The sequence below is a fragment of the Mustela erminea genome, chromosome X (assembly GCF_009829155.1).
Source record: "Mustela erminea isolate mMusErm1 chromosome X, mMusErm1.Pri, whole genome shotgun sequence".
Taxonomy (NCBI): domain Eukaryota; kingdom Metazoa; phylum Chordata; class Mammalia; order Carnivora; family Mustelidae; genus Mustela; species Mustela erminea.
The window spans coordinates 67,055,835-67,127,923 of NC_045635.1; the positions used below are offsets into that span (position 1 = coordinate 67,055,835).

Sequence of the window (72,089 nt, forward strand, 5' to 3'; positions counted from 1 at the left end):
CTGTGAAGTGTGTAAACCTGGTGATTCACAGACCTGTACCCCTGGGGATAGAGTATTATGCCTCCATCAGAAAGGATGAATACCCAACTTTTGTAGCAACATGGACGGGACTGGAAGAGATTATGCTGAGTGAAATAAGTCAAGCAGAGAGAGTCAATTATCATATGGTTTCACTTATTTGTGGAGCATAACAAATAGCATGGAGGACATGGGGACTTAGAGTGGAGAAGGGAGTTGGGGGAAATTGGAAGCGGAGGTGAACCATGAGAGACTATAGACTCTGAAAAACAATCTGAGGGTTTTGAAGGGACGGGGGGTGGGTGGTTGGGGTACCAGGTGGTGGGTATTATAGAGGGCACGGATTGCATGGAGCACGGGGTGTGGTGCAAAAATAATGAATACTGTTATGCTGGAAATAAAAAAAAAATAAATAAATAAAAAAATAAAAATAAATAAAAAAAAAATAAAAAATAAAAAAAAAAATGGCAGTGTGCACAACACCAGGGGCAAACAGAGGAGAGATTTGTGCATACTGATTTTGGAGCATATTGGGGTACTTCTCCTAAAATGAGGAAGTTGGCAGGCACCCCTTCCTTCCCTATGTCCCCAGTGTAAACACAGAGCCACCTGCAAGAGGCAGAGCTATACAGACACTTGCTATCTGACCTGTTAGGAGTGCACCACAACCATAAATTCTGAGGACTTGCCCACTCCAAGCTGGCAAATTTTGTTAAAGTCATACACATGCTCCACCCAACAACAATTAACAGCTGCCACCATGCATCAGGCCCCTCTGTCACACCTTGCCCAACATTACACAACCTCCAACTAATGTCACATGATATGCCCATCTACCAGATGCATGGTTGCTACCATTAATGCACCCAGCCACCTCACTGAACCCAGCTGCCACATTGTACTAAGCCTCACAACCCCAGTCACATTTGTACACCTGCCCCAGCCATGCCCAGGTATCCTTCCATGCCCCAGCTAGCCTCCAACCACTGGCCACCCTAGCACACAGCCTCCAGCCACCGCAGAGTTTCAGGGGATCCAGCACAAGACTAATGGCCTAGCCCATATTTTGCTAAAATTGCTCTCCTCCTTTCTCTCAGAACTAGGCAACCTTGTCCCACTAACACCACAAACAGCAAGCACAACCCACACAGGCAGAAAGAAAGTGCAGAAGACTGAACTAAAAGGAAAAGCGACTTCCACAATAGCAGGGCATAAAAAAACAAAAGATCTTCTGAAGTGCCAGGTTCTGCTGAACAGGGGACACTGCACTATTGGGCACTCCAGAAATTCCTCATAAAGTCACTATTTCCAGAGCAGAAGACACAGTTGACTTTCTTAACACAGAGAAACAGATAAAATGAAGACACAGAGAAATGTATCCCAAATATAAGAACAGGACAATGCCAGAGCCAGAGATCTAAGCAAAACAGATATAAAAAATATCCAGGAGGCACAGAGAACTCCCATCAAAATCAACAAAAGTAGAACCACACTAACACATATAATTAAGTTTGCAAAATATAATGATAAACAAAAAAAAAATTAAGCAGCAAGACAAAGTAAGTCAATAATTTACAATGAAAAAGGCTAGCAGGAGATTTATCAACAGAAACTTGCAGCCCAGAAGAGAGTGACATGGTATATTCGAAGTACTGAATAGGTAGAATCTACATACTCTACCTAGCATGGCTAGCTATCATTCAGAACAGGAAAGATAAAGAGTTTCGCAGACAAACAAATCTAACCTTGTTACCATGAAACTGCCTTACAAGAAATATTAAAGGTGTTATTCTGAGTGGAAAGGAGATACCAAATGTGACAGCATAGAGGTAGGAAACACAAAAGCAGTACAAGTGAATATTTCAGTAAAAATGAGTATTTCTGTAAAAAGGAACTTACAGGGATGCCTGAGTAGTGCAGTAGGTTAAGCGTCTGCCTTTGGCTCAGGTCATGGGATCAAGTCCCACATAGGCTTCTTGTGCAGCAAGGAGCCTGCTTCCCTCTTGACCTGCCACTACCCCTGCTTGTTCTCTCTTTATCTCTCCCTCTGACAATAAATAAAATATTTTTCAAAAGGAACTCCCAAAAAATGATGTAAAAATAATAACATATACCTAAAATGTGAGGAGAAGAGAAGAATGGTTTCAATCTTAAATGACCATCAACTTAATATAGACTGCTATATACAGAAGTATCTATAGGCCTAAAGTAACCAATATCAAAAACCACTAATAAACATGCAAAGAATAAAGAGAAAGAAATCCATATATATCACTAAAGAAAATCACCAAAATATGAAAGAGAGAAAATCCAGAAAAGATCAGAGGAAAACTTCAAAAACAACCATTAAACAGGAAATAAAATGGCAATAATTATGTATCTATCTATAATTACTTTGAATGTAAGTGGACTAAATACTCCATTCAAAAGATATAAGATGAAGAATGGATGAACATAATAAGACTCATCTATACACTGCCCAAAATAAACTCATTTTACGCCTAAAGACACCAGGGATGAGAAACATTTATCACCCAAAAAGATGTCAAAGAAAGTCAGAATAGCAATACTTATATCAGACAAAATGACTTCAAAATAAAGACAGTAACAAGATATAAAGAAGGACACTATAAAATGACAAAGGGGACAATAAAACATAAAGTATAACAACTGTAAATACTTATGCACCAAACATAGGAGCACCCAAATACATAAAGCCATTAATAACAAACCTTAAAAACAGTAGAGGACTTTAACATCCCATTTACATCAATGGATACATCATCTAAATAGAACAATAACAAGGCAACAATAGCTTTGAATGATACATTGGAACAGATGGATTTAACAGATATATTCAACATTCCATCCCAAAACAGAAAAATATACATTCTTTTTAAGAGAACATGGAACAAAAAATGAACAAATAAACAAACAAAAAAAGAGAACATGGAACATTTTCCACAATAAATCACATATTAGCTCACAAAACAGACCTCAACAAATTCAAGAAGATTGAAATAATACCATGCATGTTTTCTGATCACAATGCTATGAAACTGAAAGTCAACTACAAGAAAAGACCACACATACATGGAAGTTAAATAATTCACTGCTAAGAAATGAATGGGTCACCTGGAAAATAAAAGAAAAAAAAGCTAAATGGAAACATGAAATGAAAATACAGTGGTCAAAAACCTCTGGGATGCAGCAAAAGTTCTAAGAGGGAAGTTTATAGCAATATAGACCTACCTCAAGAAACCAGAAAAATCTCAGATAAACAACCTAACCTTACATCTAAAAGAGCTTGAAGAGAACAAACAAAACTTATAACCTACTCAAGAAAGGAAATAATAAACATTAGAGAAGAAGTAAATAATATGGAAACTTGAAAAGCAATAGAACAGATCGGTAAAACTAGGTCCTGATTCTTAGATTCTTAGAAAAAAATCACTAAAGTTAATAAACCTCTGGCCAGGCTTACCAGGAAAAAAAATGAGAAGGGACTAAAATTAATAAATTCACAAATGAGAGTGGAGAAATAACAACCAACACTGCAGACATGCAATCATAAAAGAGTATTGTGAAAAACTATATGTCAACAAACTGAGAAACCTAGAAGAAATGGATAAATTCCTAGAAACATATAAACTACCAAAACTGAAATGGGGAGAAATAGAAAATTTGAACACTGGTAACCAGCAATGAAATTAAATCTGTAATTAAATGAGCATGCATACACACACACACACACACACACACACACACACACACACATCCCTCCCAACAAACAAAATTCCAGGGCCAAATGGCTTCACAGGCAAATTTTACCAAATATTTAAAGAAGAGCTAATACTTATACTTCACAAATTATTACAAAACATTAAAAGGAGGGAAAACTTTCAAATTCATTCTATGAAACCAGCATTATGCTGATACCAAAAACAGATAAAGACACCACTAAATAGAGATCTACAGGTCAATATCTTTGATGAACACAGATGCAAAAAAACCTCAACAAAATACTGGCAAATTGAATCCAACAATACATTGAAAAAAATCATTCATCACAATCAAGTGAGATTTATTCCTGGGTTGCAAGGGTGGTTCAATATTTGCAAATCAATCAAGGTGACACACCACACTAATAAAAGAAAGGATAAGAACCATATGATGATTTCAGTAGATGCAGAAAAATCATTTGACAAAGTACAACATCCATTCATGATGAAATCCCTCAACGAAGTAGATTTAGAGGGAACGTACCTCAGCATAAAAAGGCTATCTATGAAAAACCCATGGCTAACAACACATCAATGGGGAAAAACTGAGAGCTCTTCCCCTAAGTACAGGAACAAGACAAGACAAGCATATGTGCTCTTACCACTTTTTTTTTTATGCTAACCTTGTGACATGTTTATGCCATTGCTTTGGGATCCCCCCCACAGGTTTTTTTTAATTAACATATAATGTATTATTTGTTTCAGGGGCACAGTTCTGTGAATCATCAGTCTTTTACACAATTCACAGCACTTTTATTAAACTTGGTGCTGGAATCCCTAGCCACAGCAATCAGAAAACAAAAAGAAATAAAAGAAATCCAAATCAGTAAGACAGAAATAATTTTTTTTAATTTTCAGGTGACATGATACTATATATAGAAAACGTGAAAGATTCTACACCAAAAAAACCTGCTAAACTGACAAACAAATTCAGTAACGTCACAGGGTACAAAATCAATGTATAGAAATCAGATTTCTATACACCAATAATGAAGCAGCAAAAGTAGAAATTAAGGAGACAATTCAATTTACAACTGCACCCAAAACAATAAGATACCTAAGAACAAACCTAACCAAAGAGGTGAAAGAACTATACTCTGGAAACTATAAAACACTGATGAACAAAATCAAAGATGACACAAAGAAATGGAAAGATATTCCATGCTCCTGGTTTGGAAGAATAAATATTTTTCAAATATCTATACTACACAAAGCAATCTACACATTTAATGTCATATCTATCAAAATACAGCATTTTCACAAAATTAGAACAAAGAATGCTGCAGTGTGGGTAGACAAAAAACCCTGAATAGCCAAAGCAACTTTGGAAAAGAGAAGTAAAGCTGGAGGCATCAAAATTCCTTCAAGCTTTATCACAAAGCTATAGTTATCAAAACAGTATGGTGCTGGCACAAAAATAGACATATAAATCAATGTAATAGAATGGAAATTCAAGATATAAACACACAGTTAATATAGTCAATGTGACTTTGACAAAGCAGGAAAAAATTCCAAGGGAAAAAGACAGTCTCTTCAACAAATGGTGTTGGGAAAACTGGACACCTATATACGAAAGAATGAAACTGGACCACTTTCTTACACCATACACAAAAATAAATTCAAAATGGTTTAAATGTGAGACCTGAAACCATAATAATTCTGGAAGTGAACACAGGCAGTAACTCCTTTCACATCCCCATAGAAACTTCCTTCTAAGGATGAATACCTGCCATTTGCATCGACATGGATTAAACTGGAGGGTGTTATACTAGGTAAAATAAGTCAATCAGAGAAAGACATTCATCATATGGTTTCACTCATATGTGGAATGTAAGAAATAGCACAGAGATCATAGAGGAAGTGATGAAAAACTGAATGGGAAGAAATCAGAGAGGGAGAGAAACCATGAGAGACTCTTGACTCTGGTAAACAAACAGGATTGTGGAAAGGGAAATGGGGGTGGGGATAGGGTAACTGGGTGATGGGCATTAAGGAAGACACATAAAGTGATGAGCACTGGGTGTTAAATGCAACTAATGAATCATTGAACACTGCACCAAAAACTAATGATGTACCATAAGTTGGCTAACTGAATTTAAATTAAAAAAAAACTTTCTAAATGTGTTTCCTAAGAAAAGGGAAACAAAAGCAAAAATAAACTATTGAGACTATATTAAAATAAAAAGCTTCTGACACAGCTAAAAGGCAATCTATGGAATGAGAAAAGATATTTGCAAATTACATATCTGATAAAGGGTTCATATCCAAAATCTATGAAGAACTTATAAAACTTGACACCCAAAAAAAGAAACAATCTAATTTACAAATTAGCAGAAGACATGAATAGACATTTTTCCAAAGAAGTTGTAACAGACAGCCAATAGACACATGAAAAGATATTCATCATCACTGATGATTAGGGAAATGAAAATCAGAACTACAATGAAATATTACCTCACACCTGTCAGAATGGTTAAAATCAGCAACAAAGGAAACAACAGGTGTTGTTGTGTAGGAAGAGGAACACTTGTTCACTATTGATGGGAATGTAAACTGGTGCTGTCACTGTAAAAAATAGTATGGAGTTTCCTCAAAAACTTTTAAAATAAACTACCTTATGATCCAGCAATGGCAGTAGTGGGCCTTTACCCAAATAACACAAGAACACTAATTTAAAGGGATACATGCACCCTGATGATAAGAACAGCAGTATTTCCAATAGTGAAGACATGGAAGCAGCTCAAGTGCTCACTGATTAATGAATGGATAAAGAAGATGTGATATATATATATATATTTCAGCCATAAAAAAGAATGAAATCTTGCCATTTCTAATGATGTGGATGGAACTACAGAGTATCATGCTAAATTATACAAGTAGGTCAGGAAAGACACATACCATATGATTTCATTCATGTGTGGAATTTAAGAAACAAAACAAGCAAAAGGAAAAAATAAGAGAGAGACATACAGAGAGAATGAGACAAATCAAGAAAGAGACTCTTAGTTATATAGAACAAACTGATGGCTACCAGATGGGAGGAGTGTGGTGGGATAGATTAAATAGATGATGGGGATTAAAGAATGCAATTGTGATGACCACAAGGTGATGTATGGAAGTGTTGAATCACCAGAAACTACTATAACACTGTATATTAACAAATTAGAATTAAAATAATAACAATTTTTTAAAAAATGAAAAAAGAGACTCCTGTGTCCCTTAAGTATTTAAGCATCTGACTCTGGATTTCTGCTCAGGTCATGATCTCAGGGTCATGAGTTGGAGCCCCACTTTTGGTTCCATGTTCAGTGGGGAGTCAGCTTGTTATTCTCTCTCTCCCTTTGCCTCATCCCACACTCACCCTCTCTCTTTATCTCTAAAATAAGTAAATCTTTTTTAAAAAATGAAAATAAAAGTAATATAGGCTTTTTTAAAATATTTGTTCAAAAAGACAATGAAAAGAATGACACCTCAGATAAGGAGGTGCATTGCTTTTTGCCAAAGAGAGGCCATTACTGCTTTCTAAATGCAAACCTCAGTGCCTACAAGGTTGGAAAAGGAGATGACCAAAGACAGACCACTGAGATCCTTCTGGCTTTTTCTTTTCTGATAGCTGCCTAGAAGAGCCACAGTCTGAGTTATCAAATAAAGACAGAAACTAAAACTGCAGCTTCAGATGGCTAAAAGTCTAAAAAAGTGAAAGAAAAGAAAAAACAAAACAAAACAAAAAAACCTTAGATAGGGGCGCCTGGGCGGCTCAGTGGGTTGGGCCTCTGCCTTCGGCTTGGGTCATGGTCTCAGGGTCCTGGGATGGAGCCCTGCGTTGGGCTCTCCACTCAGAGGGGAGCCTGCTTCCCTCTCTCCCTCTCTCTGCCTGCCTCTCTGCTTGCTTGTGATCTCTGTCTGTCAAATAAATAAATAAAATTAAAAAAAAAAAACCTTAGATAGAGGAAGAGAAAATTAAAAGTAAATAATATATATCATTATAATGTAAATATAAATAGCTTAATTGGAAGGGGAGGTGAACCATGAGAGACTATGGACTCTGAAAAACAATCTGAGGGTTTTGAAGGGACGGGGGGTGGGAGGTTGGGGTACCAGGTGGTGGGTATTATAGAGGGCACGGATTGCATGGATCACGGGGTGTGGTGCAAAAATAATGAATACTGTTATGCTGGAAATTAAAAAAAAATTAATAAAAAAATATAAATAGCTTATATATAAACAAAATAAATGTCCATAATATGGCCTAAGAGGAAATCCAAATTTACTGAAAATTTTATATAAAAACTTTAAAAGAGTGCTGACTAGTTTTGTGTCTCTATAGAAATGTTTCTAAGTTATCTTTAACATCTGCTTTAATGTACCACTTGACAAAGCTACCAAGACTTGATCAAATTACAGTTATATAAAGAGATTCCACAAAATTTAAACATGGTATCCCCTATATCTTAGAAGAATAAGTAAATATATATATATATATATATATATATATATATATATATATATATATATAATAGAATGGAAATAGGTGTGTCTTATTTAAATTATAGCCTTACCTAAGTTATCCATATCATATAGTACACACTGCCCTATAATATATTGTGTGTAAACATTCTAACACAATGTGTAATAACTTAAAGTAAACTTTTGGCATTTACAAATTGCCTTGATAAAATGGGATCCCACAGACTCCCTAGATGGAATAGTTACTATGATTCTACTTAAGTTAAAACAGAGTCTTCAAATACCAAATTTATTTTATAAGACCTAATTAATAAAGGCATGATTATCTCTACTGCTTCTCCATTTAACATCCCTATCTTATCCTTAAGCAAACAAACAAACAAACAAACAAACAAAAATGAATGATGCCACACAGTGGATAACTAGAACTTTAATGATGTGATCTCATCCATTAAGGACATCATACCAATACTCAGTATTAAAATTAATGACTAGCTAATCAATAGCTAGTCAGAAATTACTGCCTTTCTAGAGTTGTCTAATATTTTGTCTAGTGCCTATTTAAACAACAATGTAACTCAATGGAATATTTCTGATTTCCATTTCTTAACCAGTATGTCTTACCTCACACATATCCAAATATAAATCAAGGTTATATATATCTCTACATATACCAAGAACAAAATATAAAGCCTTACTATAATACTCCTCTATCTCCTCCAGAATTGCAGATATCACAGATAATAACCAAGGCACACATTTTACTTTTTTAGATTTTACAGTGATTGACTCTTTTTAAAGGCATTCAAAATAACTTCCCTGTCCCTGATAGATCCCAGATAACCAGTTTAAAAAAGACATAGTAGTCTCCACAAACAACTCTTTTTCATATTCCAATATGGCAAATGGACTCCTTAATGGGGATCTGTCTAGTCCTAGGCCTTTCTATTTCTTATGTTAAGGCTTCTTGGTGGGCTCATATTTCTTGCCAACTTAAAGAAATTTCCCAGTCCAAGATAGTAGTGTAGGAAGATCCTGAACTATCCTCCTCCCATGGACACATCAAATCTATACCTATATATGGAACAGTTCTTTCTGAAAAAGATATTAAAACTAGATTAACTTCTCTCTACAATAAAAAATAAAAGGACCACTTTGAGACAGGTAAGAGAGGCAAAGACATTGTTTCACAAACACCCTCTCCAGTGTGGTAAACACACAATAGAGATCTCACCGAACAGGTGCTTCTCTGGGAGAAGCAAGTGGTTTGTGCCCCACACTGGCACACCAACTCCTGGGATCTGCAATGTAAAGATGAACCTCCAGAATGCCCAGTTTGGAAGACCAATGGGGCTGATGTCTGGGCTGGGGGGGGGGAGTCTCATAGGAAATTGACATTACTTTTTTGAAGGACTCACATGTGATCTTGTTCCCCTTGACACCCAGCAAAAAAAACATCAGATTGAAAAGCACCTAGATTATATGTGAGGGAGATTCATTTGCTTATCTGTGGGCATTGGCTGAAGAGGTAGGTGACAGTTGAGATGCTCCCAGGAAATGGGAGTGGTACCAGATATTGTTGTTGCACTCTCCACATTGCCTTCTATCATACGCAAGTAGTGCAGTTGTGACATTCTTCACTGCATTGCTAGGATGGCAGGGGTAGCTGTTGTAGCACTTGCTTAGACTGGAGAGCCCAGATAGTTTCAGACACCATCCTTGCACCACCATTGGCCTTATTATCACATAAGAATCCCCAGAAAGAATCTTATACACTGGTCTAGAGCCCTGTATTTTATAATTCTCACCCAGAGAAACCTCCAGACCTCCTGGTCCAGAGGTCGAAAGAGATTACTATTGTGACTCCAAAGGACTGTATATATTTGCATACTTTAAAAGCTGATACTTAAGGATCTGGCTTCCAACCAACATGAATCTTGGTGCTAAATGATATTCCTCCCCTTGAATCCCTGACAGGTCTTGGCAAACCCTTAACAATAGGGATGTATCAAGAATAAATCAAGGGACACCTGGGTGGCTCAGTCAGTTAAGTGGCTGCCTTTGGCTCAGGTCATTATCCCAGGGCCCTGGCATTGAGTCCTGCATCAGGCTTCTTGCTCAGTGAGGAGCCTGCTTCTCCCTCTGCCTGTTCTACCTACTGCTTTCCTCACTTGTGCTCTCTCTCTCTCTCTCTGACAAATAAATAAATAAAATCTTTAGAAAAAGAATAAATAAGGTGGTCTAAAAGGATAAAAATATGGATTTGAAGGGATACATTCACGCCAATATTCATAGCAGCATTATCAATAATAGCCAAATTATGGAAACAACTCAAATGTCCATCAACTGATGAAGGGCTAAAGAAGTTATGGTGTGTGTGTGTGTGTGTGTGTGTGTGTGTGTGTGTGTAGCAGAATATTACTCAGCCATAAATGTGGGTTACTCAGCTCATCCATGTGGATGGAAATAGAGTATTACGCTAAGTGAAATAAGTCGGTCAGAAACAGACAATACCATATGATTACACTCATATGTGGAATTTAGGAAACAAAACAGATAAAAATAGAGGGGAAAAAAGAAGCAAACCAGGAAACAGATTCTTTTTTTAAAAGATTTTATTTATTTATTTGACAGAGATCACAAGTAGACAGAGAGACAGGCAGAAAGAGAGGGGGAAGCAGGCTCCCCACTGAGCAGAGAGTCCAATATGGGGCTTGATCCCTGGACCATGGGATCATGACCTGAGCCGAAGGCAAAGGCTTAACCCACTGAGCCACCCAGGCGCCCAAGGAAACAGAGTCTTAACTACAGAGAGCAAACAGGATTACTGGAGGGGAGTTGGGTGGGGGAATGGATTAAATAGGTGATGGGTTAAGAAAGGCACCTGTGATGAGCACTGGTGTTGTATGTTCATGATGAATCACACATTTCTATGGTTGAATTTAATATTACACTATATGTTAACTAACTGGAATTTAAACAAAAACTTGAAAAACAAAAACAAAATAAATCAGGTGGTTTAGATACCACAAACGTTTGAGAGACAACCATGACAAGGTTGATTAAGAAAGATCATCGTCTTCATAAGACCACTCCTTCAAGACTGAGAGAAATAGTTGTTTCACTTAGTACATAGAACAAATAGAATTAAGGAAAATGAGGGAAAAAATTGTTCTGTGGGCTCTGAGAAACAGGCTGAGGGTTTTAGAGGGCAGAGGGAGAGGGAATAATACCTGGTGGTGAGTAATAAGGAGGGCATGTGTTGCATGGAGCACTGGGTGTTATATGTAAACAATGAGTCTTGGAACACTGCATCAAAAACTAATGATGTATCGTATGATGCCTAACATAACACAACAAAAAAATTTTGAAAAAAATTTAAAAAAAAGAAAAAGAAAAATATGTTCTGAACAAAGAACAAGACAAAACCCTAAGAAAAATACCTTAATGATATGAAAATAACTAATCTATTTGATAAACAATTCAGGGTAATTTTCATAAAGATGGTCACCAAACTCAGAAGAATGGATGAACACAGTAAGAATTTCAACAAAGAGATAGAAAAAATAAGAATGCACTAAGCAAAAGTCATGAAGCTGAATAATACAACAAGTAAACTGATCCGAAAAATAAACTAGAGGTGTTCAATAGAAGACTGGATGAAATAGAAATACAGATCAGCAGGCTGGAACATAAAGCAATGGAACTCACCCAGACAAAGATCCAAAAAGAAAAAAAATTATTAAAAAGATAAGTTAAGGAACCTCTGGTACATCAAGTGGTATAATATTTTTATTATAAGCATCCCAGAAGGAAAAGACAGAAAGTAACAGAAAACTCACTTGAAAAAATAATTGCTGAAATTTGACCTAACTTTGAGAAGGAAGCAGACATCCAGGTCCATGAATGCCAGATTGTTTCAAATAAAATGAACCAAAAGAGAGCCGCATCAAGACACATTATAATTAAAGAATCAAAAGTTAAGGATAGCAACTACCTAAAAATGTTGTCATTTAGATTGGAAGAAGAGATAGAGTTTTTGAGACAAGTAAAATATAATGGAGTTCATCACTTTATCAATTTTACCCATTCCCCCCACCCACCCACCTTTGCTCTGGCAACCGCAAGTTTGTTCTCTGTATTTAAAAGTCTTTTGTTGCCAAGAGAGGTAAGATGGTGGAGGGCTAGGGTGACCCTAAACTTGCCTCCTCCCTGGAACACAGCTAGATAAATATCAACTTATTCTGAACACCCAAGAAATCTATCAGAATTCTTAGAGAACAACACTGCACATCTATAAACTAGAAAAAATGAACTAAGGAAGGTAGGAACTGCAGATAGTTCATAGAAGAAAAGAGCCATAGACACTGCCCAGGGGAGGGAGGCCTGACCTCAGAGGGAGTAACAAGAGAGAAAGAGGAGAGAGAGAAAACACAGAGGTGGGAAAGAGTGAAAACACAGGCAGGGGACTGCACAAGAAAACTATTCCCCTAAATCTGACAGGGAACAAGGAGAGGGTTACAGTATCGCCAGTTTTCTATAAACAGTGATGTGCAGATTCTGAAGTTTTGAATGTCTATAACATTAGCAGATTCATGCCTGGGTTGCTGATCCATGCTCTGGTGGAATAGCAGAGCTGAACCCCCACAGTGGGCAACCTGAGGATTTCTAGGGGCACATGGGGGGAAGCAGTGGGCAGTGGACACTGTGAGCACCATCAAGTTGTCCCACCCACAAACATAGGAACAAAGACTAGCTGAGGGCAGCAATCGCTGGTGCCAGCTGTGTGTTGAGAGTTGCCATAAACTCTGAACAACTATGTGGTCATGCAGCAATGTTCTGGGATAAGCTGGTACTGACCACATGCAGGGAGACCCTCCCCTAGAGGATCAGGGGGCCCATACTGCAGGGGTCTCTGAAATGTGGGGTTTTGAAACCCAGCAATGGCCGAGATGAAACACAGGGGTGCTGTGCCACTTGGCATACAGACAGCTCAGACACAGACAGGGTAAACGCAGGGGTCTGATGGAAACCAGGGCCACAATATGGTCACTGTGCATCTGTGAGAGCTTACTGAAGAGGTGTGGCATGAATTTCCCACTGGGGAGAGGAGGAAAGGGACAAAGCCATTTTCTCCCTGCATCCACCTGCTTCACCCACCCTAATGAGCTAAACAGTGCCACCAACTAGAAAACAGAGCTACTACACCAAACCCTGCCACCCTGCACTTTGCAGGCACATATCCACCAGGACAATTCCACCAGAGAATCAGAGCAGAGCTCCACCCCCTAAGACCAGCATGAACTCCTAATCCACACCAAGTCAACTGATTGCAGAGTACTGCAATGCTTCAACTCTAGGAAGAAAAAATCTAGTGTCCTTTGGGGTTTTCTTTCGTTTGTTTCTTTGTTTCTTTCTGTCTTTTTGCTTCTTCTTTTTTTTTTTTTTGTCTTTGTGTGTGTTTCTTTTGATACAGAAAGAGAATTATTTTTTTTTCAGAAAGAGAATTATTAATTATTTATTTATTATATTTTATTTTACACATATGTTTTTAATTTTTATTTTTTTCTTCTTTTCCTTTCCTTTCTTTCAACCTTTTTCCTATCAAGCTTCTTGTAACAAGCAGACTAAAACACACCCAGGATCTATCTCCCTTTATGTATTTTATTTCATTTTTAAAATTTCTTTTCTTTGAATTTTTAATTTTTATTTTGCTTTACTTTGTATTTTTTCTTTCCTCTTCAAAATAACAAGATGGAGGAATTCACCCCAAAAGAAAGAACAGGAAGAAATGATGATCAGAGATTTAATCAATGCAGATATATGTAAGATGTCTGAACTAGAATTTAAAACAATTGTAAGGATACTAACTGGGCTGAAAAAAAAAATAGAAGACACTAGAGAATCCCTTCCTGAAGAGAAGAAAGAAAATCTAGTCAGGCCACAATTAAAAAATGCTATAACCAAGATGTAATTCCAGGTGGATGCCATAAAAGAAGAATGGATGAAGCAGAAGAGTGAAGATAAAATTATAGAAAATAATGAACCTGATAAGGAAAGGGAAAGAAAGGTAATGGACCATGAAGTTAGACTTAGGGAACTCAGTGACTTATTAAAACACAGTAACAGGGCACCTGTGTGGCTCAGTTGGTCAAGCGACTGCCTTCAGCTCAGGTCATGGTCCTGGAGTCCTGGGATTGAGTCCCATATCTGCCTTTCTGTTCAGCAGGGAGTCTGCTTCTCCCACTGACCTCTCTCCTCTCATTCTCTCTCTCTCTTCCTCAAAGAAATAAATATTTTTTTTAAAAAAAGCAGTAACATTCATATCATAGGAGTTCCAGAAGATAAGAGAGAAATAAGGACAGAACATTTATTCAAACAAATTATAGCTGAAAACTTTCCTAATCTGGGGAAGGACAGAGACATCAAAATCCAAGAAGCACAGAGAATTTCATTAAATTCAACAAAAGCTAATCATCACCAAGACATATCATAGTCAAGTTCACAAAATACACAGACAAGGAAAATAATTCTGAAAGCATAAAGGGAAAAAATGTTTTTAACCTACAAAGACAGATACAGTTCTCAGCAGATCTTACCATAGAAACATGGCAATCCAGAAAAATGTGGCAGGAATATTCAATGTGCTGAATGGGAAAAATAGGCAGCAAAGAATTTTTTTCTCCAACAACCTTGTCATTCAGAATAGAAGGAGAGATAGTTTCCCAAAGAAAAATTAAAGGAGTTTGTGACCACAAAATGATCCTTGCAAGAAGTTTTAAAGGTGCTGCCTTGAGTGGAGGGAAAAAAAAGACCAAAAGCAAAAAAGGCTAAAAAGAACAAGAGAACATCACCAGAAACACCACTCTACAAGTAATACAATAACACCAAATTCATACTTTTCAATAATCACTAAGAATGTGAAAGGACTAGATGTGCCAATCAAAAGACATAAGTTAACAAAATGGATAAAAAAAGAGATCCATTTATATACTGTATACAAGATACTCATTTTAGACCTAAAGACACCTGCAGATTGAAAGTGAGGTCATGAAGAACTGCCAATCATGATAATGGATGTCAAAAGAAAGTTGGAATAGCCATACTTACATCAGACAAACTACATTTAAAACAAAGACATGAAGAAGGACATTATATCATCATTCAGGAGTCTACCCATCAAGATCTAACAATTGTAAATATTTATGCTCTCAACTTAGGAGCACCCAAATATATAAATAAATTAATGATAAACATAAAGAAACTCATTGGTAATAGTATAAGAATAGTAGGGGACTGTAACAACCCACTTACAGCAATGGAAAGATGATCTAAGCAGAAAAACCACAAAGAAACAATGGCTTATGACATGCTGGACATGATGGACTTAACAGATATATTCAAAGCAGTTCATCCTAAAGCAATAGAGTACACATTCTTTTTGAGTGCACAAGGAGCATTCTAAAGAATAAATCACATACAGAGTCACAAATTAGCCTTCTACAAGTATAAAAAGATTGGGATCATACTATCCATATTTTCAGACCACAATGTTATAAAACTTAAAGAAAAAATTTAGAAAGAAAAAATAAGAAAAAAATTTAGAAAGACCACAAATATAGAGAGGTTAAAGAACATCCTACCAAATAATGAGTGTGTTAACCACAAGATTAAAGAAGAAATTAATAAAATACATGGAACAAATGAAAATGAAAACAGTCCAAAACCTCTGGGATACAGCAAATGTAGTCCTAAGAGGGAAGTATATTGTAACACAGGCATACTTCAAGAAGACACGAAAGTCTCAAAAACACAACCTAAACTTACAACTAAAGGAGCTAGAAAAGGATCAGCAAATAAATCCTTAATCCATTAGGATAATGGAAATAATAAAGACTGGAGCAAAAATACAAGACATAGAAACAAACAAAAGTAGAATGGATTAATAATTCTAAGCTGGTTCTTCAAAAGAATTAACAAGATTGATAAACCCCTAGCTAGATTTTTCAAAGATGAGAGAGAGAGAGAGAGAGGATCCAAATAGATAAAATTGCAAGTGAAAGAGAAGAAATTGCAACTAGCACCATAGAAATAAAAATAATTAGAATATTATGAAAGATTATTTGCCAAAAAACTGGGCAACCTGGAAGAAATGGGAAAGTTTCTAGAAACCTAGAAACTACAAAAATTGAAACAGGAAGAAATAGAAAATTTGAAAAGACCCATAACTAGCAAAGAAATTAAATCAGTAATCTAAAAACTCCCAGCAGGCAAAAGTCCAGAGCCAGATGGATTCCCAGGGAATTCTGTCAGATATTTAAAGGAGAGTGAATTCCTATTATCTTCTGCTTCAAAGAATACAAATAGAAGGAAAACTTCCCAACTCATTTTAGGAGGCCACCATTACCTTGATTCTAAAACCAGACAATGTTCCCACGAAAGAGGAGATTTACATGCCAATATCCCTGACAAACATGGATGCAAAAATTCTCAATAAAATACTAGCAAATCAAATTCAACAATATAAGGATTATTCACCATGATCAAGTGGGATTTATTCCTGGGCTGCAGCAGTAATTGAATATTCACAAATCAGTCAACGTAATGCCCAACATTAATAAAGAAAGGATAAAAATTGTATGATCTTGTCAATAGATGCAAAAATAAAAAAGCTTGAGAGAGAGCATTCTTTCCTGATAAAAACTCTCAACAAAGTAAGGATAGATGGAATATAACTCCACATCATAAAAGTTATATCAGATGTGATTAGATTAAGAACCTTAAACTGAGATTATGCTGGATTATCCAAGTGAGCCTCCTGAAATCACAAGGGTGCTCAGAAGAGGGTGGCAACGGATCGAAAACAGGAAAGTAGAGGCCATGATACAAAGAGAGGATGGAGTACTGTGCTCTGAAGACAGATGACAAGTTAATGCCAATGGCCTCTAGAAACTGGAAAAGTTCAGAAAATGGATTCTTCCCTGGAACCTCCAGAAGGAACCAGCCCTGCTCACATCTTGATTTGTAACTGTAAGACATATTTCAGGTTTCTGAACTCCAAAAGTTGCAGTTAATAAATTTATCTTCTGTTAATCTACCAAGTGTGGCAATTTCTCATAGCAGCAAGAAGAAACTAATACAAGGTGATTGTTACAAGGGTGTATGAATTTGTCAAAATGTGCTGAACTGTGTAATCAGAACCTGTTGTATTTAACTGTATGCAAATTATACCTCAATTAATTTTCAAATACACTGAAAAATTCTGCATAGTAAATACGGTTTTCATGAACAGTTCTAAGGCTCTGCTGTCCAATATAGTAGGAACAAGCCACATGGCTTGTTGTGTGGCTACTGGGCACTTCAACCAAACCTACTCAAAACTGTTACATGCTATACATACATGGGATTTTGAAATTTTAATACAAAAAATTCCATCATTAATATTATTACATGTTGAAATATTTTGTATATGTCAAATTAAAATATATGAAAGCTAAAAAAAATCATATCTGAAAGACCCACAGCTAGTATGATCCTCATGGGGGAAAAACTGAGAGTTTTTCCCTGGGCAGGAACAAGACAAGGTTGTCCACTCTCACCATTACAATTTAACACAGTACTGGAAGACTTAACCTCAGCAATCAGAAAGCAAAAATAAATTGAAGGCATCCAAATTGGCAAGAAAGAAGTTGAACTTTCACTATTTGCAGATGACATGATACTCTGTAGAAAACCTGAAAGACTCCACCAAAAATTTGCTAAAACTCATACAAGGATTCCACACAGTCACAAGATATAAAAACAATGTGCAGAAATCTGTTGCATTTCTATACACCAAAAATGAAGCAGCAGAAAAACAAATCAAGAAATCAATCCAGGGGTGCCTGGGTGGCTCAGTCAATTAAGCATCTGCATTCAGTTCAGATCATGATCCCACTGTACTGGGATGGAGCCTTGAGTCAGGTTCCCTGCTCAGTGGGAAAACTGCTTCTTGCCCTTCCTCTTCCTCTGTCTCTCTGCAAGCTCATGCTCTCTCTCACTCTCTCTCTTGCTCTCAAAAAAATAAATTTAAAAAAAAATTTTTAAATATAAAAAGGAAATCAATCTCATTTGCAATTGTACCAAAAACAATAAGATACCCGGGAATAAACCTAACCAAAGAAGTAAAGAATCTGTACTATGAAAACTATATGACACCTATGAAAGAAAGAAATCAAAGAGGACACAAAGAAAAGGAAAGACATTCCATGTTCATGGATTAGAAGAACAAATATTATTAAAAGTCTATACTACCCAAAGCAATCTACACACTTAATGCAATCCCTTTCAAAATACCACCAACATTTCTCACAGAGCTGGAACAAACAACCCTAAAATGTGTATGGAACCACAAAAGACTCCAAATAATCAAAGCAATTCTGAAAAAGAAAAGCAAAACTGGAGACATCACAATTCCAGATTTCAAGTTGTATTACAAAGCCGTAATCATCCAGACAGTATGGTACTGACACAAAAACAGACACATAGATCAATGGAACAAAATGGAGAATCCAGAAATGAACCCACTGCTGTGTGGTCAACTAATATTTGACAAAACAGGAAAGACGATCCAATGGGAAAAAGTCTCTGCCACAAATGGTGTTCAGAAAACTGGACAGCAACATGAGGAATGAAATTGGACAACTTTCTTACACCATACAGAGAAATAAATTTGAAATGCATGAAAAAGTTCAGTGGAAGACAATAAACCATCAAAATTCTAGAGGAAAACAGGCAGAAATCTCTTTGACTTTGGCCATGGCAACTTCTTATTAAACACGTGATGGAAGCAAGGGAAACAAAAACAAAAAATGAACTATTGTGAGGCACTTCATCAAGGTAAAAAGCTTCTGCACAGTGAAGTAAATAATCAACAAAAGTAAAAGTCAGCCTATGGAATACAAGAAGATATTTGCAAACAACATATCTGATAAAGGGTCAGTATCCAAAATCTATAAGGAACTTATGAAATTGAACACACAAATAATAATAATCAAGTTTAGAAATGGGCAGAAGGGGATGCCTGGGTGGCTCATTTGGTTAAGCAGCTGCCCTCGGCTCAGGTTATGACCCCAGCATCCTGGGATCAAGTCCCACATGGGAGTCCTTGCTCAACAGGGAGCCTGCTTCTCCCTCTGCCTTTGCCTGCCATTCTGCTTGCCTGTGCTCTCTATCTCTTGCCCTCTCTCTGACAAATAAATGAAATCTTTTGAAAAATGGCAGAAGGTGTGAAAGCCATGAATAGATTTTTTCTAAAGAAGACATCCAGATGGCTATCAGACACATGAAAGAATGCTCACCAACACTTGGGATCTGGGAAATACGATTTAAAACCACAATGCGATACCACCTCACACCAGTCAAAATAGATAAAATTAACAAGTCAGGAAACAACAGATGTTGGCAAGGATGCAGAAAAAGGAGAACCCTCTTACACTGTTTGTGAAAATGCAAACTTATTGCACCCCCTCTGGAAAAGAATATGGAGGTTTCTCAAAAAGTTAAAAATAAAACTACCTTACTATCCAACAATTGTACTACTTGGTATTTACCCAAAGGTTACAAAAACACAGATCCAAAGGGGTACATGCACCCTGATGTTTAAAACAGCATTATCAGCAATAGCCGAACTATGAAGAGAGCCCGAATTTCTATCAACTGATGAGTGGATAAAGAAGATGTTAGATAGATAGATAGTTGTTGATATCAGTATCTATCTATCTATATATCATCAAAAAGAATGAAATTGTGCCATTTACAACAATGTGGATGGAGTTATAGTATATTATGCTAAGTGAAATAAGTCTGTCAGAGAGAGACAATTACTATATTATCTTAATCATGTGTGGAATTTAAAAAAGGAAACAGGTAAATATATGGGAAGTTGGAGAAGAAAAGGTGGAGAGAGGGAATAAAAATCCATAGGAGACTCTTAACTGTTGAGAACAAACAGCATTGATGGAAGAAAATGAATGGCCTATGGACTAGATCTGTGACAGGTATTAATGAGCGCACTTGTTCTGATGAGCACTGGTTGTTGAACGTAAGTAATGAATCACTGAACTCTACTCCAAAAGCCAGTATTGCACCGTGTGCTAACTAAAACTTTTAAAGTATGTTATTTATTTGCTTGTTCATTTGTTTTGTATTTTAGATCTCGCACATAAATTAAATCATATGCTATTTGTCTTTCCCTGACTATTTCACTTCAGTTAAAAGACAGAAAGGAGAAATTTATTATGGTTATCCCAACCTTACAAGAATTATTAACATTTTTTTAGGACGTTGATAATTCATAACAAGAAAAGTTACCAGAGTGAAAATATTACTGGAAAAGGAAATATATAATAAAAGTATAGCTTAATCTCTTATAAAGCAACTAAAAGGTTAAAAGATGAAAGTGGTAAAATTAACCAAAATTACAATAATCAGTTAACGGTTACAAAAAATAAGAAGATGCAAAAAGTAACATCAAAAACATAAAATGTAGAGGGGGAATAAAGATGTAGTTTTTGAATGTGCTCAAATTTAAGTTAATATCAGCCATAAAATAGACTGCTATATACGTAGGATGATATATATTAACCTCCTGATAAGCACAAAGTAAAACAGAACAAAACCACCCTTACAGTAAATACACACACAAAAATGGGAAAGAAATCTAAATATAACCCTAAAAAAAATAATTAAACACAAGGAAAAGAGGGGTAAAATGATAAGAGAGAGGAACTACAATAACACCAAGAAACAGCAATAAGTACAACCTTATCAATAATTACATTAAATGTAAGTGGACTAGATTCTCCAATCAAAAGACATAGAGTGGCTGAATGGATTAAAAAACGAAGAAAACACATCTATATATTGCCTACAAGAGACTCACTTAGGAAGTAAGGACACTCAGACTGAAAGTGAAGGGATGGAAAATTATATTCCATGCATAAAAAATCAAAGAGAAACCTGACATAGTATACTCATATCAGACAAAATTGAATTTAAAACAAAAACTATGTTAAAGACAAAGTGGGGCATTACATAATGATAAAGGGACCAGTTAATCAAGAAGATACAACATTCAGTGAAAAGAAGGGCCATCTGTACCCCAATGTTCATAGCAGCAATGGCCACAATTGCCAAACTGTGGAAAGAACCAAGACGACCTTCAATGGATGAATTGATAAAGAAGATGTGGTCCATATATACTATGGAGCACTATGCCTCCATCAGAAAGAATGAATATCCAACTTTTATATCAACATGGATAGTACTGAAAGAGATTAAGCTGAGTGAAATAAGTTAAGCAGAGAGTCAATTATCACATGGTTTTGCTTATTTGTGGAGCATAAGGAATAACGCGGAGGACATGGGGGGCAGGAGGGGAGAAGGGAGTTGGGGAAAATTGAAAGGGGAGACAAACCATGAGAAACTGTGGACTCTGAGGAACTAACTGAGGGTATTGGAGGGGGGAAGGGTGGGCAGTTCGGTAAGTCTGGTGGTGGGTATTGTGGAGGGCACTTATTGCATGGAGCACTGGGTGTGGTGCATAAACAATGAATTCTGGAACACTGAAAATAAATTTTAAAAAATAAAAAATAAAATAAAAAAAGGAAGAAGAGACAACATTTGTAAATATACATGTATCCAATTTGGAAACACCAAAATATATAATTAACAAACCTAAAGGGAGAGATAGCAACAATATATTAGTGTGAAATTTAATATTTCACACTTATCAAAAGATGGTCCAGACAAAATATCAATAAGGAAACATTGGCTTTAAATTATGCATTAAACAAGATAGACTTAATATATATATACACAGAACATTCCATCAAAAAGCAACAGAATTCACAGTCTTCTCAGTGCACATTGAACATTCTCCAAGGTAGATCACATTCTAGGCCACAAACCAAGTCTCAATAAACTCAAGAAGATTAAAATCATCAAACATCTTTTCTTGCCACAATCCTGTGAAACTAGAAATTGAAAGAAGAAAATGAAAACCTACAAATACATGGAGACTAAACAACATGTTACTAAACACTGTTGTGTCATAGAAGAAATCAAGTGTGAAATTTTATAAAGTTACCTAGAGACAAGTGAAAACAAAATACAACATAACAAAATCTATGGGATGCAGCAAAAGCACTTCTAAGAAGGGCGTTTATAACAATAGAGACCCAACTTAAGAAATAAGAGAAATCTCAAGAACAATTTAACTTTAAATAAACTAGAAAAAGAAGAGAAAACAAAGTTCAAAGTCAGTAGAAGGAATGAAAAAATAAAGAGCAATGCTGAGACAGGCAAGATGGTGGAAGAGTCAGGGACCTTGTTTAATTTGTTCCCTCAAATTTAGCTGGATATCTATCAAACCATTTTGAACACCCATGAATTCAGCCTGAGATGCAAGAAAATATATCTGGAACTTTATAAGTAGAAAAGTGACTCCTTTTTGCAAGGAAAGAGGTATGGAGATGTGACTCTGCTAGGAGATGTTGGAAGATAAATGGAAGGGGAAGGGAGCCTTCATAAGCCAGCTACCAGAAAGTGATATAGCCACTGAGCACAAAATTTGAACCCTTAGAAATCTGCTCCAATGATAGACATCCCTGTCTGAAAGGGGGTCAGGAGATGAAAAGGTCAGAATTCCAGGTGAGTCACTGTGGTCTCTGAATCCTAGGAGTCACAGAAATAATGGGTGTTATTGAGCTGGTAGAATGCCCAATCCGTGGATCAGAGAAACTTGTTATGGTCAGCAAACCAGGAGAGGAATCTCAGCTGGGTTGGTTGAGAGATCACTCTCTGCCTGAACATCCTGAAAGGACTGGAATGTGTGGGACATCTGCTATCCCCCAGGAGGAAGGAAACAGGGCACCTACGACTGGGCAACAGCTCTCAATGTGGCAGCCCTGGAAAAGAGAGTAGGGCAACACTCAGCCATCCCCTGGGAGCAGCAAAGTGGGTATGTGCAAGGGCCTGCAACAAAAGGCAGTAATGCCAGACCCTTGGACACCCCCAGGGAGGATTGTAGAGGGAACACACCACAGTAGTCTGTGGTGTTTGGCAACACCAAAAGTGAAAACTCCTTGTCCCAGAGGGTTTATTGAAGAGGGGAGGGGGAGCTGCAATCTTTCAGCTCTGAAGCTGGAAATCAGGACATGGACATTTTTATTCTTATCCTCTTAAAAGACATGGAAAGCCTCCAGAGAACAAAAGCCCTCACTGAACCCAGCCCCCTGTCAAAGGATAGTGCAACTCCAGCCAGGCAAAGACAACTAAGAAGCAATACAGCAGCCCCACCTCCCCCCACCAAGAAGGCCAACTGGAAGAACAGGTAGATAATTAGTTTATGGATCCCACAAGACTGTAAAACTGCAGTGCCAGGAGAAAATCACATATTTTTAAAAGATTTTATTTATTTATTTGTCAGAGAGAGAGAGCATGTGCACAAGCAGACAGAGTGGCAGGCAGAGTCAGAGAGAGAAGCAGGCTCCCTGCCAAGCAAGGAGCCCAATGTGGGACTCGATCCCAACACCCTGGGATCATGACCTGAGCTGAAGGCAGCAGCTTAACCAACTGAGCCACCCAGGCATCCTGAGAACATAGCATATGGAGCTCTAGATTTTTTTCTCATGATTTGTTTCTTTCAGTGTAAAATTTCCATTTTTTTCTTTTTTCCTATTTCAACTACTCTCTTATTTTACCAACTCTTTTAAAGTTGCTTTTAACTTTTATTTTTTATATCTGCATTTTATAGATATATGCATTTTTGTCCTTTTCCCACTCTATTCAATTTTGTTATTTTGTGTGTACATATATTTATATATATATATATATTTCATTATTGTGTATATATTTCATTATCATATATATAGTGTATATATATTTCATTATTGTGTATATATATACACAATAACAAAATCGAATAGAGTGGAAAAAAGACAAAAATGTACATATATATGTGTATATATATACACACACAATAATAAAATTGAATATAATTGAATTGAATTGAAATTGAATATATAAGTTTTGCTCGTCTTTGCAATCTTGGGGTCTAGTTACACTAAGGAATTAATTACACTAAGGAACAAGTGAATCACCCTGTTTGTCTATGCTATGCAATTATCGTCTCTCTTCTCTGGCTTTTTTTCTCTCTTTTTCTTTTCTGTTCTGTTTTTCTTTATTCTTGTTTGTTTTTCTGTTTGCTTTTCTGTTTCTGTTCCAACTACTTCAGATTTGTCTAGTGTGTATTTTGCTTGGGCCATGGTTGATTTTTGGATTCTGCTCACTTGCTCACCCATTCTCTCAGCGAAATGATTAGAAGAAGGAATTCACAACAAAAGAAAGAACCAGAGGTAATGTGTTCCACCATAGATCTAATTGGTATGGATATAAGTAAGATGTCAAGATGGAATTCAGGATAACAATTATAAACTTGATAGCTGGGCTTGAAAAAAACATAAAAGACACTAGAGCGCCTCTTAGTGCAGAAATGAGATCTAATCAGGCCAAACATAAAAATGTTATAAAAAAGATGAAGTCTAAATTGGATGCTCTAACAACTATGGTGAATGAGGCAGAAGAAATAGTAAGTGATCTAGAAGACAGGCTGATGGAAAGGAAGACAGTTGAGGAAATTAAAAAAAAAAGAAAAACAACTTAGAGCCCATGAAGAAAGGCTTCAAGAAATTAGTAATGCCCTGAAAGGAACCAATGTCAGAACTATTAGAGGAAAAGAAAGACAGAGGGCCAGAAGATATATTTGAGCAAATATATCATCATGAGAATTCACTAATGTATGAAAAGAAACAAGCATTAATGTCCAAGAGGCAGAGAGGACCCCTCCCAAAATCAATAAAAATAGATCAACACCTCAACATATAACAGTGAAGCTTGTAAATTTTAGAGAAAAAGAGAGAATCCTGAGAGAAGCATGACATGAAATTCCTTAACTACAGATGGAGGAATATCAGATCAACATCAGACCTGTCCAAAGAAACATGGTAGGCAAGGAAGGGTTGGCATGATATATTCAGACTACTAAATGAGAAGAACATGCAGCCAAGAATTCTTTATCCAGCAAGTCTGTCATCAGGATGGAAGGAGAGATAAAGAACTTCCAGGACAGAAAGAAACTAAAACAATATGTGATCAACAAGCCAGCCCTGCAAGAAATGTCAAAGGAGATCCTATAAGCAAAGAGAAAGCCCAAGACTAACATACACTAGAAAGAAAAAGAGACAATCTACAGAACAGGGACTTTATAGACAATACAATGACACTATATTCATATTTTTCAACAGGTACTCTGAATATAAATGGACTAAATGATCAAAACAAAAGACACAGGGCATCAGATTGGATAAAAAAGCAAGGCTTATCCATATGCTGTCTATAAGAGACTCATTTTAGACCTGAACAAAACCCTAAGCTGAACATGAGGGGATGGAGAACAATTTACCACACTAATGGACCTCAAAAGAAAGCTGGGGTAGGTATCCCCATATAAGACAAATCAGATTTTAAACCAAAGACTCTACTAACAGATGAAGAGGGACACTATATCATACTTAAAGAATCCAACAAGAAGATTCAAAAATTGTTATTATTTATGCTCCCAACATGGGAGCAGCCAATAATATAAACCAATTAATAGCAAAAGTAAAGAAACACATTGATAATAGTGCACTAATAGTAGGGGATGTCAACACCTCACTCACAGCAATGGACAGATCATCTAAGCAAAAGATCAACAAAGACACAAGGGCTTTGCATGACACATTGAACCAGATGAACTTCACAGATACATACAGAATATTCCATCCTAAAACAACAGAATACCCATTCTTCTTGAGTTCACATGGAACTTTCTCCAGAATAGATCACATATGGGGTCACAAATCAGGCCTCAACTGATCCAAAAGATTGAGATTATTCCCTACATATTTTTAGACTACAATGCTTTGAAATTTGAACTCAATCACCAAAACAAACAAACAAACAAACAAAAAATTTGGAAGGAACTAAAACACTTGGAGGTTAAAAAGCATCTGCTAAGGAATTAACGGGCCAACCAAGAAATCAAAAAAAAAAAAAAAAAAGAATTTCAAACATTCATGGAAACTAATGAGAATTGAAACATATTGGTTCAAATTCTCTGGCATACAGCAATGGAGGTCCTAAGAGGGAAGTACATCACTATACAAGCCTCTCTCAAAAAATTAGAAAAGTCCCAGAGGCACAAGCTAATCTTACATCTAAAGGACCTGGAGGAAAAAAAAATAGCAAATAAAGCCTAAGCCAAGTAAGGGAAGAGAAATAATAAAGATCAGAGCTGAAATCAACAAAATGCAAACCAGAAAAACAGTAGAACAGATAAATGAAACTGGAAGCTGGCTCTTTGAAAGAATTAATAAGATCAATAAACTGTGGCCAGATTTATCCAAGAGAAAAGAGACATGCCCCAATTTAATAAAATCATGAGTGAAAGGGGTGAGATTACAACCAACATCAAGAAAATGCAGACAATTATAAGAAAATATTATGAAGAAAATATGCCAACATATTAGGCAATCTGGAAGAAATGAATGCATTCCTGCAAATTGATAAACTACTGAAACTGAAACAAGAAGAAATATAAAATCTGAACTAGCAAAGAAATTGAAGAAGTAATAGAAAACCTCCCAAAACATCAGAATCAAGGACTAGGTGGCTTCCCGGGGGAACACTACCAAACATTTAAAGAAGAAATAATACTTATTCTATTAAAGCTGTTTCAAAAAATAGAAATGGAAGGGAAACTTCAAACTCGTTCTACAAAGTCAGCATTATCTTGATTCCAAAACCAAAGAAACCATGAAAAAGGAAAATTATAGACCAATATCTGTGATGAACATGGATGCCAGAATACTCGACAAGATCCTAGCGAATAAGATCTAACAGTACAACTGAAAGAGCACAAATACAAAGAGAAGTTACAACTAAAAGAGCACAAATACAAAGATTATAAGAGATGAATATGAAAATTATATATCAACAAATTGGACAATCCAGAATAAATTGATAGATTTCTAAACATTCACAATCTTCCAAGACTTAATTATGAAGAAATACAAAATATGAATTGACATTAGTAAGAATTATCATAATCAAAACCTCTCAACAAGAGACCAGGTCCACATGGCCACACTGGTGAATTCTACCAAACATTCAAAAAAGATTTAATGCCCGTCCTTGTCAAATTCTTCCAAAAATCTGAAGAGGAAGTAAAGCTTCCAAATTCATATTATGAAGCCAGCATTACCCCAATATTAAAACCAGATAAAGACACCACAAAAAAAGAAAATTACAGGTCAATATCCCTGATAAATATAGATGTAAAATTTCTCAACAAAATACAAGAAAACCTAATTGAATTAACACATTAAAATGGTCATACACCATGATCAAGTGGATTTAATCCAGAAATGCAAAGATGGTTTAACACCTATAAATCATATTTCACCTTATTAACATAAAGAAGGATACAAACCATGTGATCCTTTTAACAGATGCAGAAATAACATTTGACAAAAGTATTCATCTATTCATAATAAAAATTCTCAAATATGTGTACAGATGAAAGATAACATAATAAAAGCTATATATTACAAAACCACAGCTAACTTCATTCTCAAAGGTAAAAAGCTGAATGCTTTCCCCCAGAGATTAGGAATGAGAAAGGAATGCCCACTATCTTTATTTTTATCAACATAGTATTAAAAGTCCTAGCTACATTAATTAGGCAAGAAAAAGAAATTTTAAAATGCAAAGGAAGAAGTAAAACTTTCACTATCTGCAGATGATGTGATACAGTATATAGAAAATCTTAAGGCTTTACCAAAGAAATCATTATAACTAATTAATTCAGTAAAATTTCAATAACCAAATTAATATACAAAAATATATTGTGTTTATGGAGCACCAGGGTGGCTCTGTTGGTTAAGCATCTGCCTTCATCTCATGTCATGATCTCAGGATCCTGGGATCAAGCCCCATTTAAGGCTCTTTGCTTACTGGGGAGTCTGTTTTTCTGTCTCCCTCTACCACTCTCCCTGCTCGTGCTCTCTCTATCTCAAATAAATAAATTAAATATTTTTTAAAATGTGTTGTATTTCTATACAATAAAAATGAATTCTTAGAGAAATCAAGAAAATGATCCCATTTATGAACACAATCAAAAGAATAAAACAGCTATGAATAAATTTAACCAAGGAGGTGAAAGACTTATACTCTAAAATATATAAGACATTGAAAGAAATTGATTAAGATAAATGAAATGATACCCTGTGCTTTTGGATTTGAAGAAGTAATTGCATTAAAATGTCCATACTACCCAAATCAATCTACAGATTCAACACAATCCTGATTAAAATTCCAGTGATATTTTTCACAAAACTACAACAAATAATCGTAAAATTTGTATCAAGCCACAAAAATTCCTGAAGAGCCAAAACAGTCTTGCAAAAGAGCAAACCCAGAAGTTCCATGTCTCCTTATTTCAAATATACAATAAAACTATAATAACCAAAACAGTATGGTACTGGCAGAAAATAGGCACATTGACCAATAGAACAGAATAGAAAGAATAGACACACATATGTTCAATTCATTTATGACAAAAGAACAAGAGTACACAATCGGGAAAGAACAAAATTCAATAAATGGTGCTGGAAAAACTGGAAAGATGCATCCAAAATGAGGAAACTGGACCACTGTCTTACACTACATACAAAATCAACTCAAAATGGACTTAAGACTTGAATATAAGAGCTGAAACCATGAATTCTTATAAAAGCACATGGGTGGTGAGTTCCTTGACATTGGTCTTTGTGATGTCTTTTTGGTTCTGCTTCCAAAGGCAAGGAAAACAAAAGCAAAAAATAAAATAAACAAATGGAACAACATCAACTAAAAACTTCTGCATAGCAAAGGGAAACATCCACAAAATGAATAGACAACCAACTGAATAGAAGATTTTTACAAATTATATATTCAAATAAGGGATTGATATCCAAAAATACATTTTAAAAAATTATACAACTGGGTAACAAAAAAGAAGCAATCTGATTAAAAATATGAATAGACATTTTTCCAAAGAAGACATGTAGTTGGCAACAGGCACATAAACATATGTTCAATGTCCCTAATCATCAGTGAAGTGCAAATCTAAATCACAGTGAGATATCACCTTAGAGCTGTGAGAATGGGTAGTACTGAAAAGACAAAAAATAATGTGTTGGTGAAGATGTGAAGAAAAGGGAACCCTTATGTACACTGTTTGGAATGTAAATTGGTACAGCCCATATGAAAACAGTATGGTGATTATTCAAAACATTAAAAAGAGAGCTACTGTATGACCCAGGAATTCCAGTAATGGGGATCTAAACAAATAAAAACATTAGTTTGAAAGGTATGTATTTCTTTCTTTTTTAAAAAATTGATTTAGTTTTTCTTAAAAGATTGATTGATTATTTATTTATTTATTTATTTATTTATGAGAGAAAAAGCCTGCACAAGCAGGGAAAGTGGCAGAGGAATGAGGGAGAGGGGAAGGGGGCTCCCTGCTGAGCAGGAAACCCCATATGGGGCTTGATCCCAGGACTCTGAGATCATGACCTGAGCCAAAGACAGATGCTTAACTGACTGAGACACAAAGGTGCCCCTATTTTTTAAAGTTTTTATTTTAATTCCAGTTATTTAACGTGCAGTGATATATTAATTTCTGGTGTACAATATAGTAATTATGCAATTCCATATATTACCTAACGTTCATTACAAATGCTTTCCTTAATTCCCATCATTCTATGTTTATTGCAGCATTATTTACAATAGCCAGGTTATGGAAACAACCTAAGTGTTCCTCAGTGAATGAATGAAAAGTAGCACATACATATATATACATAATGGATTACCACTTAGTCATTAAAAAAATAAAATATTACTATTTGCAGCAACATGTATAAACCTTGATGGTCTTAAATAAATCCAAGAATGATAAATACTGCATGATTTCACTTATATGTGGAATCTATAAAAATAAAGATTACATAACAATTTTAAAAAGCAAAGAAAAACAAAACAAAAAATCCATACTCATAAATACAGTGAATTGATTTGTCGCTGCCAGAGGGACGTGGGGTTCATCGGTTGTGAAATGGGTAAAGGGTACCAAGAAGCACAGACTTCCATTTATAAAATAAATAAATTAACAATGGAATATAATGTGTACCATGAGAAATAAAGTCAAGAGCACAATAACTTTGTAAGGTGATACATGGTAATGTCTTGTTTTGGTGATTATTTCACAATGCATACAAATGTCAAACCACTATGTTGTTCACCTGAAATTAATATAATATTGTATGTCAACTATACATTAATAATAATAAAAATTCCCTTTCCATTGACCTTTATCATTTTTAAAGGGGGATATGTGTCACCTCCATGTACATGGAAACTCATTAGATATGAGGCCTTTTATAATGTCTCCCCCCATGTTTATAAGTTTTCTTTTTTCCCATCTTGTAAGATTTGGAGTCCAGATTGAGGGTGCCTACTCTTCAGGGACATACTAACCATAGATTGTCCCACAGGTCATGCAACTCTCCATCTGATATGGGATTCATCTAAGTCTAAAATTCCAACACCATCCACCCCCACCAAAAGGATTATTGAATATTCAGGTTATAAAGGCAGATAATTAATCTTGGTTTTCCATCTGATCCTCTCCAAGAACTTAAAAATATTACCACAGGAATATTCTCATAGACAGTATAGGCTACCAAAAAGAAAAAAAAAGTAAACTCTACTTAGTAAATAACAACATTTGGCGATAATAATAAAATCAACACCAACAGACCCTGTTCTCGGTAATAAGACATGTCAAAGGAAAATCAACCTCAGACAACAAAAACCTGTAATAGTTTCACACTATTCTGCTTACTGTGAAGATCATTACTGTTAATTCTATTATCTGGGTACTTCTGTTAGTTTGCAACCAGAGACCCAGCACCTCCAAATAAGCTATTGTTTCAACCAGATATGCAAATTTTGAAGCCAACTTGCCATTGAGTTTGGCTAATGTAAGTTCTACAACCCAAGGACCTTACAAGTTTGCCCATCAACAAACAAACAAAACAACTTAGTAAAACAATAACCAAAACAAATAAACAGAAAACATCCTATTAAAATATACAACTCAATCTGACCAAATGATTTACAGTCTATTTGCAACAAAACCCCTCTACTCAACTATCTAGCAAAACTTTGGGCTATATTTCCTGAATTCCTTCTCTGTTTAGCCCATAATCCAGTATACTTTCTATCTACCAAAATGTACACTCCTAGACTTCCATGCCTAAAGGGAAATCTGGTAGAGTTTACTACTAACTAAACTATTTAAAAAATAGTATTGGGGGCACCTGGGTGGCTCAGTGGGTTAAAGCCTCTGCCTTCAGCTCAGGTCATGATCCCAGGGACCAGGGATTGAACCCCACATCGGGCTCTCTGCTTGGCAGGGAGCCTGCTTTCTCCTCTCTCTCCACCTGCCTCTCTGCCTATTTGTGATATCTGTCTGTCAAATAAACAAATAAAATCTTTAATAAATAAATAAATAAATAAAAATAGTATTGGATATTATTGCTTTCCCCAGGAAGCAACTGTCTCATATCAGGCAACACATCCATCCCTGAGAAAAGGACCACCCACTCTCAACTGCCTTTTTCATCCTAACCCCTTCCAGCTTCCTACCATAACCTTTAGCCCTATGTCTCCAACCATGACCACCACAACCACTCCTTCTGCTTGGCTACACACAAATACTACTAATCTTTACATACAGTCTGCTAGACCATCAGTTCATAGTCTCCAGCAACTAATGTGTAACACTGGCTTAAGAAATACATCAAGACATTTCATCAAAATATATACATAAAATCCATACTTTTAACACTACTATACAAATGCACAAAGATATTGTTAGAGCCCTCAGAAATTTCAGATTTTTGGGGAGAGAGGAGCTAGTGCCATGTAAATGGGAACTTTAAATATGGACCAGAGAAACAAAGGTTTCTTTTTTTTCTGTGTAGAACATATCTTTAATATCATTTTAAAATTTTTATTATTTTTAAGTTCATTTAACATTTAGTGTATCATTAGTTTCAGAGGTAGAGTTCAGTTATTCATCCATTGCTTATAGCACCCAGTGTTCTTTAGATCACGTGATCTTCTTAATGCCCATTAGCCAGTTACCTCATCCCCCTACCCACCACCCCTTCAGCAACCCTCAGTTCATTTCCTATTGTTAAGAGTCTTTCATGGGTTTTCTCCTGCTCTGATTTCATAACATTTTATTTTTCCCTCCCTTCCCCTATGGTCCTCTGTTTTTGCTTAATTTCCACATATGAGTGAAATCATATGACATTTGTCTTTCCCTGATTATTTTACTTGACGTAATACCCTCTAGTTTAATGCATGTTGTTGCAAATGGTAAGAGTTCATATTTGTTGATGGCTGAGTTATATATATGACTATATGGTTATATAGTCATATATATATAATATAGATAGATAGATGATAGATAGATAGAGTTATATATATAACTTTTTCCATTCATCTGTTGATGGATGGATATCTGGGCTCTTTTCATAGTTTGGCTATTGTGGACACTGCTGCTAGAAACATTGGGGTTCAGGTGCCACTTTTCGATCACTATGTTTGTATCCTTTGGGCAAATACTTAATAATACAATTGCTGGATCATAGGGTAGCTCTATTTTTAACATTCTAAAGAACCTCTATACTGTTTTCCAGAGTGCCTGTACCAGCTTGCATTCCCTCCAATAGTGTATGGGTGTTCCCCTTTCTCCACATCTTCATGAACATTTGTTGTTTCCTACCTCATTAATTTTTGCCATTCTAACTGGTGTAAGGTGGTATCTCAATGTGGTTTTGACTTGAATTTCCCTGATGGCTAATGATGATGAACACTTTTTCATGTGTCTGTTAGCCATTTGTTTGCCTTCTTTGGAAAAGTGTCTGCTCATGTCTTCTGCCCATTTTTTTTTTAACTTGATTATCTGTTTTTTGGGTTTCGAGTTTGAGAAGTTCTTTATAGATCTTGGATATCAGACCTTTGTCTATAGTGTCATTTGCAAATGTCTTCTCTCATTCTGTGGGATGCCTCTTAGTTGTGCTGGCTGATTCCTTTGCTGTAAAGAAGCTTTTTTTAAAATTTTTTATTTTTTTAATAAACATATAATATATTTTTATCCCCAGGAGTATAGGTCTGTGAATCTCCAGGTTTACACACTTCATAGCACTCACCATAGCACATACCCTCCCCAATGTCCATAACCCCACCCCCCTTCTCCCAATCCTCCTCCCCCCAGCAACCCTCAGTTTGTTTTGTGAGATTAAGATTCATCAAAAGAAATGAAATCTTGCCATTTGCGACGACGTGGATGGAACTAGAGGGTATCATGCTTAGCGAAATAAGCCAAGCAGAGAAAGACAACTATCATATGATCTCCCTGATATGAGGAAGTGGAGATACAACATGGGGGGTTAAGAGGGTAGGAGAAGAATAAATGTGAAGAAGATTTTTATCTTAAAGTTTCAAAAGTTCATTTTCTCTTTTGTTTCCTTTGCCTTTGGAGATGTGTCTTGAAAGAAGTTGCTAGGGCCAAAGTCCAAGAGGTTGCTGCCTATGTTGTCCCCTAGGATTCTGGTGGATTTCTGTCTCACATTGGGGTCTTTCATCCATTTTATCTTTGTGTGTGGTGTAAGACAATGGTTGAGTTTCATTCTTCTGTGTGTAGCTGTCCAATTTTCCCAGCACCATTTATGGAAGAGATTGTCTTTTTTCCATTCAATATTTTTTCCTGCTTTGTTAAAGATTATTTGACCACAGAGTTGAGGGTCCATATCTGTGCTCTCTACTCCGTTCCATTGGTCTGCGTGTCTGTTTTTGTGATGGTATTGTGGTGTCTTTGTGGATCACAGCTTTGTCATAAAGCTTGAAATCAGGCAATGTAATACACCCAGCTTTGTTTTACTTTTTCAACATTTCCTTGAAATTTGGGGTCTTTTCTGGTTCCACACAAATTTTAAGATTGTTTGTTCCAGTACTTTGAAAAATGCCATTGGTATTTTGGTCAGGATGACATTGAAAGTATAGATTTCCTTGTGCAGCATAGACATTTTAACAATGTTTATTCTTCTGATCTATGTGCATGAAATGTTTTTCCATCTTTTCTGTCTTCTTCAATTTCTTTCATTCATAAGTGTTCTGTAGTTTCTTGGATATAGATCTTTTACCTCTTTGGCTAGGTTTATTCCAAGGTATGTTATGGTTTTTGGTGCTATAGTAAATGGAATCAATTCTCAAATATCCCTTTCTATAATTTCATTGTTAGTGTATAAGAAAGCAACTGATTTCTGTGCATTGATTTTGAATCCTGACACATAACTGAATTGCTGAGTTCTAGTAGTTAGAGGGTGGAGACTTTGGGGTTTTCCACATAAAGTATCGTGTCATCTGTGAAGAGAGCGAGTTTGACTTTTTTTTTTTTTTTTTGCCAATTTGAATACCTTCTTTAATTTTTGTTGTCTGTTTGTTGTTCCTAGGACTGTAGTAGTATGTTAATAGTGGTGTGAGTGTTTGTCCTTGTGTTCCTGATCTTAATGGAAAAGTGAGAATGATATTTGTTGTCAGATTTTCATAGATGGATTTATGAAGTTGAGGAATGTTCCATCTATCTATATACTCTGAAGAATTTTAATCAGGAATGGATGCTGTATTTTTTCAAAAGCTTTTCTGCATACATTAAGAGGACCATGCAGTTCTTCTTTCTTCTCTTATTAATTTGTTCTATCACATTGATTGATTTGTGAATTCTGAAACAGGGATAAATCCCACCTGGTCGTGGTGGACAATCTCTTTAATGTACTGTTGGATTCTATTAGGTAGGATCTTGTTGAGAATCTTGGCATCCATAATCATTAGAGATATTGATCAAAAATTCTCCTTTTTGATGGGTTCTTTGCCTTGTTTGGGCATCAAGGTGATGCTGGCTTCATAGAAAGAGTCTGCAAGTTTTCCTTCTGTTTCTATTTTTTGAAAGAGCTTTAGGAGAATAGTTATTATTTCTTTTTTGAATGTTTGGTAGAATTTCTCAGGGATTCCATTAGGTCCTGGACTCTGTTTTTTTGGGAGGTTTTTGATCACTGCCTCAAATCTTGTTACTAGTCATTGGTCCATTCAGGTTGTCAATTTCTTCCTGTTTCAGTCTTGGAAGTTTATAGGTTTCCAGGAATGCATCCGTTTCTTCTAGGTTGCTTAACTTACTGGAATATAGCTGTTGATAATAATTTCTGATGATTGTTTCTGTTTCCTTGGTGTTAGTCATGATCTCTCCCCTTTAATTCATAATTTTGTTAATTTGAGTCCTTTCTCTTTTCTTTTGGATTAGTCTGAGCAGTGGTTTGTCGATCTTATTAATTCTTTCAAAGAACCAGCTTCTAGTTTCATTGATGTGTTCTACTGTATCTCTGGTTTCTAATTCATTGATTATATTCATTGATTCATTGATGGGTACCATAATTATTTCGCTTCTTGTGTGTGGGGTAGGCTTAATCTGTTGTTGATTCTCCAGTTCTTTAAGGTGTAAAGAGCATTTGTGTATTCAGGATCCCTCTATTTTTTGGAGTGAGATTTGGATGGCTATGTATTTCCCCCTTAGGACCACCTTTGCTGTATCCCAGGGGTTTTGGATTGAAGTGTTTTCATTCTCATTGGTTTCCATGAATTGTTTACATTCTTCTTGGATTTCCTGGTTGACCCAAACATTTTTGAGCAGATGGTCTTTAGCTTCCAATTGTTTGAATTCCTTCCAAACTTTTTCATGTGGTTGAGTTCCAGTTTCAAAGCATTTTGCTCTGAGAATATGCAGGAAATAATCTCAATCTTTTGGTTTCAGTTGAGACCTGATTTTTGACCTCTTATGTAGTCTATTCTGGAGAAAGTTCCATGTGCACTCGAGAAGAATGAGTATTCTGTTGTTTTAGGGTGGAGTGTTCTGTATATATCTGTGGGGTCCATCTGGTCCAGTGTGTCATTTGAAGCTTTTGTTTCTTTTTTTATTTTCTGCTTAGATGATCTCTCTATTGCGGAGAGTCATGTGTTAAGATCCCCTACAATTAGTGTATTATTATCAATATGTCTCTTTATTTTGATTAACTGTTGGCTTATGTAGTTGGTTTCTCCCATGTTGGGGGCATAGATATTTACAATTGTTAGGTCTTCTTGTTGGATAGATCCTTTAAGAATGATGTAGTGTCTATGGAGTATTACGCCTCCATCAGAAAGGATGAATACCCAACTTTTGTAGCAACATGGATGGGACTGGAAGAGATTATGCTGAGTGAAATAAGTCAAGCAGAGAGAGTCAATTATCATATGGTTTCACTTATTTGTGGAGCATAACAAATATCATGGAGGACAAGGGATGTTAGAGAGGAGAAGGGAGTTGGGGTAAATTGGAAGGGGAGGTGAACCATGAGAGACTATGGACTCTGAAAAACAATCTGAGGGTTTTGATGGGCGGGGGGGTGGGAGGTTGGGGTACCAGGTGGTGGGTATTATAGAGGGCACGGATTGCATAGAGCACTGGGTTTAGTGAAAAAATAATGAATACTGTTTTTCTGAAAATAAATAAATTAATTTTAAAAAATGATGTAGTGTCCTTCTGTATCCTTGACTACAGTCTTTAGCTTAAAATCTAATTATCTGATATGAAAATCACTACTCCAGCTTTCTTTTGAGGTCTGGTGACATGAAAGATGGTTTTCCATCCCTTCACTTTCAGTCTGGATGTATCTTTAGGTTCCAAATGTGTCTCAGCATATGGATGGGTCTTGTCTCTTTATCCAATCTGCAACCTTGTACCATTTTATGGGAGTATTTAGGCTGTTCATGTTGAAAGTTATTATTGAAAGATATGTTCTTATTGTCATCATGTTGCCTGTGAGGTTCTTGTTTCTATAGATTATCTCTCCAAATTTCTGTTCTATATAACTCTTGGGGTCTCTCTCTCTCTCTTTCTCTCTCTCTCTTTTTAATAGAACCTCTGTTAATATTTCTTGCAGGGCCAGCTTGGTCACATATTCTTGCAGTCTTTTCCATTCTTGGAAGCTCTATCTCGCCATCCATTCTAAATGACAGCCTTGCTGCATAAAGTATTCTTAGCTGCATGTCCTTCTCATTTAGTGCCCTGAATATGTCTTGCCAGCCCTTTATGTCTTGCCAGATTTCTGTGGACAAATCTGATGTTACTTTGATGTTTCTCCCTCTGCACGTAAGGAATCTCCTCCCCCATGTTGCCCTTAACATTTTTTCTCTGGATTTAAGATGTGCAAGTTTTACTATCACATGCTATGGCATCATTCTACCCTCTTTGATTTTGGGGGTGCCCTCTCTGCCTCTAGGACACAAACACATGTTTCATTCCCCAGATTAAGGAAATTCTCAGCTATGATTTGCTCAACTATATCTTCTAGTCCTCTCTCTCTCTACTCCCTCAGGGATCCCAATACTGACATTGGAACATTTCATAGCATAATTTATTTCTCTAATTCTGTTTTTATGGATTCTAAGCTATTTGTTCCAGGTCTCCTCCAGATTCTTCTTTTCTATCAGTTTGTGTTCTAGATCACTAATTCAATCTTCTGCCTCATTCACTCTAGCTGGTAGAGTACCTCGATTAGATTGGATCTCATTGATAGCATTTTTATCATTTATCATTTATCAGCTCTCACTTCTCATAGAGAATATATGTTGTCATTAATGGTTTTCTCCAACCTAGCTATTGTCTGCATAACTGTCACCCTGAATTTTATTTTAGACATCTTGCTTATGTCCATATCCATTAGTTCTGTGGCAGAGGTCATAGTCTCTGAATTTTTCCTCCATTGGGGGTTCTTCCTCCTACTCATTCTGGTGAGAGGTGGTTGAGGGAATGTGGAGTCCAAACTACTGACCACAATCCAAGCAAGGTGCACCTGTTTTATAGGGACTTTAGGGTTCTTGGCCTTTTGTTCTTCAGCCTGTCTTCTGGGAGGAGGGGCTTGCCATGCTGTTACTCAGGAAATTGGTTTGGGCAGAATTGTCTTGCCCTTTATGATGGGGGATGGGCTCAGTGTAAAACAGTTTTGGGGGTCTTGTTTTCTTTCAGCTTTCCCTGGTAGATTTCTCTGTCCCTTCCAAGACTGAGAGCAGAAGTGACTGTGTCCAAACTTCTGTCTCAGAACAGAGATCACAGACTGTTCTCCAGAAAGCCTTCAAGGTCAGACTGACTCCATTTTTGTCTGTGCTGCTAAAAACCACAACAACCTGGGTTGTGTGCCCCATGGCAGCACACTCAGCTCTCATTTCCAGGTCTAGGCAGATCTCTGCACTTTGTGGTTCTAAAACCACCAGCTGCCTGCAGTTCACAAGCACGCCCCCACAGCTCCAGGTTTCAGCCTGGGGGGCTGTCCTAAAGTCCTTTCCCCATGTCTACTGGCCTGCAAATCTGTGCTTGGGCCCCAGCTTGGGACACTTTTGCCCTCCTGTGTTATTTCACCTTCCCTGTACTGGTGCTTATGGCAGCTCCACCCCCTTCCATTTATCTTCCAATATCTGTCTGTAGAATTGTGGTTACCTGCTTCATACTTTGAAACTGGCTGCCTCAGATATTCTGTTGGTATAGAATCTGATATATCTTCTTACATTTCAGGCTGATTTCGTGGGTGTTCTGAGTGGTCTGGCAGATATCCAGCTCAATTCAGGGGACCAATTGAAATAGGGTCCCCTATTCCTCTGCCATCTTTCCCAGCCAGAACTTTCTGATCAGTAGACATGGTACATGTAGGGGTATTTTCTGGCCTTCTGGGATGGGTCCCCTGTGCTGGTCCTAAGGCACACTTGCCCAAGAAAAGCAGTACCAATAGACAGTAGGCAGGGTGGGACTTGTAAGCAATTAGATAGCCAGTTTCAGTGCTGTTCTGTTTACTGAATTGGGCTTGTGCTGAGGGGTAGAGAGGGATGTGGTGTCAGTCTGCTTCTTTGTCCCCAAAGAAGGGAGTCTGTACCTGCTGCTCCCACAGAAGCACTTTCAGAGGAACAAATAATTTCCCCTTGTGTATTACAGGCATTTTTCAGGTTGCTGATTTCTCACTGCCTCTGGGTCACTTGACAACCTAGAGCAGTGCAGCACACCTTGAACTGTACTCTAGTCAGGTCTTGCTGACTTTTAAAATTCCAAATTTCAGGGATGCCTGGGTGGCTCAGTCAGTTAATTTTCTGCTTTTGGCTCAGGTCATGATCCCAGGGTCCTGGGATGGAGCCCTGCCTCAGGCTCCTTACTCAGTGGGGAGTCTGCTTTGCCCTCTGTCCTTCCTCCTCTTTGTGATTTCTCTTTTATTTCCTCTCAAATAAATAAAATTTTTTTTTTAAATTCCAAACCTTAGCAACTTGATGTGGCTGGAACTTACCCTGGTCTTCTGGGAAAAGGTGTCACTGAGCTGGAACCGATGCAGGTTTGACCCAGAGGTGCAGTCATGCCAGAGCACAGGAGCATGGGATTTGGAGAAAGCAGGCTAAACAACCAGTGTCTGGTTTAGCCACCCTTAGCAAGCATCTGTGCACCTATGCTGAGGGATGGGAGAACATGGTGGCACCTGCCGGTTCTTTTGTCCCTAGAGAGGCAATGCCACCTTTCGCAGATTTGCTCCAAAATGTACAAAATGTCTCTCCCCATGCTCCTTAGGGGATACCCAGATCACATAGTTTGCCTCAGGGTTTCTTGTAGGGCAGCAGCCTCAAATGTGTATCACAGCCAAGCCCAAACCTCTAAAAGTCCAATCTTTTAGTCCTGCTGGTTCCAAAAACTCAGAAAATTAAACCCTTCTCATTTTCCTCAGCAGTGGCTTTGGGACATATTCTCCTTGTGTGTATCCCTGTGCACACCACTCTCTCTTACCTCTCTCTACAATGAGGGCTCCCTTCCCTCCACATCACCTGTGATCTCTCTTTCCCCCAAACCACATCTTTACAGTTCCTACCTTCTTTTCTCCCTATAGTTGTGGGGTTTGTTCTCTCAGTCCTCAGCTTGATTTCTTGAGTATTCAGAATGATTTGATAGTTATCTAGCTGTGTTTGAGGGACGAGGCAAGCCTAGAGGTCTCCTACAATGGTGTCATTTTAGCTGCCCCCCTTTCCCCTTATTTTTGATGATTTTTACTTTAATGTGTCTAGTGTGGCATTCTTTGAATTGAACCTGCTTGGTGTTTTGTTTTGTTTTGTTTTGTTTTAACTTAAATTAGATTAACATACTGTATTGTTAGTTTAGAAGTAGAATTTAGTTTTTCAGCAGTTGCATACAACACTTAGTACTTATTACTTCAAGTGCCCTCCTTAATGCCCATCACCCACTTAATCTACCCCTCACAAATCTCCCCTCCAAAAACCTTCAGTTTATTTCCTATAGTTTTGACTCTCTTATGATTTGCCTCCCTCTCTATTTTCATCTTATTTTATTTTTTCTTCTCTTCCCCTGTTTTCATCTTACATTTTGCTTGGTGTTTTAGAGTATCATGATTCTAGAGCTTCAGAGTATCATGATTCTAGAGTTTCCTGACATTTATCAGTTCTGTAAAATTTTTGCCAGATCTCTTCAAATATATTTGTATTCCCTGTTTTTTCTTTCTCTTTGCAGGATTCCAATTACATGTGCTAGATCTTTTTCATATGTATCATACATCTTATGTTCTTTTTCTTATTTTCATCCTCTTTTCCCTTATGCCATCCATTCATATGACCTATTTTCCAATCCACTGATTTTTTTTATCATTTCTAATATGTTGTTAAAACTGCATATTAAAATATTGATTTCAAATATTTAATTGTTTGGTTCTGTAGTATTCATTATATTATTTTGTATAGATTCTAATTTTCTATTGAGATTTTCCACATATTGTTCAATATTCTTTAACATATTAATAAAAATATTATACTTAATTTTAGATATTTTATTTGCTTTACTTCTTAATTGAGCTATAACATTCAAATGTTAAATACATGGAGTGCTATTAATGCTAACTGCTAATGTTAACCTGTTTAAAGTTTCATTTCTAGTTTGTGTTATGATGAATAACACTACTATGAACATTATGTGTATGCCTTTTATTAGATATATACACATATCCTTTTGTTATGTACACAGAAATTGAATAAAGATCATAGATTAGACATAATCAGAATTATTTTGAAGTGTCTGGTATCTCTGATATTTAGATCACTTATTTATATGTTTCTATTGTGGGTATTTATCTCTTGGTTTTCTCTCATTTTGTCCTAAATTCTTGAAAGATGGATGATTTGGAATTACATGTTAGGCATTGTGTGTAAAAAACTGTTGGGGATGGATGTTATCTTATTACAGACAGGATTTAAGTTTTTTCTGAACTGTGCTTGTGGTAGGGACAGAACACCTGGATTCAATAAGATATTGAGATAGTTCTAGGTTTGTTATCAGGCATTTTGAATGCTGGTCTGTTTCTGTATTGCCCTTACTCATATCATGCAGCTTTTCAAGAATTTTAACTAAAATCTGATGAGTTTTCCAGGGCTTCTCAACTTAGAAAGCGCTGACTTTTAATTTTTATTTCTCTGTTTTGTCAATAGTCTGAGAGTTTTGCTTAATTTCTTAGCATATGTTTTTCACTTCATTTCTTGGGCATGTGTCAACTTCCATTCCTATTCCACTGGCTGCACAGCTAACTTCTCTGCAGTTCATTCTTCTCAAATATTTAACTGTGAATTTTGTCTTTCCATAGTTTCGTTTAAGGGACTCGAGTAAAAAGAATGGAAATAAGTATAAGGTGTCAGAAATTGAAAAGGAAATACAAGTTGAAGATTAAAAAAGGAAAAGATAAGCAGTGTATACATTATTCCATTCCAGTGGGACTACAGAATAAAAAATGATAGTAGCTAATATTATATTAGTTAATATATAGCTATCATATTGTTATAATATATTATAACAAATATTAGTTAACCTTTTTCAATGCCCTGGGTATAGTTCTAAGTAATTTAAATATGCTCCTTCACATAATCTTCAAAGAAGATGGTGTGATTATTATCCCGACTAAATAAATGAGGAATAAGGAAAATGTGACAGAGGGCTAAGTAACTTTGCCAAGGTTATGCCACCAGCACATTGAAATGTTTAGATTTAAAACAAACAAACAAAACCAAAAAATAAAACATGCACTAAAAACATAGATTCTAAATTATAAATTACATTATAAATTATACTTCCCTTATGCTACCAATTTCTGTTCAACTTCCATGCACCACACCAGGTAAAAGCAAATAGTTAAAAAAAAAAAAGAGAGAGATCAGGCCTGGATTGCCTCACCTAAGATATTGGCTTCTCAAATCCTAAATGCTTTGACTGCTATATGACACTTTCAAACTGGTGAGGGTATTAAAAATTTTATCAAGTCTTTGTAAGTGTTCCTTGAGGGTGGTGTAATCTGATACAAATTATATCATCAGCCAGAAGTGGACGTCCTTGGCTTTTTTTTTTTCCTTCTGCCATTTTAATTTGACATTTCTTCCATGTTTATTTAATTATCCATGTGAAGACAATGTGCAAGCTGTGACCATGGCAATGAGTAAAATCAGGAGGTCTAATTTGGACATGTAACATTAAAAATAACCATTGCACTTTTTCATTTCACATTCTAGATTTCTGGTTCCATGCAAAGGTGTGAGTAAAATCACTTGTCCATTATTGGACCAAATAATAGTTGGTTCAGAATTTTTAAAATGTATTTACCCAAAGGATTCCATTGTTTTTTGTTACCTCAGTTTTATGAGCATGGCTGAAGAAGATGTTAAAATACGCTTTTAATAGGAAAAGTGGGACTCTGGTTTCTCACATCACATTGCAGTAACTGAGAACACGCATTCTGGAGTCAACTGCATAACTTCAAACTATGTTTTTTGTTTTTTGTTTTTGTTTTTGTTTTGTTTGTTTGTTTTAAATCTAAACACTTCAACGTGCTGGTGGTATGGCCTTGGCAAAGTTACTTAGCCCTCTGTCACATTTTCCTTATTCCTCATTTATAAAGTAGGGATAATAATCATACCAACCTCTTTGAGGATTACATGAAGAAGTGTATTTAAATTACTTGGAACTGTACCCAGAACATTGAAAAAGATTAACAAATATTAGCTACTATTATTTTGTATTCTGTAGTCCCACTGGAATGGAATAATTTAAACACTGCTTATCTTTTCCTTTTTTATTCTTTAACTTGTATTTCCTTCTCAATTTCTGACATCTTATACTTATTTCCATTCTTTCACTCAAATATAATTTTCTTCTTTTTCTGGAACAATTTTTGACACAATTTATTTTTATATATTCTTTCACTTACTCATATACACAGATGTTCAAGCTGTGACTGATTTGTGTTCACAGTCCCTGCACCAGCAACAAGAAATGCTGCCACAAGATTAAAAAAAAACACACATTATAGGCAGATATAATCCAAGTAAGTCTTCAGATCAATACGTCACATGTTCTTATTCTCTGAAAAATTTGTATGTTGTGGTGCCTGGCTGACTCAGTCAGCGGACTGTAACTCTTAATTTCAGGGATGAGAGTTCAAGCTCCATGTTGGGTGTAGAAATTACTTAAAAATAAAATCTTTGGAGCAGTCAAGATGGAGAAGTAGCAGGCTGAGACTACTTCAGCTAGCAGGAGATCAGCTAGATAGCTTATCTAAAGATTGCAAACACCTGAAAATCCATCGGCAGATCAAAGAGAAGAAGAAAAGCAATTCTAGAAACAGAAAAACGACGACTTTCTGAAAGGTAGGACTGGCAGAGAAGTGAAACCAAAGCGACGGGAAGATAGACCCCTGGGGGAGGGGCTGGCTCCCGGCAAGCAGTGGAGCTACAGCGCACAAAATCGGGACTTTTAAAAGTCTGTTCCGCTGAGGGACATTGCTCCAGAGGCTAAACCGGGGCGAAGCCCACGCGGGGTCAGCGTGGCCTCAGGTCCCGCAGGGTCACAGAAGGATCGGGGGTGTCTGAGTGTCGAAGAGCTTGCGGGTATTGGAACAGGAAAGCCAGCTACAGAGACAGAGCCAACAGTAAGCTCGCAGCTCAGGGTTACCTTGAACCAGTCGTAGGCTCGGTGAGCTCGGAGGGTGGCCGGGGGTCAGGCAGATGGGAGTAACAGGGCACTGTTCTCTGTGGGCTCACTGAGGAGTGGGGCCCTGGGCTCTCGGCTCCTTCGGGCCGGAGACCAGGAGGCCGCCATTTGTATTCCCGTCCTCTGGAACTCTACGGAAAGCGCTCAGGAAACAAAAGCTCCTGAAAGAAAACCTGAGCGGATTACTCAACCCGACCCCTGGTAAGGGCGGTGCAATTCCGCCTGGGGCAAAGACACTTGAGACTCACTACACCAGGTCCCTCCCCCAGAAGATCAACAAGAAATCCAGCCAAGACCAAGTTCACCTACCAAGGAGTGCGGTTTCAATACCAAGGAGAGCAGCAGAATTCCAGACGACGAGAAAACAAAGCACGGAACTCATGGCTTTCTCCCTGTGATTATTCAGTCTTGCAGTTAAAGAAATTTTTTGTTCATTTTTTTTCACTTCTTTTGCTAAAATTTTTTTTAACTTTTACCCTTTTCCTTTTTAACGTTTTTTAACTAGTTTATCTAATATATATATTTTTTCTTTTTTTTTTACTTATCTTTATTTGTTTTCTTTTTTTAATTCTTTTATTTTTTTCTTCCTTTCTTTCTTTTTGAACCTCTTTTTATCCCCTTTCTCCCCCCTCATGATTTGGGATCTCTTCTGATTTGCTTAAAGCATATTTTCCTGGGGTTGTTGCCACCCTTTTAGTATTTTACTTGCTCCTTCATATAGTCTTATCTGGACAAAATGACAGGGTGGAAAAATTCACCCCCCAAAAAAAAAGAACAAGAGGCACTACAGAAGGCTAGGGACCTAATCAATACAGACATTGATAATATGTCCGATCGAGAGTTCAGACTGACAATTCTCAAGGTTCTAGCTGGGCTCGAAAAAGGCATGGAAGATATTAGAGAAACCCTCTCGGGAGATAGAAAAGCCCTTTCTGGAGAAATAAAAGAACTAAAATCTAACCAAGTTGAAATCAAAAAAGCTATTAATGAGGTGCAATCAAAAATGGAGGCTCTCACTGCTAGGATAAATGAGGCAGAAGAAAGAATTAGCAGTATAGAAGACCAAATGACAGAGAATAAAGAAGCTGAGTAAAAGTGGGACAAACAGCTACTGGACCATGAGGGGAGAATTCGAGAGATAAGTGACACCATCAGACGAAACAACATTAGAATAATTGAGATTCCAGAAGAAGAAGAAAGAGAGAGGGGAGCAGAAGAAATACTGGAGAGAATTATTGGGGAGAATTTCCACAATATGGCAAAGGGAACGAACATCAAGATTCAGGAGGATCAGAGAACGCCCCTGAAAATCAATAAGAATAGGCCCACACCCTGTCACCTAATAGTAAAATTTATAAGCCTTAGTGACAAAGAGAAAATCCTGAAAGCAGCCCAGGAAAAGAACTCTGTAACATACAATGGTAAAAATATTAGATTGGCAGCTGACTTATCCACAGAGACCTGGCAGGCCAGAAAGAGCTGGCATATTTTCAGAGCACTAAATGAGAAAAACATGCAGCCATGAATACTATATCCACCTAGGCTATCATTGAAAATTGAAGGAGAGATTAAAAGCTTCCAGGACAAACAAAAACTGAAAGAATTTGCAAACACCAAACCAGCTCTACAGGAAATATTGAAAGGGGTCCTCTAAGCAAAGAGAGAGCCTACAAGTGGTATATCAGAAAGGAACAGAGACAATATACAGTAATAGTCACCTTACAGGCAATACAATGGCACTAAATTCATATCTCTCAATAGTTACTCTGAATGTAAATGGGCTAAATGCCCCAATCAAAAGACACAGGGTATCAGAATGGGTAAAAAAACAAAACCCATCTATATGTTGCCTCCAAGAAACTCATTTTAAGCCCGAAGACACCTCCAGATTTAAAGTGAGGGGGTGGAAAAGAATTTACCATGCTAATGGACATCAGAAGAAAGCAGGAGTGGCAATCCTTATATCAGATCAATTATATTTTAAGCCCAAGACTATAATAAGAGATGAGGAAGGACACTATATCATACTCAAAGGGTCTGTCCAACAAGAAGATCTAACAATTTTAAATATCTATGCCCCCAACGTGGGAGCAGCCAACTATATAAACCAATTAATAACAAAATCAAAGAAACACATCAACAATAATACAATAATAGTAGGGGACTTTAACACTCCCCCTCACTGAAATGGACAGATCATCCAAGCAAAAGATCAACAAGGAAATAAAGGCCTTAAACGACACACTGGACCAGATGGACATCACAGATATATTCAGAACATTTCATTGCAAAGAAACAGAATATACATTCTTCTCTAGTGCACATGGAACATTCTCCAGAATAGATCACATCCTCGGTCCTAAATCAGGACTCAACCGCATATTTTCAGACCAAAATGCTCTGAAGCTAGAACTCAATCACAAGAGGAAGTTTGGAAAGAACCCAAATACATGGAGACTAAACAGCATCCTTCTAAAGAATGAATGGGTCAACCGGGAAATTAAAGAAGAATTGAAAAAAATCATGGAAACAATTGATAATGAAAATACAATGATTCAAAATCTGTGGGACACAACAAAGGCAGTCCTGAGAGGAAAATATATAGTGGTACAAGCATTTCTCAAGAAACAAGAAAGGTCTCAGGTACACAACCTAACCCTACACCTAAAGGAGCTGGAGAAAGAACAAGAAAGAAACCCTAAGCCCAGCAGGAGAAGAGAAATCATAAAGATCAGAGCAGAAATCAATGAAATGAAACAAACAAAAAAAAAACAATAGAACAAATCAACAAAACTAGGGGCTGGTTCTTTGAAAGAATTAATAAAATTGATAAACCCCTGGCCAGACATATCAAAAAGAAAAGAGAAAGGACCCAAATAAATAAAATCATGAAGGAAATAGGAGAGATCACAACTAACACCAAAGAAATACAAACTATTATAAGAACATACTATGAGCAACTCTACGCCAACAAATTTGACAATCTGGAAGAAATGGATGCATTCCTAGAAACATATAAACTACCACAACTGAACCAGGAAGAAATAGAAAACCTGAACAGACCCATAACCAGTAAGGAGATTGAAACAGTCATTAAAAATCTCCAAACAAACAAAAGCCCAGGGCCAGACGGCTTCCCGGGGGAATTCTACCAAACATTTAAAGAAGAACTAATTCCTATTCTCCTGACACTGTTCCAAAAAATAGAAATGGAAGGAAAACTTCCATATTCATTTTATGAGGCCAACATCACCTTGATCCAAAACCAGACAAGGATCCCATCAAAAAAGAGAGCTATAGACCAATATCCTTGATGAACACAGATGCAAAAATTCTCACCAAAATACTAACCAATAGGATTCAACAGTACATTAAAAGAATTATTCACCACGACCAAGTGGGATTTATTCCAGGGCTGCAAGGTTGGTTCAACATTCGCAAATCAGTCAACGTGATACAACACATCAATAAAAGAAAGAACAAGAACCATATAATACTCTCAATAGATGTTAAAAAAGCATTTGACAAAGAACAACATCCCTTCCTGATCAAAACTCTTCAAAGTGTAGGGATAGAGGGCACATACCTCAATATCATCAAAGCCATCTATAAAAAACCCACCACAAATATCATTCTCAATGGAGAAAAACTGAAAGCTTTTCCACTAAAGTCAGGAACATGGCAAGGATTTCCATTATCACCACTGCTATTCAACATAGTACTAGAAGTCCTAGCCTCAGCAATCAGAAAACAAAAGGAAATTAAAGGCATCCAAATTGGCAAAGAAGAAGTCAAACTATCACTCTTCGCAGATGAGTGGAAAACCCAAAAGACTCCACTCCAAAACTGCTAGAACTTGTACAGGAATTCAGTAAAGTGTCAGGATATAAAATCAATGCACAGAAATCAGTTGCATTTCTCTACACCAACAACAAGACAGAAGAAAGAGAAATCAAGGAGTCAATCCCATTTACAATTGCACCCCAAACCATAAGATACCTAGGAATAAACCTAACCAAAGAGGCACAGAATCTATACTCAGAAAACTATAAAGTACTCATGAAAGAAATTGAGGAAGACACAAAAAAATGGAAAAATGTTCCATGCTCCTGGATTGGAAGAATAAATATTGTGAAAATGTCTATGCTACCTAAAGCAATCTACACATTTAATGCAATTCCTATCAAAGTACCATCCATCTTTTTCAAAGAAATGGAACAAATAATTCTAAAATTTATATGGAAACAGAAAAGATCTCGAATAGCCAAAGGGATATTGAAAAAGAAAACCAAAGTTGGTGGCATCACAATTCCGGACTTCAAGCTATATTACAAGGCAGCATGTCATCATCAAGGCAGCATGGTACTGGCACAAAAACAGACACATAGATCAATGGAACAGAATAGAGAGCCCAGAAATAGACCCTCAACTCTATGGTCAACTAATCTTCGACAAAGCAGGAAAGATTGTCCAATGGAAAAAAGACAGCCTCTTCAGTAAATGGTGTTGGGAAAATTGGACAGCCACATGCAGAAAAATGAAATTGGACCATTTCCTTACACCACACACAAAAATAGACTCAGAATGGATAAAGGACCTCAATGTGCGAAAGGAATCCATCAAAATCCTTGAGGAGAACACAGGCAGCAACCTCTTCGACCTCAGCCGCAGCAACATCTTCCTAGGAACATCGCCAAAGGCAAGGGAAGAAGGGCAAAAATGAACTATAGGGATTTCATCAAGATCAAAAGCTTTTGCACAGCAAAGGAAACAGTTAACAAAATCAAAAGACAACTGACAGAATGGGAGAAGATATTTGCAAACGACATATCAGATAAAGGACTAGTGTCCAAAATCTATAAAGAACTTAACAAACTCAACACCCAAAGAACAAATAATCCAATCAAGAAATGGGCAGAGGACATGAACAGACATTTCTGCAAAGAAGACATCCAGATGGCCAACAGACACATGAAAAAGTGCTCCATATCACTTGGCATCAGGGAAATACAAATCAAAACCACAATGAGATATCACCTCACACCAGTCAGAATGGCTAAAATCAACAAGTCAGGAAATGACAGATGCTGGCAAGGATGCGGAGAAAGGGGAACCCTCCTACACTATTGGTGGGAATGCAAGCTGGTGCAACCACTCTGGAAAACAGCATGAAGGTTCCTCAAAATGTTGAAAATAGATCTGCCCTGTGAACCAGTAATTGCTCTACTGGGTATTTACCCTAAAGATAAAAACGTAGTGATCCAAAGGGGCACGTGCACCCAAATGTTTATAGCAGCAATGTCCACAATAGCCAAACTATGGAAAGAACCTAGATGTCCAAAACAGATGAATGGATCAAGAAGATGTGGTATATATACACAATGGAATACTATGCAGCCATCAAAAGAAATGAAATCTTGCTATTTGTGACAACATGGATGGAACTAGATCGTATCATGCTTAGCGAAATAAGTCAAACGGAGAAAGACAACTATCATATGATCTCCCTGATATGAGGAAGTGGTGATGCAACATGGGGGCTTAAGTGGGTAGGAGAAGAATCAATGAAACAAGATGGGATTGGGAGGGAGACAAACCATAAGTGACTCTTAATCTCACAAAACAAACTGAGGGTTGCTGGGGGGAGGGGGTTGGGAGAAGGGGGTGGGGTTATGGACATTGGGGAGGGTATGTGCTTTGGTGAGTGCTGTGAAGTGTGTAAACCTGGCGATTCACAGACCTGTACCCCTGGGGATAAAAATATATGTTTATAAAAAATTTAAAAATTATAAATAAAAAATAAATAAAATCCTTAAAAATTTTAATTTTGATAAAATTATGCACATTCATTTTTTGTCTATAAGTGAAGAAAAGTCCTCCAAACTTACACCTCCCTCTATGCTTACAGTGTAACTAAATAAAAAGTAAATTACAAACAAGACTGACTTTGACCCCAAAAGTTCAATCCCAAAGGATAACTATCCTCATTTTATCCATACCAAGCCATTAATCTCCCATTTAGGGTGAGAGTTGGATATGTATCAATCAGATTCTCAGAACAAGACAGATGAACCGGTGTAGTCAATCCCCTGGGTTGAATTTGTTCTTGGACCCACAGTAGGGGGCTTACAAAAGTTTTAATGACACAAAGACAATTTTGGAGTTCCTCTTGTGTTAATGAGCACAAAATGAAAGGCATGCTATAGTCACAATCAGCCTCTGCTTAACCTCCAAGTTGGCACTGGCTGCAACTAGATAAACCAATCTATTCAAAAGCTCTTTTAGTCTGTTAGTGATATGACATATTTTTCAAATGGTGCATGACAATGGTCACTTCTGTTATTTGGGAATAGGTTTACCTTTTACTTTTTTCTTTTAGGTCCACACTTTAGCATAAAGGCTTCAACCATGACTTACTTTCACCCTGAAGTTAGCCTCAGAAGGAATCTAACCTTTCATGCTTTCTTTTCCCTTTTGTGACCTAACTTTGGGCAGCCTTTTGTTAAGCCTCCAAGAAATCTAGGAAGGTTAGAGAGAGTAGGTCAAGCACCAAGCAAGGCCCTTGTTTATTTTAACCATATTGGAACAAAAGGTCAATTGGGTGAAAGTTCTGGATTAACTATGGCTCACATATAGCTATATTTGCTTTGTTCCTTGCTACTGTGGTCATTTAAAGTTAGTAGTGAAGTACTACTAACTGTAGGTACTGTATGCTAAGGAAATGAATCAGTCAGAGAAAGAAAAATGCCATATGATTTCACTCATATTTGGAATTTAAAACACAAAACAAATGAGCATGGGATGGGGGGAAAGAGAGAATGAAGCAAAACAAGAAAAGACTCAACTACAGAGAACAAACCATCAGATCCAGAAGGAACGTGGGTGAGAGTCTGGGTTAGGTTGGTGAAGGGGATTAGGGAGGGCACTTGTTATGAGCACCGGCTGCTGTATGTAAGTGTTGAATCACTAAGTTAAACATCTGAAACTACTATTACACTGTATGTTAACTAGAATTTAAATAAAGACTTAAAAAGTTTTTAGCGGTATTTCACATTTTTAAATTCCATTTTGAGTTTTAAAGAAAACATCCAATACAATTAAGTGGTAATTAGAAGAAAAATCTATGAGAAAATTTTGAAAGTTATAAGTTCACAAATCAAGTTTTGTGTCAGGCAAGCAATGCAAAAACCATCAACACTAGATAAAGACTAAGAAGAAGATAAAATTATGACCCTTAGCTATTATGCAAGAGATTTAAGTCTTCAAGATAAATATAGCTTAGGCAGGGAACACAACTGAATAGTTTTTCACCATGTCCTAACTTTGTCTAATACCCATCTTATATTTCCTATATCAATTGAAAAAAAAATTAGTAAATTTTTATTAATTACGGGAAGATGTGCATTTTTGTCTTTGGCATCTAGTTAAAAAAAAGAAAAAGAGGCTTCTGTAGAAACAAATTGTTAAAATATTTCCCTTTCAGTCCAAGAACAATATATTTCTTCTCATTGTTCATTCAGTTGTTCCCAGAGAAAAAGAAAGGAATTAAAATTATTTCTCTACCCCTAAAAATGAATATGGATTCAGCAGCAGAGAGCATGATTACTGGCTGGAACATCCTTGTTGCTGTGGGAACCATCAGCAACAATTTACTATCTTTTACTTTCCTTTCATCTTCACTGTCTAGCCCATTCCATTCTCTGGAAAAAACACAATTTCTACTCCCGTGTGAAGATTATATTCACAGGTAAAATTATATATACACAGAAACTGTAACTTCGGATAAATTTGGGGCTTTCCTATGAATTTTGTGCCAAATATCTCATTTGTACCCTCTGACAAAATGCTTGGAGTTACTTCTTTCCATATTCAGTCTTTTCTCCCCCATTGGTCTATTCAGCTTTTATTTTTTATTTTATTATGTTACGTTAGTCACCATATAGTACATCGTTAGTTTTTGATGTAGTGTTCCATGATTCATTGTTTGCATATAATACCCAGTGCTCCAAGTATACATGCCCTTCTTAATAACCATCACTGGGCTAAACCATCCCCCCACCCCTCTCCCCTCTGAAACCTTCTGTTTGTTTCCCATAGTCCATAGTCTCTCATGGTTCCTTTCCCCCTTTGAGTCCCACCCCCTTTATTTTTCCATTCCTTCTCCTAATGTCCCAAGTCACCAAATAAATGCTGAAAAAAAAAAAAAGCTGGGGGCATCACGTTCCCTGATTTCCAGCTATATTACAAAGCTGTGATCACCAAGACAGCATGATACTGGCACAAAAACAGACATATAGATCAATAGAACAGAATAGAGAGCCCATATAAGAAGCCTCAACTAATGGTCAACTATTATGGTCAACTAATCTCCAACAAAGCAGGAAAAATATCCAATGGAAAAAAGACAGTCCTAGAGGAGATCATAGGCAGTAACCTCTTCCATTTTCATTCCTTTGAGTTTATATTCTCCTTCTTTTCCCCTCTTTTCTCTCTAGGGAAAACACTAAACTATTTTCAGCCACTAACACTCTTGTCATGACTTAATACTTAAGATTAGTCAGGGGTTTTTTTGTTGGAATTGAGAGAATATGACAACAGATAGATAGGCTTTGAGGGGAGAGTGACAGGTTCAGACAGAATCTTTGGAAGCAAGGCCAGCCTGGGTGGATATAGTCCATTTCAAAATATTTTCAAAGTCTTGGACTGGGGATAGCAACCTATTACTGGTTAGTCACTAAATTCTAATTTAACTAATCTGGGGAAGGGCTTGGCCACTTGTAGGTTTTAACACTCTCCAGGTGATTCAATATGCAGTCAGGTTTGAGAATCACTGATATTTTAAAAGATTTTGTTTGTTTATTTGACAGAGAGAGATCAGAAGTAGGCAGAGAGGCAAGCAGGGGGTGAGTGGGGGAGGAAGCAGGCTTCCCACTGAGCAGAGAGCCTCATGCAGGACTCGATCCCAGGACCCTGAGATCATGACCTGAACTGAAGGCAGAGGCTTAACCCACTGAGCCACCCAGGAGCCTGAGAATCATTAATCTAAATAGGACTGCAGAAGATGCAGAGGTGAATCTCAGGATACTAGAATGCAAGCCTATCCCTCTTTTTTTTTTTTTTTAGAGCATAGTGCATTAATGTGAGGGTAGTCTGTAGAGCTCTGCAGTCTTGTTCCACACGCAGCTTAATTCTGGAGGACACTATTCTTTTTCACCCTGGCTTAGGAGGTTATATAAAACCAGCATCAGGAACTTGGTTGTTATCTAGACATTCCAAAGCAGCATCACCCCTATAACTGAAGTTAGGCTTTTTTTTTTCTTTTCTTTTTCCTTTAGGTCCACAGCATTAGTGCATTAGTTAAGTCCATTATATCCATCAAAGAATCAAAAAAGATCCAATGGCACTTTACTATTTGTAAACTAGAAATTCTTTCTGAAAGCTACACAGACCTGTAAGAGTTCACAAATATTCAGTGTTCCAATTTTCAGGAGTCTAATAACTTAATTTTCTGTTGCTTGTTTTAAAATTTCTAAACTCTATTTTTATTAAATACCCTTGAAATTTTACTATGTGTACATAATTTAAAATACCGAAAATAATATCTTAACATGCTTCTCAAAAAAATCTTAAACATTTTACTTAAAACCCCTTTACTTCAATTGCATGACTTGTAAATTATTGATTTTATGTCATTCAAAATCCCATAGACATTGTTCTTACTTTTTTAAAAATTGCTCACTTAGATTTATTTACATATTTGCCAGACTCCTTGATTCTCATTCTTTCTAGCATTACTGACCCACCTTCTGGTATTATTATTTTTTTTTCTACCTGGGTTATATTCTTTAGACGTTCCTTTAGTAAAGGTCCATTAGGGTATATTAACCAGAGGTCCTTATTTTACACTTGTCCTTAGAGGATTATTTTGTTGGCTACACAATCCTATGTTAAAAATCAACTTCTCTCAGCACTTTGAATATATAATTTATCTTCTGTCTTCCTTGTTGCTCTAAGATGTTGGTTGTTAGTTTAGTTGCTTCAGATTGTACATGATCTATCTTTCCTCTCCAACTTCTAGAAATTTACCCTTGTTTTGAGAATGTCACCAGATATCTGGATATGCATTTTCTTGACATAAATATTGTTAGTTTCAGTTTTAAAACATAATTCAGTAACTTAGTATTTAGTAGCTTGTACTATAGTTTGAATAATCAGGAAATACGGTGTCTCCAGCTTTGTTCTTTTTCCTCAAGACTACTTTTGTTTTTCATGGTTATTTGTGGTGCCATACAAATTGTAGGACTGTTTGTTCAATCTCTGTGAAAAATACAATTGGAATTTTGATAGATCTTGCATTAAATTTGTAGACTGCTTTGCAGAGCATGGAAATTTTAACAATATTAATTTTTCTAATCCATTAGCATATTTATGTCTTTTCCAATTTGTTTCACCAGTGTCTTATAGATTACAGTTTAAAGATCATTTCCCTTTCTGGTTAAATTTATTCATCAGCATTGTTTTTCTTTTTGATGCAATTATAAATGGATTATTTTTTAAATTTCTTTTTCTGATAGTTTGTTATTAGTGTATACAAATGAAATAGATTTTTGTATATATTAATTTTGTATCCTGAATCTGTACTGAATTGTTTATTAGTTCTAGTAGGGTTTTTGTGGTTGCCTCTTTAGGGTTTTCTATATATAATATATCATTTGTAAATAGTGACAGCTTTACATATTCCTTTCCAATTCCAATAACTTTTATTTATTTCTGTTGCCTAATTGCTCTGGCTAGGACCCCCAAAACTATATTGAATAAAAGTGGTGAGAGTTTCCTTTCCTTGTTCCTGATCTTAGAGGGAAATCTTTCAGCTTTTTATCATTCAGTATGTTAGCTGTGAGCTGGTCATATATAGCCTTTATTGTGTTGAGTTACATTTCCTTCAAACCCAGTTTGCTCAGTTTTTATCAAACAGTTGCTGAATTTTGTCAAATGTATTGTTAGAGGTGATCATATGATTTTTAGTCTTCATTATCACATTGATTGATTTGTAGTCATTGAATCATCTTTGCATACCTGGCCTATATCACATTTGACCATGGTGTATAGACTTTTTAATGTATTGTTGAATTCAGTTTGTTAATATTTTGCTGAGGATTTCTGCATCTATTTTTATCAGAGATACTGGCTTGTAGTTTTGTTTTTTTGTGGCATCATTAACTAATTTTGGTGTTAGGGTAATGTTGCTCTCATAAAATGAATTTGGAAGTGTTTCCTACTCTTTCATTTGTTGTAAGAATTGAGAAGGATTAGATTAATTCTTGCTGGAATGTTTGGTTGAATTCCCAGAGAAGTCAACTGATAATGGACTTTTGTTTGTTAGGATGTTTTTAATTTGTGGTTCAATCTTACTAGTAATTGATTTGTTTATATTTTCTTTATTTTTCTTTTTCAATCTTTTACCTTTTTTTTTTCTTGCTCTACTGTGCAAGGACCTCCAGTACAATGTAGAAAGGATTGATAAAAACAGGCATCCTGATCTTGAACCTGAGCTTATAGAGGATGTTTCCAAATTTTCTATTCTTTTAAAAAAAAAGAGTTATTTATTTATTTGAGAGAGAAAGAGAGAGAGAAAGCACAAGTGGGTGGGTCAGAGGGAGAAGAAGAATGAATTTCAAGCAGACTTTATGCCAAGAGTGGAGCCCAATGTCGGGCTCAATGTCACAACCCTGAGATCATGACATGAGCTGAAACCAAGAGTTGGATCCTCAACAGACTGCATCACCCTGGTGCCCCCAGATTCTCTATTTCTTCATGGTTCACTCTTGGTAGATTGTATGTTTCTAGGAACTTATGCATTTCTTCTAGTTTGTCCAACTTGTTGGTATGTAATTGTTCACAGTATTCTCTTATGATTATATTGTAAGTTATCAGTTCTAAAATCCCCTTTTTACTTTCTGATTTTGAGTCAGCTCTTTTTTTCTTGGTGAATCTCACTAAAGATTTCTGAATTTTGATTATATTTTGAAGAATCAGCTCTTTTTAAAAAGATTTTATTTATTTATTTGACAGAGAGAAAGATCACAAGTAAGGAGAGAGATGGCCATATTGAGAAGGGTAAGCAGATTCCCTGCTGAGCAGAGAGCCCGATGTGGGATTTCTATCCTTGACCCCGAGATCATGGCCTGAGCCACCCAGGTGCCCCTGAATAATCAGCTCTTGGTTTTACTGATTTTTTAAAAATCATTTTAGTCTCTAATCTCCACTGTGATCTTTGTCTTTCTTCTTTCTTTTTCCTTTTTCTTTTTCTTCCTCCTATTAACTTTGGGCTTCATTTATTCTTCTAGTTCTAATAGTAGTAAAATTCTTTACTTTAGACTTTTTTCTTCATGTAGGCATTTATTGCTATGAATTTCATTCAGAACTTCTTAGAACAGCTACTACTGCATCCTATAAGTTTTGGTATGCTCTATTCCCATTTTCTTTTGTAAGGTATTTTAAATTTCTCTTTTGATTTCTTTGAACCATCAGTTACTCAGTAGCATGCTATTTGATCTCCACACATTGGATAATTTTCCAGGTTTGTTGTTTGTTTTTTTATTGTGTTCAGTTATCCAGCATAGAGTACTTCATAAATTCTTGTTGTAGTGGTCAACAATTCATTAATTGTGCATAATACCAGTGCTCATCACAACATGTGCCTTCCTTAATATCCATCACCTGATCACCCCCACTCCCTCCCTTCTGCAACTCTCAGTTTGTTTTCCAGAGTCCAGAGTTTCATCCTTTGTCTCCTTCTCTGATTTATTTCCATTCAGTTTTCCCTCCCTTCCCCTGTGGTCCTCTGCTCTATTCCTTATGTCCCACGTATGAATGAAACCATATGATAATTGTCTTTCTCTGCTTGACATATTTCACTTAGCATAATCCCATCCAGTTCCATCCATGTCTATGCAAGTGATGGGTATTCATCCTTTCTGATGGCTAAATATTCCTTTGTATATATGTACCACATCTTTTTTATCCATTCCAGGTTTGTTTGTTTGTTTTGGGTATTTGATCTATAGTTTAATGTCATTATGGTTGGGAAAAATGTTTCATAAAATTTCAATCTTTTTTTTTAAATTATTAAAGCTTGTTTTGTGTCCAGATATATGATTTATCCTAGAGATTTTGCCATGGGAACTTGAGAAGAATGTGTATTCTACTGCTTTTGGATGGAGTGTTTCGCACGTATCTAATTCTGTCTGGTCTAATGTGCAGTTTAAGGCTGATCTTCCCTATTTTCTTTCTGAATGATCAGTCCATTGGTGTAAGATATTAAAACCTTCTCCTATTATTGTATTGCTGCTGGTTTTTCCTTTTAGTCCTATTATTATTTCTTTTATATATTGGTGCTCTATATTGAGTGTAAATATATTGTATAAATATATACAAATGCTACATCCACTTTTTGGACTGAGCCCTTTATCATTATGTAATGACTTTGTCACTTATTACAGTCTTTGTTTTAAACCCTATTTTGGCTGATACGAATATAATTACCTCTGATTTCTTTTACTGTCTATTTGCATGAGAAATCTTTTCCTATAACTTCACTTTAAGTGCATTGTCCTTTCATCTGAAATGCATCTCTTGTGGGCGTCATATAGTTTGGTCTTTTTTTTTTTTTCTAGATATTTTATTTATTTATTTGACAGACAAAGATCACAAGTAGGCAGAGAAGCAGGCAGAGAGAGAGGAGGAAGCAGGTTCCCCGCTCAGCAGAGATCCAGATTCAGGGCTGATCCCAGGACCCTGGGATCATGACCCCAGCCTAAAGCAGAGGCTTTAACTCACTGAGCCACTCAGGCGCCCCTAGTTTGTCTTTAAAAAAAATAAATAATCTATTCAGTCACTGTATTACTTTAGATTGAAGAAATTAGTACAATTAGTCCACATACACATATTAAAACATTTATTTCAGCTGTAGTCAGTTCTAACCATTGAAAAAATCTTTTCCAAAAGTTCCTTTCTCACATATTTCCACAACTTTCTTTTCCATTTTGATCTTGTTCTGTTTTCCCTCTCTATAAACAAGTCTTATTTTAGGATAAAATTATATTTCTTCAGCAAAAATAGATTCCGATTCTTCATACCTTTCTTACCAAAAACATCTACCTTACTTTCCTTTCATAGACTTGTTTTCTTTATTATTTATAGCAATCTTAATTAGTTTTTGGAACTCTTAATGCTTAGAAACCTTAAGTTCTAGTAAAAACAATTGTGAATGATCTGTTATCAGCATTTTTAAATACAAATTTATGAATACATTTTAAAATTTTTAGAAATGTGTTTTTTCATACTATATTCTTTCAGTGAAACATAAAATGTTGTTTACTAATGGATCCACATTTATCTTTAGTTTGTAAGACAAAAGTAGATAAACTTACATTTAGTAATCAAAATTTCAGCATTCTATCTTATTAGGAAAATACTTAGGTATACTGTAAGGACCTCTTTTACTGTCCCTGCTCCCCTTCCCTCAGGGGACTTAAAAACAAGTCCTGGAAACCAGCTCCAGGTGTGGAGGCCAAGAAAAACAAGGCTGTACCCACCTCAAGTCTAGCCCTGACATAAGTACAGCCATCTTGGCAAAGCAAGATGCACAGTGCACCTTGCACCTTGCACTGTAAGAGTGGGTTAGCATAAGAATGGCCATCCTGAAGGCCGGGAAGCCATTTTACTGAGCGTCTCTAACCAGCCCACATGGCGCATGTAACTTGAGATAGGAGAAAGTAGCTAAAACCTAAGGAACAACTTAATCATATACCATCAGGGCGGTTAGGCGATGGCGCCACAGGGACCAGATGTTAAAGAAAAACAAATAGTTAACTTGCAGAGATCACAATCCTGCAAGTCAGGAATCTCCCTTGGTTTGCAAATGTCCAAAAAGGGCTATCTCTTCAATGGCCCAATTTCCAGAGACAAAGGGCTCAGTTCCTCAAGGCCTAAGGTCGCCCTCCCCACCATAAAACTGAGGGAGGCTGAGGCAGAAGGAAGTGCAAATAAAGTTAAATTTCTTCTAAACCTAAATCGGGTCCTTGTTGAAACCTGCTGCACTGGTCGGATACTTGGACCCCAGCTAGCTGGAAATAAACCTCGCTGTGTGACTTGCATTATCAAGAGTGTTCTCTGAATAAAAGGTATCCAGATTGGTAATGAAGAAGTCAAACTCTCTCTCTTCGCAGATGACATGATTCTTTATCTGCAAAACCCAAAAGACTCCACCCCCAAACTACTAGAACTCATACAGCAATTCAGCAAAGTGGCAGGATACAAAGTCAATGTGCAGAAATCAGTGGCTTTCTTATACATTAACAATGAAAATACAGAAAGGGAAATTAGAGAATCGATTCCATTTACTATAGCACCAAGAACCATAAGATACCTGGGAATAAACCTAACCAAAGAGATAAAGGATCTGTACTCGAGGAACTACAGAACACCCATGAAAGTAATTGAAGAAGACACAAAAAGATGGAAGACCATTCCATGCACTTGGATAGGAAGAATAAACATTGTTAAAATGTCTATACTGCCTAGTGCAATCTATACTTTTAACGCCATTCCAATCAAAATTCCTCTTCTTCAAAGAGCTGGAGCAAATAATCCTAAAATTTGTATGGAATCAGAAGAGACACTGAATCGCTAAGGAAATGTTGAAAAACAAAAATAAAACTGGAGGCATCACATTACCTGATTTCAAGCTTTATTACAAAGCTGTGATCACCAAGACAGCATGGTACTGGCATAAAAACAGACACATAGACCAGTGGAACAGAGTATAGAGTCCAGATATGGACCCTCAACTCTATGGTCAATTAATCTTCTACAAAACAGGAAAAAATATACAGTGGAAAAAAGACAGTCTCTTCAATAAATGGTGCTGGGAAAACCGGACAGCTATATGTAGAAGAATGAAACTCGACCATTCTCTTACACTGTACACAAAGATAAACTCAAAATGGATAAAAGAGCTCAACGTGAGACAGGAATCCATCAGAATCCTAGAGGAGAACATAGGCAGTAATCTCTTCCATATCAGCCACAGCAACTTTTTTCAAGATATGTCTCCAAAGGCAAAGGAAACAAAAGTGAAAATAAACTTTTGGTACTTCATCAAAATCCAAAGCTTCTGCACAGCAAAGGAAACAGTCAAAAAAACAAAGAGGCAACCCACAGAATGGGAGAAGATATTTGCAAATGACAGTACAGACAAAAGTTTGATATCCAGGATCCATAATGAACTCCTCAAACTCAACACACACGAAACAGGCAAACATATCAAAAAATGGTCAGAAGATATGAACAGACACTTCTCCAAGGAAGACATACAAATGGCTATCAGATACATGAAAAAATGTTCATCATCATTAGCCCTCAGGGAGATTCAAATTAAAACCACATTGAGATATCACCTTACACCAGTTAGAATGGCCAAAATTAAAAAGACAGGAAACAACATGTGTTGGAGAGGATGTGGAGAAAGGGGAACCCTCTTTCACTGTTGGTGGGAATGCAAGTTGGTGCAGCCTCTTTGGAGAACAGTGTGGAGATTCCTCAAGAAATTAAAAATAGACCTTCCCTATGACCCTGCAATTGCACTACTGAGTATTTACCCCAAGGATACAGATGTCATGAAAAGAAGGGCCATCTGTACCCCAATGTTTATAACAGCAATGGCCACAGTTGCCAAACTATGGAAAGAACCAAGATGCCCTTCAACGGACGAATGGATAAGGAAGATGTGGTCCATATACACTATGGAGTATTATGCCTCCATCAGAAAGGATAAATACCCAACTTTTGTAGCAACATGGACGGGACTGAAAGAGATTATGCTGAGTGAAATAAGTCAAGCAGAGAGAGTCAACTATCATATGGTTTCACTTATTTATGGAGCATAGCAAATATCATGGAGGACAAGGGGTGTTAGAGAGGAGAAGGGAGTTGGGGCAAATTGGAAGGGGAGGTGAATCACGAGAGACTATGGACTCTGAAAAACAATCTGAGGGGTTTGAAGTTGTGGGGGTGGGGAGGTTGGGGTACCAGGTGGTGGGTATTATAGAGGGCATGGATTGCATGGAGCACTGGGTGTGGTAAAAAAATAATGAATACTGTTTTTCTGAAAATAAATAAATTAAAAAAATTTTTAAAAAGAAAGTGTTCTCTGTCTAATTGTGGGGTGGTTGATTCCATACCCTAACAATACAATAAATTCAACCCAATTTATCATTTAATCTAAAAAATATTCAAAGTTTTAGATTACTAAAAATTTTGAAAGCTATTTAAAAGTTTACCTACAAACGCTTTTATCTATTCAACCTACTTGCTCTTAATAATTATCCATGAAAACTTCATCATGAGACAGACAAAATCAACTATCATTTTAAGTCACGTTTTCTGACAAATTGCAAAGGATACAAAAATTTAATAAAACCAAGTAGAATAAAAGTTGATTATTTGTATTATATTTGGTGTTGGTAACTCCAAAAGACATGTCTATTTTAATTAAACTATCAATCTCAATCAATTTTTTTATCAATTTTTTTTAGACCATGTAAACCTGAAACGCATGTGGGTTGGTTTTTTCTTTAGAATGTTCAATCCTTATAAGCATTTGCCTTCAAACGAAATAAATAAAGGTTTTTTTGCAAATCAATTTTAGCAATATCATCCAGCAATGGTAGAAACACATTTACAACACATATATAAACACATGTTAACATATAGATACATACAGACCTTATATCTTTCATTTTAATATTACTGCCATGAAATAGATACAAAATTTACTAGTTATAAAAACTGGATCTGATTTTGTTTTTTTTTTTTTCTGGTTGACAAAATAAGTTAGTCATTGGTCTAGATGGCTAAAGCTTTCTCTTAATATTTGTGGAGAACACACTTAAGTGTTGTTTTTGTCCTTGACAAGTCAAGTTTTAAATGTCTTTGCCCCATTGTTTTTAGTTGATAAGCATTATATCACTGGAATTTGCATTTTAAAAAGATGGGTTAGATGGCAAACCAAAGGGGGTGGAAAAAAAAAAAAGGCTAGAGCACCTGGCCCCTAGTTGAGGTTAAGTTCAATTAGTTAAGCATCTGACTCTTGTTTTTGACTCAGGTTGTGATCTCTGGGTTTTGAGATCAAGCCCTGTGTAGGGTTCTGTGCTGGGTATGGAGTCTGCTTAAGATTTGGGAGGGGAGAAGAGTTGGGTGAGGAGTAACTGGGCGAAGGACATTAAGGAGGGCACATGATGTAATGAGCACTAGATATTATATAAGACTGATGACTCACTAACCTCTACCTCTGACACCAATAATACATTATATTTTATTTGAATTTAAATAAAAATAAGTATATAAAAAAGATTCTCTCTCTCCCTCTGCCTCTGCCTCTCCCTGCCTCTGCCTAAAAGTATAATTTAAAAATTTTTAAAAATAATAAAAAGACGGGCTAGATGAAGAATTTCTGGAGAACACCAGACAGAACCCTGTATGTTTACATACAGTAAAGGCACAGGGAAAAAAATGTCACCACTCTAGAAAGACTTTTGTTCTCTTAAGGCATAATTTTTACAGTATTTATAAGCCTTTAGAGATAGATAAGGGTTGTTTTGGAATTGGCAAAAAGAGCTGGTTTTTTAATTGTTTTTGAACCATGCTTCTGGTCCTTAAAGGACCAGTCTTTAAAAGACTAGATTTATAAAACAAGGACAATGGTTTTTAATTTCTCAAAGAATGGGGTTACTAGATAATATTAAAAGATATTGTTGCCTAGATAATATCAAAAGACTGACACATCCATCCACCTATGAAAAAGTCTTCTTTCCTCTGGAATTATATTGCTTAGGGGAAAAGACCCAAATAAATTTTATCAGGATTTGAATATCAGCTTTTAATTTAGCCGAGTGGTCAAATTTATGACTGCAGAGATATTAAATCTTTTTAAAATATCTTGCTAGGTTTTAGCTAAGACAAACAATAAAGAGTTATGGCAGTATTAAACAGCTTCATGTACCCAAGAAGGATCCTCAAAATGGGTGTAAAAGATACTATTTTTATACGATTTAGAGCCACTCCCAAAAATAGCCAAAAAAAAAAAAAAAAGTGAAAGACCCGCGGATCCCCTTACCCAAGAACCCAACACTGCCACTGGATGCAAACAGCAAGAGGTTTATTGGGACGCAGGTACCGGCGGGTGGTCGGCAGCTCCAGCTAACCGAGCACACCGACCGAGGGGAAAGCGGGGTTTATATAGACAGGTACAAACAAGTTTTGGGGGGGACGGCGCTGATTGATTGATAGTTTGAACAGGCATACTTGGCGTCAGTGGATTGGGTCAGGGGACCCACGCGAAAAGCAGACAAAGCAATCTTACAGAAGCAGAACTGGCCGGTTAGCCCACGCATGCGGGGAAAAAAAGCACTACCAGGATATTGAAGGCCTGGTTACTTATCAAGTAAAGACAATTGGGAGTCTCCTGGTGGAATGTCACACTCCTGCCATCAAGCATCCTTGTTAATGAGATTTAGGTTTAGAAGAAATTCAACTTTATTTACTTTTCCTTCTACCTCCGCCCCCCTCCGTTTTATGGAGGGGAGGGTGACATTAGGGCTTGAGGAACTGAGTTCTGTGTCCCTGGAAATTGGGCTATTGATAAGGTAACTTCTTTGTTGTAAATCTCAAGGACATTTGCAAACCAAGGGAGACTCCTGCCCTGCAGGACTGCGATCTCAGCAAGTTAACTATTTATCGTTTTATGGCAGTCAGGGGTGCCTGTGGAATGCTACACATATGGAGGGGAGCGGATGAAAGGGGGGGGTGCAAGGCGCCAGCTTTTGCTTTGTCCTCAGCCATCCTCCTGCTCCCTCATCATTCCCCCCTGAACAATTTTGACCCTTAAATCTTTAAGGTGGTTGAAGGTGGAAGGTCTCATCTTCTGTAACTTCTTCGTGCTGAATAGGGGCGTAGAGCTGTCCCTACCTACTCAGGTCAACATTGATCAGTGGAGGAATGTATAGGGGAGTTACGAAAGGCGGAGGCAGCTGAATCCAGCGCTGACAGTGAAGAGGCGTCCTCGCGTGCGATAAGGATCGTCTGTCGTGGTGTAGTCATTGTAACAATGGAGTCTCGGCACCAAGTAGAGAAACACTGAACAAAGCAACATATTAAGGTTAATAAGGAGATAAGAATGAGAAGCCCGAGAAGGAGATTTGGCCATAGTCCTCCTTCAAACCAGGAACTTAACCATTCACTGAGAGAGAGAGAAGGATCTTGTAGGGCCTTAATTTGGGCATTCATATCCTTTATTAGTCCTGTGATAGTCTGGGATGTACACACAACATTCTGTCTTGATAATTGCACATGTGCCACCCTGGGCTGCTGTCAGGACATCTAAAGCCATCCTATTTATCTCTTAAGGGAGGGGACTCTCCAGGGCAGGAGTCTTTCAAAAGGAACTAACAATATGCATGCCATAGGCAGGCAGAAAGCCAAGCTATATTCTTTGGATTTAAAATAAAATATACAAGAAAAAAATAGTTATTTCCATGAGAAAAAGGATTAATAACCAGTGGGCCTGGATTTGGAAAGGAAGTGATAACATGAATTTTTATTTTCCTTTCTCCACTGGGTTCAGAAGGTAATCTATTTTTTTTTAAATGTTAGGATTCCCTCTAAATCTGAGAGTGTTCTTTTACTGTGACCCATAGTCTTTAACCTAGGAGTAGAAGATACCTGGGGAAGATCACCTGTAACATTAGGTAGTTTTATTTAACTGTCTTTTCACTATGAAAAGGCAATTTAGACATAAAATCAGTAGACTGTGAGTACTCAGATAAAGAAAGATAAACGGAGTAGTAGAAGTCGCATCACTTTTTCAGTTTTCTGTCTTAGGCACCTCTTGTATTTTTAATTAGCCTTGTAACAAATCTCTCACTGAGAATATTTTGGAAACTTGAAGCTTTTTGGAAGCTTCTGTGTGCCAATTAAAATAGGCATCCCATTCTTTTCAGTTAATTTGGGAACTCTTACTTTCAAGTACATTTCTTAAGTGAAAAATATTGTCTGATTAGAGAATTCCTCATAATGACCACTGCAATTTTAGGTTATTTAATAAAAAGTTATCCAGATAACCCAGGAGTATTGTTCTTAGACATAATACAAGCATGTGTGCCAGAAGGTAGTCTGTGCCAGAAGGTAGCTTGACTCTTTAGAATTTCAGTATCTTATTAGTTAAAACTTTGGGTTTCTGGGATTCAAACTAATACCCAAAAGGGATATGTGGAAAGGACAGGAATTATGTATGTTTTACAGTATATCTCATTGCACAGAAGTCTTCTTAAGTTTAGCGGGTGACCTAGTATCAACTTAACCTGTTCTATGACCAACTTATCCTATTATCTGAATATTAGACTATTATCAGAGTCTTCTTGAGTGTTGATTCCTCTAATAGCTTTTAAATAATTGACCCATACTTATCTGTGTTAGGTACCCCAATAATGGGTCTGTGATTAAAGGAGCGAGACTGATACAAAGCAAAGGTCAAGCAAAGCTTTATTTCGTGCCAAGCATCAAGAATCAAACTGACTGGCCAGGGCCATGCCTCTTACAGAAAGGGTGACCTTCTCTGTTTTACAGACTAGCTTTTAAGGGCAAAGGCCATGTGGTTGGGCCTAGCCACGCACAGGTGGCCAATGAAATTGTAACACACAGAGGAAGTGCCACAGTCATGCTAGGTCACACATAAGTGACCAATTGAATTACAATTTACCCTATAGTAGACATTTGACTAGGCTATCACCTTGGTCAGAATTGGTGCCCAAAAGTCTCCCAAAGGGCAGGGCCCATACTCCTTGGTAACTAGGGAGACAGTATGCAAGCCTCACTGATTGGATGTCTCCACCTGGCCTGACCCACCCTTGTATTTGGGCTTTGTTACCTGGGGCTGGTTTCTGGGACTTGTTTTTGAGTAAGTACCCTGGGGGAAGGGAGGCAGGGACAGTTTAAGGGTTAAACAACAAGGTTATTTTTTAATGGATGGAAGCATTCTGGCTAAATAGGTCCTTACAATCTGAAATCCCCACTACCAATAGCCTTTATCTACACAAAGCAAGACAAACATTTAATTTAATATATTAGCCATACTGCATCCTGACCATAAGACCATGGGTGTCCTACCTCTAATTGCTGTGAAAGCTTATTGGGGCTTTCTACTTGAGAACTGTGGTCTGAAAGGTCAGAGGCTTGTCTCTGAGCAGATCTTTCTGTCAGCTCAGTGGGGCTCCAGGCAAAACTTGCAGCTTAACTGGGCTCCAGGAAGAACAACCCACCATCTTATTCAGGTTCTAGACAAAATGTCAGCTCAGTAGAGCTTTGGGCAAACATACCAGCACAACTGGGCTTTGGATGTAACAATCTGCCAACTCAAGTCGACCTCCCCTGTAAAGGAAAGCCAGTTAGATTGGGAGCTCAATCTTATCATGCCCCTTTTCCAACCACAACAGTATAAAAATAGAAGTCAATCACAAGAAAAAAAATCAGAAAGAACACAAATACATGGAGGTCAACCAGCATGCTATTACTAAACAATGAATGGGCCAACCAATAAATCAAAGAAGACATTTAAAAATATGTGTAGACAAATTGAAATTAAAAAAAAAATAGTCCAAAATCTTTGGGATGCAGCAAAAGCTATTCTGAGAGGAAAGTTTATAGCAATACAGGCCTACCACAAGAAACAAGAAAAATCTCAAACAATCTAATATTACATGTAAAGGACCTAGAAAAAGAAGAACAAAGCACAAAGTCAACAGAAGGAAGGAAATGATAAAGATTAGAGCAAAATGAATAAAATTAAGACCTGTTTTATTTTAAAAGATTAACAAAATTGGTAAACCTTTAGCCAGAAAGAAAGAAATCTAGCTCAAAATCAGAAGTGAAGGAGGAGAATAACAACTGATGCCACAGAAATACAAAAGTTTACGAGAGAATATTGTGGAAAAGCATATGCCAACAAATTGGACAACTTGGAAGAAATGGATAAATCACTAGAAACATAAATTCCCAAAGCTGAAGCAGGAAGAAATAGAAAATTTGAATAGAACAGTTACTCACAATGAAATGCTTGTTGGGAGTTCTTTGATTACTGTGTCCCAGGGTCTCCAAAGTGCTTCACTGTGGGACTTTTCTCATTTTCCCAACATGCGGGGGCCACTCAGCCACCATTTAAGGTGTTTTTCAGAGGAAACCGTTCTATCTGTAGATTTGGTGTGTTATGGAGTTGAGTTAAGAATCCCTTTATCGGGGTGCGTGGGTGGCTCAGTGGGTTAAAGCCTCTGCCTTCGGCTCAGGTCATGATCCCAGGGTCCTGGGATCGAGCCCCACATCGGGCTCTCTGCTCAGCAGGGAGGCTGCTTTCCCCCTCTCTCTCTACCTGCCTCTCTGCCTACTTGTAATCTCTGTCAAATACATGAATAAAATCTTAAAAAAAAAAAAAGAATCCCTTTATCATCTTCAACTGGAAGAGCATTTCTTTTTATTTATTTTGCTTTGTGAACTTTTTCTTTCTAATATCTGCACATACATTTCTCTCATGAGGTTTGGAAAATTCTTATTCATTATCTTTTCAAGTATTACCTTTCTTCTATTTTCTTTATTCTCTTCTGAGATATATACTAAAGCTTCTAATGCATAATCAATAACTATAAACTCCCCTTCTCATTTTTAGTTTTTTTTTTCTCTGTTACATTATGGATAATTTCATTAGATTGATCTTCTAGTTTGCTAGTATTTTAATTCTATCTTATCTGTTGTTCAGTACATACATTGTTTTCTTTAACAATTTTTTTGATGTTGTTCAGTTCCATTTAGTTGTTTTTAAAGTATCTATGTATGTATGTATCTATAAGAATTTACATATGTATGTATGTATCTATCTCGACATTTGTTATCAGCTTATATATAAAAAATCACTTATCTATAAATACATATATTTACATACATATAAATATAATTTATATAGATATTAATATATTAGATGTATATTATATTATGGAATAATAGAATATATTATAATGTATAAATATAGAGATATATAAATATATTTATATAATTTTTGTTACCTGTCAGAATGGTTTGGTTTTTTTTAATAATTTTTTTATTTTTTATAAACATATATTTTTATCCCCAGGGATACAGGTCTGTGAATCACCAGGTTTACACACTTCACAGCACTCACCAAAGCACATACCCACCCCAATGTCTATAACCCCACCCCCCTTCTCCCAACCCCCCCTCCCAACCAGCAACCCTCAGTTTGTTTGTGAGATTAAGAGTCACTTATGGTTTGTCTCCCTCCCAATCCCATCTTGTTTCATTGATTCTTCTCCTACCCACTTAAGCCCCCATGTTGCATCACCACTTCTTCATATCAGGGAGATCATATGATAGTCGTCTTTCTCCACTTGACTTATTTCGCTAAGCATGATACGCTCTAGTTCCATCCATGTTGTCACAAATAGCAAGATTTCATTTCTTTTGATGGCTGCATAGTATTCCATTGTGTATATATACCACATCTTCTTGATCCATTCATCTGTTGATGGACATCTAGGATCTTTCCATAGTTTGACTATCATAGACATTGCTGCTATAAACATTCAGGTGCACGTGCCCCTTCGGATCACTACGTTTGTATCTTTAGGGTAAATACCCTGTAGTGCAATTGCTGGGTCATAGGGCAGTTCTATTTTCAACATTTTGAGGAACCTTCATGCTGTTTTCCAGAGTGGTTGCACCAGCTTGCATTCCCACCAACAGTGTAGGAGGGTTCCCCTTTCTCCGCATCCTCGCCAACATCTGTCATTTCCTGACTTGTTGATTTTAGCCATTCTGACTGGTGTGAGGTGATATCTCATTGTGGTTTTGATTTGTATTTCCCTGATGCCAAGTGATATGGAGCACTTTTTCATGTGTCTGTTGGCCATATGTCTTCTTTGCAGAAATGTCTGTTCATGTCCTCTGCCCATTTCTTGATTGGATTATTTGTTCTTTGGGTGTTGAGTTTGCTAAGTTCTTTATAGATTTTGGACACTAGTCCTTTATCTGATATGTCGCTTGCAAATATCTTCTCCCATTCTGTCAGTTGTCTTTTGATTTTGTTAACTGTTTCCTTTGCTGTGCAAAAGCTTTTGATCTTGATGAAATCCCAATAGTTCATTTTTGCCCTTGCTTCCCTTGCCTTTGGCGATGTTCCTAGGAAGATGTTGCTGCGGCTGAGGTCGAAGAGGTTGCTGCCTGTGTTCTCCTCAAGGATTTTGATGGATTCCTTTCTCACATTGAGGTCCTTCATCCATTTTAAGTCTATTTTTGTGTGTGGTGTAAGGAAATGGTCCAATTTCATTTTTCTGCATGTGGCTGTCCAATTTTCCCAACACCATTTACTGAAGAAGCTGTCTTTTTTCCATTGGACAATCTTTCCTGCTTTGTCGAAGATTAGTTGACCATAGAGTTGAGGGTCTATTTCTGGGCTCTCTATTCTGTTCCATTGATCTATGTGTCTGTTTTTGTGCCAGTACCATGCTGCCTTGATGATGACATGCTGCCTTGTAATATAGCTTGAAGTCCGGAAATGTGATGCCACCAACTTTGGTTTTCTTTTTCAATATCCCTTTGGCTATTCGAGATCTTTTCTGTTTCCATATAAATTTTAGAATTATTTGTTCCATTTCTTTGAAAAAGATGGATGGTACTTTGATAGGAATTGCATTAAATGTGTAGATTGCTTTAGGTAGCATAGACATTTTCACAATATTTATTCTTCCAATCCAGGAGCATGGAACATTTTTCCATTTTTTTGTGTCTTCCTCAATTTCTTTCATGAGTACTTTATAGTTTTCTGAGTATAGATTCTGTGCCTCTTTGGTTAGGTTTATTCCTAGGTATCTTATGGTTTGGGGTGCAATTGTAAATGGGATTGACTCCTTGATTTCTCTTTCTTCTGTCTTGTTGTTGGTGTAAAGAAATGCAACTGATTTCTGTGCATTGATTTTATATCCTGACACTTTACTGAATTCCTGTACAAGTTCTAGCAGTTTTGGAGTGGAGTCTTTTGGGTTTTCCACATATAGTATCACATCATCTGCGAAGAGTGATAGTTTGACTTCTTCTTTGCCAATTTGGATGCCTTTAATTTCCTTTTGTTGTCTGATTGCTGAGGCTAGAACTTCTAGTACTATGTTGAATAGCAGTGGTGATAATGGAAATCCTTGCCGTGTTCCTGACTTTAGTGGAAAAGCTTTCAGTTTTTCTCCATTGAGAATGATATTTGTGGTGGGTTTTTTATAGATGGCTTTGATGATATTGAGGTATGTGCCCTCTATCCCTACACTTTGAAGAGTTTTGATCAGGAAGGGATGCTGTACTTTGTCAAATGTTTTTTCAGCACCTATTGAGAGTATCATATGGTTCTTGTTCTTTCTTTTATTGATGTGTTGTATCACATTGACTGATTTGCAGATGTTGAACCAACCTTGCAGCCCTGGAATAAATCCCACTTGGTCTTGGTGAATAATTCTTTTAATGTACTGTTGAATCCTATTGGCTAGTATTTGGTGAGAATTTTCGCATCTGTGTTCATCAAGGATATTGGTCTATAGCTCTCTTTTTAATGGGATCCTTGTCTGGTTTTGGAATCAAGGTGATGTTGGCCTCATAAAATGAATATGGAAGTTTTCCTTCCATTTCTATTTTTTGGAACAGTTTCAGGAGAATAGGAATTAGTTCTTCTTTAAATGTTTGGTAGAATTCCCCCGGGAAGCTGTCTGGCCCTGGGCTTTTGTTTGTTTGGAGATTTTTAATGACTGTTTCAATCTCCTTACTGGTTATGGGTCTGTTCAGGCTTTCTATTTCTTCCTGGTTCAGTTGTGGTAGTTTATATGTTTCTAGGAATGCATCCTTTTCTTCCAAATTGTCAAATTTGTTGGCGTAGAGTTGCTCATAGTATGTTCTTAAAATAGTTTGTATTTCTTTGGTGTTAGTTGTGATCTCTCCTCTTTCATTCATGATTTTATTTATCTGGGTCCTTTCTCTTTTCTTTTTGATAAGTCTGGCCAGGGGATTATCAATTGTATTAATTCTTTCAAAGAACCAGCTCCTAGTTTCATGATTTGTTTTATTGTTTTTTTTGTTTCTATTTCATTGATTTCTGCTCTGATCTTTATGATTTCTCTTCTCCTGCTGGGCTTAGGGTTTCTTTCTTGTTCTTTCTCCAGCTCCTTTAGGTGTAGGTTTAGGTTATGTACCTGAGACCTTTCTTGTTTCTTGAGAAAGGATTGTACCGCTATATATTTTCCTCTCAGGACTGCCTTGGTTGTGTCCCACAGATTTTGAACCATTGTATTTTCATTATCAATTTTTTCCATGATTTT

At 36.7% G+C, this 72,089-nt stretch overlaps 1 long non-coding RNA gene across 1 annotated transcript; it reads right to left on the reverse strand.

The window, feature by feature from the left end:
• Positions 1-22,120: 22,120 nt before the first annotated feature.
• LOC116582943 lies at positions 22,121-28,887 on the reverse strand. Its single transcript, XR_004282562.1, has 3 exons — positions 28,876-28,887; positions 22,487-22,490; positions 22,121-22,262 (listed from the first exon to the last, which is right to left on the reverse strand). It is a non-coding gene; the product is annotated as an uncharacterized LOC116582943 (long non-coding RNA).
• Between the last annotated feature and the right edge of the window lie 43,202 nt (positions 28,888-72,089).